This window comes from Amia ocellicauda, chromosome 1 (genome assembly GCF_036373705.1).
Source record: "Amia ocellicauda isolate fAmiCal2 chromosome 1, fAmiCal2.hap1, whole genome shotgun sequence".
NCBI classification, from domain to species: Eukaryota; Metazoa; Chordata; class Actinopteri; order Amiiformes; family Amiidae; genus Amia; species Amia ocellicauda.
Genome location: NC_089850.1, coordinates 22,200,981 through 22,273,069, shown reverse-complemented (window position 1 = coordinate 22,273,069; position 72,089 = coordinate 22,200,981). Strand labels below are relative to the sequence as shown.

Genomic DNA, 72,089 nt, shown 5'->3' with positions numbered 1-72,089 from the left:
ACTGCACACAGTATCCAGATGAGATCTAACTAGTGCATTGTACAGTCTGAACATTACTGCCCTTGTTTTAAATTCTACACTTTTGACAATATACCCTAACACTCTGTTTGCCTTTTTTTATTGCTTCCCCACATTGTTTGGATGGAGAAAGAGAGGAGTCCACATAGACTCCTAGGTCTTTCTCATGCATTACTTCATCTAGTTCTATTCCTCCCATAGTGTAATTATAGTGGACATTTTTGTTACCTGCATGTATTACCTTGCACTTGTCCACATTGAATTTCATCTGCCAAGTGTCGGCCCACAACTGAATATTATCTAAGTCCCTTTGAATAGCCTGTGCTGCCGAGATTGTATCTGCTGAGCCACCTATTTTAGTATCATCTGCAAATTTGCAAGTTTGCTAACTATCCCAGAGTCCAGATCATTAATATAGATTAGAAAAAGCAAAGGCCTTAGTACTGATCCCTGTGGAACTCCACTAACAACCTCACTCCAGTTAGAAGCAACTCCTCTAATCGACACCCTCTCTGTTTCCTATACATCAACCAGTTCATAATCAATTTACTTACATTACCCTGCTTACACCTTCCAATTTGAGGCCCACTCTTTGGTGTGGAACCTTATCAAAAACTTTTTGAAAATCTAAGTATATCATATCATATGCTTTCACGCGATCTACAGCTGCAGTTCTAATAAATTAGTAAGACATGATCTGCCTCATCTAAACCCATGTTGACTATCTCTAAGAATATGTTTTTAATTAAGATTGTCCTCTATTTTCTGTCTAATCATTTTTTCCAACATTTTACAGGTGATGTAGGTGAGACTGATTAGTCTGTAATTTCCTGGCTCAGTTTTGTCCCCTTTCTTGTGGATTGGTATGACATTTGCTGTCTTCCAGTCAGTTGGCGCATCCCCTGTTCCCCTGTTCTAAGTGTCATTTGGAATATTTGAGTTAGTGGCCTAAAAATATTTTCCCTCATTTCTTTAAGTACTGTTGGAAATATACCATCTGGCCCAGGTGATTTGTTTGTTTTTAATTCTGCTATTCCCTTTAGTACCTCCTCCTCATTTCCCCTGATCTCTCTTAGGGTTTAACTGGACTGATTGTTAACCTGTGGCATGTCATCTGTTTTTTCTTTTGTAAAAACTTCTGTGTAATACTCATTTAGAACATTTGCCATTTGCCACGTGTGCTCTGTGTCTGTTCTCCTCCTATCCCTATTGTACGCAGGTGTCCCGCTGTGATTGGCTCTCATCCCCGTCACTCAACTCTGCTGTTCCGTGCTGTTCCTGTCCAATCAGATGTCTCCAACTACTGCTTAAATACCCCATCATTCCTCCATTACGGGAGACTACCGATTGCAACGCCATTTCGTGTTGCTACCCTGTCTGTTTGTGTAAAATGCCTTTGTGATTGATTATTTTTCCTTGTGTAAATATCCACTGTTTCTTCTCTGTTTTGTTTCCGTTTACATTGTATTCTGTATTGTGCTCTGTTCAGGGGAGAATGGGTAGATAGGTCAGATACCCATGGGTTTACACGGTTACACTTAGGGATGTACGTTGTCTAGCACATTAGGTATTTAGGTAGGGGCGGTGATCACCCCTCTGTACTAGTTTTTAGGTTTAGATAGTTTAGTTAGTGTAGCTAGTTAGGGTCGTCCTACAAATACAAGTCAGGTAGTGGTTTACTCTTTTAGACTAGCTTAGATAGGTTTTGTTTTGTTTCAGTGTTAGCCGACACCGCCCAGGGTGTTTTCCTCTGTATATTTGTTCATTATTTGTATCATTATCATCCCGTGTTTTTGTATACTGTACATACTTCTACATACTCCCCTCCCCATTGTAAATAAACCCTTCTTATATATATATATATACACTCACCTAAAGGATTATTAGGAACACCATACTAATACTGTGTTTGACCCCCTTTCGCCTTCAGAACTGCCTTAATTCTACGTTGCATTGATTCAACAAGATGCTGAAAGCATTCTTTAGAAATGTTGGCCCATATTGATAGGATAGCATCTTGCAGTTGATGGAGATTTGTGGGATGCACATCCAGGGCACGAAGCTCCCGTTCCACCACATCCCAAAGATGCCCTATTGGGTTGAGATCTGGTGACTGTGGGGGCCAGTTTAGTACAGTGAACTCATTGTCATGTACAAGAAACCAATTTGAAATGATTCGACCTTTGTGACATGGTGCATTATCCTGCTGGAAGTAGCCATCAGAGGATGGGTACATGGTGGTCATAAAGGGATGGACATGGTCAGAAACAATGCTCAGGTAGGCCGTGGCATTTAAACGATGCCCAATTGGCACTAAGGGGCCTAAAGTGTGCCAAGAAAACATCCCCCACACCATTACACCACCACCACCAGCCTGCACAGTGGTAACAAGGCATGATGGATCCATGTTCTCATTCTGTTTATGCCAAATTCTGACTCTACCATCTGAATGTCTCAACATAAATTGAGACTCATCAGACCAGGCAACATTTTTCCAGTCTTCAACTGTCCAATTTTGGTGAGCTTGTGCAAATTGTAGCCTCTTTTTCCTATTTGTAGTGGAGATGAGTGGTACCCGGTGGGGTGTTCTGCTGTTGTAGCCCATCCGCCTCAAGGTTGTACGTGTTGTGGCTTCACAAATGCTTTGCTGCATACCTCGGTTGTAACGAGTGGTTATTTCAGTCAAAGTTGCTCTTCTATCAGCTTGAATCAGTCGGCCCATTCTCCTCTGACCTCTAGCATCAACAAGGCATTTTCGCCCACAGGACGGCCGCATACTGGATGTTTTTCCCTTTTCACACCATTCTTTGTAAACCCTAGAAATGGTTGTGCGTGAAAATCCCAGTAACTGAGCAGATTGTGAAATACTCAGACCGGCCTGTCTGGCACCAACAACCATGCCACGCTCAAAATTGCTTAAATCACCTTTCTTTCCCATTCAGACATTCAGTTTGGAGTTCAGGAGATTGTCTTGACCAGGACCACACCCCTAAATGCATTGAAGCAAGTGCCATGTGATTGGTTGGTTAGATAATTGCATTAATGAGAAATTGAACAGGTGTTCCTAATAATCCTTTAGGTGAGTGTATATATATATATATATATATATATATATATATATATATATATATATATATATATATATATCTTATTGATATTGTGTTGGTTTTTGCACTCTCCCACTACTGCATTTGTGTGTTTTATGTTACGTTCCTCTTATCCCCTTACATCAGCCACTTGGGGTTGTAGCACACAGCTTGTTTGTTTTAAAAGCCTTTAGCTGTTTCACTTCCTCCTTTATTGACCTCTTGCTGTTGTAGTATAGAAAAAAACGCTTTGCATTAGTTTTAGCTCCAAGAGCTATGTTTCTTTCCATTTCCCTCTTTGCTTTCCTGATCCCTTTCTTAAGATTTATTTGCAGCTCAACATATTCTTTGTATTTTGTTTCATCTCCATCCCTTTTGTATGCGCTATACAACATTTTCTTTCTTTTGATATTTATTTGCATACTTCATTAAACCATTTTGGCCAATGTTTTTTGGTCCTCAATTTGCTAAGTTTTGGTATAAATTTCTCCTGAGCCTCAAGTAGTATATTCTTAAAATATAACCATCTTATCTTTTGGGTAGCTAATCTCAGTTTATACCAGGAAAGTTGTTTCCAAATAACATTTCAGCTGAAATGGTTTGTCCTCTGAATATAGCATACATCTGTACTCAACTGTTTATGCCTTGTAAATCTGGCCCTTAATTTGTTTCTTTCTCCTTCCCTGTTAGACATCAGATGTAACTGCAAGGTGCTCAGTTGTTCTTCGAGGGATTCCCATACTTCTGGGTGATGACTGCAGTGAATTTTACAGGACATGCTTTACAATGAAAAGATGAATATGAGGCAAATTAAAAAATGTCATTTTTAATTTAATGGGATTCTTATGTATGTATATGTTTTACCAACTTATAATAGCACTTACAGTGTTTCCCACTCCCTATTATCTATGAACATAATTATTGGGACAGTGGGACAGTAAATCTTACTAAGTGGTCGCATATCCCTTGCACATATTAACTGCAAGAGTCTGCAACCTACTGACATCACAAGTCTCTTGGTATCTCTGAGATCACTTTAATTTAAACTGTCCTAATTCTTATGCTCATAGAAAATGGGTCTGGGGGTTGGTGGTGGACCAATACTTTCAGAGGGCACTGTATTAACAAGCCAATACAACATTGAGACTTGAGGTCTTGAGACCAGTGGTGCAATCCTCTTCCTGAAATACCACTGCCCTGCATGCTTAATCTGCTTTTAAGATCAGAATACCAGCTTCTGTGTTTTTCATGTTATCCTAATTAGCTTTTCATTGATATAATGTTTCATTGCAGAATTACGAAGGCAATGAGGACTTTGTGCACATTCCAGTCGGAGTGTTGACTGTCATCCCTGAAGATACTCAGCTCTTCAAAAATGCTGCACCTTGACCCTGTCTCCACGGCCATCATTCTCGAGGGAGGTATCGTAATGGATGATGTTCGAGACCTGACGCTTGCTGTCTGCCGCTTGTTTAGACTGACATATGTGTTACACCTGGACTACCCCAACCACATGAAAAACACATTCAACATTCTACAAGTGATTCTAGAGTTGGGACCGAAAACTCTAAAGCCGAAACTGCAAAGTCTGAAAAACCAACTATTTGCCTAAGGAAGATTTTTTTTTTTTTTTGCTTACTTCAATGCATTTTATTGTTTCTTGTTTTGGGGTTTCATTTGTCATCTGTACACTTTCTTTGACATTTTTTACAAATCTATGCTTGTGTTAACTTAAATGTACATTTACTGAATCTAAAGTCAACCTTTATTTTTAGAATGGAAAAGGCATATTTTCACATTAGTTTATAATGTAATACTTTCCCAGTTTTACTTTGTACAAAGGTTCCAACAGCAGTTTACTTGCTGTAGTGGCATAGTTTCACACTTTTCAAAGAGCCTGTTGTGATTTACATAATTTTAGTGCCACTACATGTTTATTTTTTCTACTGTTAAAATTTGAATGTTTTTCCCTGTGTTGTATACAGCTCTGGAAAAAATTAAGAGACCATTCCAAGTTCAGAAATCAATGTTAAGTGGTCTCTTAATTTTTTAATGATTCACTGACTGAGAGAGACAGGACAGCAACTTTTTTTCTTATTCTTTCCCCTTGATAAAAAAAAACACAGCTCTAAATATTTTTATTTAAAACTCAGTTTTCTATAAAAGGTGCAGGTATGAAGGTACTCATAGATAGGCAACAGCTGTGTGTTTGTTTTTCCTGGAACAATATATCAAAAGCCCCTTTCATACTGGTATGCTTGACCCTAGTCAAACCCTACATTTGTCACAACATGGTGTGAAGCAGGTCAGTTATGCAGTTTCACACTGCTACTTCAACAAGTGGGTTAGACCCAGAGGCACAGAAGCACGTACACAATGTGCAGTCGCAAGAACGAGAAATGTTTACATGACCTTGCTTGCAGGTCCTATAATATTACAATTAATTAATTATTGTAATCACTAAACCTCAACATACAATAGATATTCAATAGACATGTATTATTATTATTATTATTATTATTATTATTATTATTATTATTATTATATTTCTTAGCAGACACCCTTATCCAAGGTGACAATATATCACATATTTGTTTACATACAATTACCCATTTATACAGCTGTTTTTTTTGCTGGAGCAATCTAGATACAGCACCTTGCTCAAGGATACAACAGCAGTGTCCCCACCTGGGATTGAACCCATAGCACTCAGGAGACCAGAGCCCTAACCATGAATCCATACTTCTGCCCTGTGTTATTCCAATAAATCTGTCTCTACTGATTAAGAAACTCCCTATTTGCAAAAATAGTTAGACTGTTGCCACTTTGTGGCAATTATCTGTCATATATTTATTAGAGGAATATACAGTTAAGTCCATAAATATTTAGACAGTGACACAATTGTCATCATTTTGGCTCTGTACGCCACCACAATGAATTTGAAAGAAATCAAGATGTGCTTTAAGTGTAGACTTTCATTTTTAATCTGAGGATAATTACATCCAAATTGAGTGAACAGTATAGGAATTACACCCATTTGTATAGGTGCTGCACACTGCCCGCCCGCTAGCGCGACAGAGCGACTCGCTCCCATTCATGTCCAATGAGAGCCGCGACTCCCGGCGACAGGGGGCGGATCCGCTCGGAGACAAAATCTCCCGGCGACGGCGACCGCGCAGAGCTGAGCAAAGTTCAACTGCATGCAAATTAGCAGCGAGCGCGCAGTGACGGAGTTCGGCATCAACCCATGGGAGGCAGATGTGCTCTGCACCCGGAAGTGCCTTCCCTGTTCTACTCGCTAGTTTAAAAATAAGTGTAGTGTAACACAGTGCAGGGCTCAGCGACAGCGCGCCGGCGGAGCAACTTGCCAGTTGAGCGAGCGGGCAGTGTGCACGCAGGGATAGAGACATCATCTGACAAATAGCTCCAGCTCCGCTTCATTAAACAGTGGCCGTCCATCATGAGTAAACTAGCTTTAACATTAATTCCATCCAGCCAATGACGGACTGATATTATGATATGCTTTTCTTTCATATCAGTTTGTGTAGGATTGAAATGCATGTTAAAATGATGAGGTACTACTATATATTGTAGCGATCCTGGACTTGTATGGACTGCTATATTGCTGCCCCTGGCGAAACTGTACATAATTGGCTGTTAAAGTGTGTCTGCAGGCTGGGAGGTCCTGTGGATCCCCGGGGCTCCCTGATCTAGAACCCAGGGATCTTGGTGCGTTTTAGTGGGGTCAGGGGTCAGACCAAGGAGACACAAGGATTGGAGGGAGGGAATTACGTGGGAGGGGTTATAAATAGTGATTACGGGGAGTGGGGCGGGGGTTGGAGAAGAGGACGCTATACAAAGAGGGTGTTGTTGGAGCTAAAGCTGTACAAATACTTTTCCTGAGCAACCAGAGCAAGTGGCTGGCATTGAGACACAGAAAAATAGGGAACTTGAAGTCGTTGTGGGTTTATTGTTTTGGCGTGGGCTTGGCTAACAAAGCCCGTGGTGTGTAGAGACAGGAAGAATAAAGTCTACCTCCTATTTACCAGATCACTTTGTTGTCATTGTGTTATTATTCAAGGAAGGTATTTAGTTAGCGCACACGAAACGCTACATTGGTGTCAAGTCAGATCGAATTCATGTAATTAAAAAAAAAAAAAAAATGGATTCACCGGTAAGGGGAGACCAGTGGCTGGGCACTATCCCGGGGAATCGGCCTGCGTGGAGAGCTCTGGACGAAGTATGGAGGAGGGAAGTGAAGAGAGTATGTGAGTTGGAAAAGAAGGAATTGAAACAACACGTGTTGGAACTATGGAGGGGAGGGCACGCCATCTTTGGAGAGGGTGACGTTCCTGACGGGGGGGAGGAGCCGACATACGTGAGGCCAAACAACAGGATGCGGAAGACCGAGTGGACCGGAAGGGCAGCCATTTTGTGCAGAACGTAAACAAAAGCAATGGGGTTTGCACTGAGAGCAAGGATACCGGTAAGACCGATTGGGAAGATTTTAAAATGGAAGCGGAAAATAATGAATGGACTGCCGAAATTCAATTAATTCATCTGCTTAAGCATCTGACTACAAAAGAGTTTGAATTAATTCAACCGATCTTGAAAAATGGAACTGTGAAATCCGAAACTGTGAATGAATGTCTGAGTGTGTTGAGGGGTAGCATAGTAAAGCCTCAATAGGCTCCGCTCCGATAGCGGTAGAGGGGATGCATTTGTGGGGGGTGAACCGGAAGCGGTGAGGGCCCAGAAAGAAGCTTGCTACTCGTTTCTGCTGTCCCGGCGAACCTCTGGGCCAATTCGCTGCTGATGTGCGCTACCTTGCCCGGAATGGATATGACAGTTTCCCCGCTGCGGCAAAAGAGGACCTGGCAACAGAGGACTTCCCCCGGGGACTTACCCCTGATGCCCTGCGCCACCACGTCCACCTAACTGCTCCTACAACACTGAATCCTGCACTCTCAAGTCAAACTAGTAGAAGTTGTACTGGGGAACAGCCGCTACCGTCAGACCCCTCTAAGCAATTGCCTCGCCTCAGTGCTCGCCGCACCCAAGGTCCTTCTGCCTCCCACCCAGGGAATAAATTTGGCACTCAGACTGTAGATGACCCATGCCTGTCCGGGCCCGAACCTATAGTGTGCTGGCGATGTGGGCAACCTGGGCACATTCAACGCCGCTGCCGGGTCTCCCTTGCTGCTCTGCCATGCCCTCCCCAGGGGCTGTGGCAGTTCCGGGCCATGCCATTCGGCCTCTGCAACATGCCAGCAACATTTGAACAACTAATGGAAAAGATGTTAGGGGGTGTGCCTCCAACCCGATGCCTGGTTTACTTAGATGACCTCCTTGTGCATGGGAGGAACTTTGAGGAAGCCCTGTCTGCGCTGAGGGAGGTACTGGCCAGGATCCAGGCAGCGGGCCTCAAGCTCCATCCGGGAAAGTGCAAGCTGCTGAGACGGGAGGTGTCCTTCCTGGGTCACCGGGTAAGTGGAGCGAGCATCACCACGGAGGAGGACAAGGTTGCAGCTGTAAGGGACTGGCCTACCCCTGCAACTTACACCAGTTACAATCCTTCCTGGGTCTGACCCCGTACTACCGCCGGTTTGTTTCCGGGTTCTCCACCACCGCTACCCCCCTCCATAGCTTGACCAGGAAGGGTGCTCCCTTCGAGTGGAAAGCGGAACAACAGGAGGCTTTCGACGCGCTAAAGAGAGCTTTGTGTGAAGCTCCGGTGTTGACTGCCCCTGACCCACAACGACCTTACATCCTCGATACAGACGCCAGCGATGGGGGGACTGGGGGCGTGTTGTCTCAGGCAACACCAGATGGAGAGAAGGTAATTGTGTATTACAGCAGAACTCTGGCCAAACCTGAATGCAATTATTGCGTCACACGCAGGGAACTGCTCCCTGTGGTGGAGGCGACGAAACACTTCAGACACTACCTGTGCGGCCTGCCCTTTACAATCCAGACAGACCACGCGGCATTGCGGTGGCTCATGTCTTTCTGCGAGTCCAAAGGGCAAGTGGCACGATGGATTGAACAACTGCAGCCCAACCAATATGTCATTCAGCACAGGGCAGGAGTGAACCACCAAAACGCTAATGGATTGTCCAGGAGACCATGTGAAGCCGATGGTTGCCAGCACTGCGACTGGAGGGAAAAGAGAGAGGCGGAATTGACAGAAGCAGGGCCAAACAGGTGCCGAGCCTTGCTCTCAGGGAACAAGCGAGACTGGCGGACTCGGCAGGAGCAGGATCCAGAGCTAAAACAGGTTAGACAGTGGGTCACCAACAATTGGAGGCCTGGCTGGGAGGAGATTGTCGCTCAATCCCCCAACCTGAGGAGCTTGTGGTCCCAATGGCCAGGCCTGGCCCTTCACGAGGGGGTGCTGCGGAGGTGCTGGAAAGGGCCAGCTACTGGCAAGGAGACGTGGCAGGTCATCGTCCCCCAAGCGCTCCGGGAAGAGGTGCTTGCCGCACACCATGGTGCTCCTGGGGTGGGGCAATTTGGGGTGACCAAGACACTCTGGGGTCTCCACCAGGCGTTCTACTGGGGGCAGCGCAGGTGCGACATTGAGGACTTTTGTCGCCAGTGCGATGCTTGTGCTGCACGCAAGGGCCCTCAGGGCCAGTCTCACGCCCCCCTTCAGCAGTATCCTGTGGGGGCACCCATGGACCGGGTTGCTGTAGACATTCTAGGGCCCTTTGCACGCTCTGCTAGGGGCAACCAGTTCGTGCTGGCGGCCCTAGATTATTTTACAAAGTGGCCTGAAGCCTATGTCCTGCCTGACCAGGAGGCGTAGATGGTAGCAGAGGCATTAGTAGATGGAACTTTGAATCTCGGGTCTTCTCTGAAATGTGTGCTCGGCTGGGAGTGCACAAGACCTGCACCACCCCACTGCACCCCCAGAGCGATGGCCTAGTTGAGCGCTTCAACAGAACCCTGGGAGCTCAGTTGGCCCTAGTCGTGTCCACAGACCAAAGCAACTGGGGACCTTGTATGGGTGTTCAACCCAAAACGAATAAAGGGCCGCTGCCCCAAGTTGGACAGCAAGTGGGTGGGTCCCTGCCCCATAGTGAATCGTCTAGGGGAAGTAGTCTACAGAGTCTATCGTCCTCCACAGAGATCGCCTGGCCCACTACCGTGGCCGGTCTCAGCCAGGTTCCCTGCCCCTGCTCCTCAATCCCCAAAGCCACTGTCCAGCCCTCCTACTGCTACTTCATCCAGTTCCCCTGTTGCCCCTGTCTCTCCTCAGCTGCCTCTGAGTCCACGGACGAGGTCCTGGGAACCCCATGTCCCTGAGAGGGCGGGGACTCAGTCAGGCCCCTTGGTTGCCCTGCCATCTGTCCGGGCCCCGGTCCACTCATCTGCCTCTAATGCCCATCCCTTCAAGAAGAGACAGCTTCCAGATCGTTATGCTGATTTCGTCCTTTCTCGGGGGCGAGGAACTGCGGGGGGGACTATGTAGTGATCCTGGACTTGTATGGACTGCTATATTGCTGCCCCTGGCGAAACTGTACATAATTGGCTGTTAAAGTGTGTCTGCAGGGTGGGAGGTCCTGTGGATCCCCGGGGCTCCCTGATCCAGAACCCAGGGATCTTGGTGCGTTTTAGTGGGATCAGGGGTCAGACCAAGGAGACACAAGGATGGAGGGAGGGAATCACATGGGAGGGGTTATAAATAGTGATTACGGGGAGTGGGGCGGGGGTTGGAGAAGAGGACGCTATACAAAGAGGGTGTTGTTGGAGCTAAAGCTGTACAAATACTTTTCCTGAGCAACCAGAGCAAGTGGCTGGCATTGAGACACAGAAAAATAGGGAACTTGAAGTCGTTGAGGTTTTATTGTTTTGGCGTGGGCTTGGCTAACAAAGCCCGTGGGGTGTAGAGACAGGAAGAATAAAGTCTACCTCCTATTTACCAGATCACCTTGTCGTTTTTGTGTTATTATTCAAGGAAGGTATTTAGTTAGCGCACTCGAAACGCTACAATATTTTTATTTTCATTGCAAGATTAGCCTAGCAGAGGCAAATAAATATCAATCTACCCTGTGTTTACTTTTTTTACTGACACAGACGAAAATGAAAAGACTAAGGGAAGGGAAGCAACAGGGAACATCGAGATGAGACTGAGAGAAAAAGAAAAAGAGAAGATGATGGAGATGAGAGAGGAAAAGCAGGTACTACCCACTGTATCCAAGATATGATTAGCATTATGTTAATGTGCTGTTTAACACAAACAAAAACTGACCTGATCTCATTCAAACAATGTAGGCTAATTACCACAGAGAAATGTGTATTTCTACTACACTTTGGCAGGAGACACGAGTGAGGAGTCACAAAGAAAGGGACAGGCATTGTGCTACTACACACTCCTATGGTTTTAAAGCTATTATTATCCAACGTATTAAAATGCACATATGTCAATCGGGGAAATCAATATTCTTCGCCTCCCAACTCTGCTAGCAGACTTAGTTTTTGGACCTTTGTATTTTTTAAACCCTGCATACGGCCATGATCACCAGATGCTGGTTTCTTGCATGTATTGCATGTATTGCAGCGACTGGACCTACCAAGTGACATGGCGAGGTTCCTCATCCACCCCCCAACCTCTCCACACAGGCGTACCCCAAGGCTCTGTCCTGGGCCTGCTCCTGTTCTCTCACTCCCTGGGCCCCCTCATCACATCCCATGGTTTCTCCTACCACTTCTATGCTGATGATGCCCAGATCTTCCTGTCTTTTCTCTCTTCTGACCTTCTCATCCCCTCTCGCAACTCTTCTTGTTTGTCTGCTATCTCTGCCTGGATGCACTCGCACCACCTCAAGCTCAACCTCTCCAAATCTGATCTCCTGTTTTTCCCAGACTCTTCCTGACCTTCTGCTGATCTCTCCACCTCAATCCCCTTGGAATCCACCACACTCTCTCCTTCTTCATCCGCTAAAAATCTAGGAGTCACCCTCGATCCTGCACTCTCCTACACCCAGCACATCACCACACTGACACACACCTGTAGATTCTTCCTGAGCAACATACGCCGAATCCGTCCCTTCCTCACTGACTACTTGACTCCACTGCTCTTCCAGTCACTGGTCCTCTCCTGCCTGGACTACTGCAACTCCCTCCTGGCCGGCCTGCCTGCAACTACTTCCCGCCGCTCCAGCTCATCCAGAACTCTGTGACTGTGACTCATCTGATATTCTCTCTGCCCCGATTCGCATATGCTACTCCACTGCTCTGCTCCCTCCACTGGCTCCTGATACCGGCACGCATTCAGTTCAAGACATTGACCCTCATCTTTTCAGACAGTAGTTGTAATATTAGTCCTTTTAATCCCCGTAAGATAGCACTTCACAGCATTTTATCATGTTTCTTACATTACTAATCTTGTATTATTGATTGTTTTCCTCCTTGCTCCCTTTCCCGTAGCCCTTGACTGTGACCCAACGTCTTGACAGCATTTAGCTTTTACTGTCCAGGATGTATGACCTCACTTACTGTACTTACCTGTGTAAATTGGAAGTTGTAAAATGTATTATATTTTGAATTGCTCTGTTTAATCTAAATTTGAATTTGTAATGTTTGATGCCTTGTACTTAACTGTATTCTTGCACTTTGTATTGCACTTATGTTGTAAGTCGCCCTGGATAAGGGCGTCTGCCAAGAAATAATAATAATAATAATAATAATAATAATAATAATAATGTATTGAACAAATAACTGCTGTTTTATTTATTTTTCCTATTTCTATATATTTGCACTGTATCGAATGTTACATAAGGGTCCAGGGATTGAACGTTATATTCATAACTTATTGTTCAGACATTAATACATGGATTTGTTTTGCATGTAAATATTTGTTTGAGGTCATAACACTTTGGTGTTTACACCTCCAGTCCCCCACCTTTTGGAGTGTCCTCTTTATTGACAGTTCAGATATGGTAACCCTAGCTGGCTCTGGCTATCTCAACTCATTATTAGTGGAGCAGTAACTTTAGCTAATGGGTTAAAAGTTCTTCTTAATGTATAGTGTTAAAGATGCATTCCAGTGATTTGTTTTGATTTCTGCATATTGAGGGGACCCTATTTTGTTCACTAATATAATTCCCTCTTGCACTGAACAAATGTTCAGGGATGTGTCCATATTGAAACACTTTTGGGGGTGAGGCAAGTGGAGAAGTTGTCTATATTGTCAGTTGTGTTAACAGCAATAAGGTATCACTGTTGTCTATTGTGTTAATGTCAATTTAAAACTATTTTTGTTAAATATGGTTGTATATTTTTGCTGGATTGTTATGAATAGCCCAACTTATCCTTTAAATTTGCTTAAATCTTAGCTTAAAAACTGAGTTTTTAAAACCCATTTTACAAAAAAATCTTCCCGGGGGACCATGCCCGTGGACCCCACTAGCAAGTGTTCGCCCATCTGCAATAATCATGGCCCCCTTATGGCCCCCCACTGCAAAGGGAAGTAAGCATGATGTGTCTTTCATCTGCTGCAGTAAGTTTCCTTGGCCGACCACTGCGTCTACGGTCCTCCACGTTGCCTGTTTTTGTGCATCTTCAAAAGAGCTTGGACAGCACACCTGGAAACCCCTGTCTGCCTTGAAATGTCGGCCTGGGAGAGACCTTGCTGATGCAGTAGAACTACCTTGTGTCTTGTTGCTGTGCTCAGTCTTGCCATGGTGTATGACTTTTGACAGTAAACTGTCTTCAGCAACCGCACCTTGTTAGCTGAGTTTGGCTGTTCCTCACTCAGTTTTATTCCTCCTACACAGCTGTTTCTGTTTCAGTTAATGATTGTGTTTCAACCTACATATTGAATTGATGATCATTAGCACCTATTTGGTATAATTGTTTAATCATATACCTGACTATATGCCTACAAAATCCTTGATTTTGTGCAAGTAATTTAGATTTTCCTTCTGTTCACTCACTTTGCATTTAGTTAATTGATAAATATAATCGATTAACATGTCTATTTTTGAAAGGATTCTTACTTTACAGCATTTTCTCACATCTCACTAAAACTTTTGCACAGTACTGTATGTATGTATGTATGTATATGTGTGTGTGTGTGTGTGTGTGTGTGTGTGTGTGTGTGTGTGTGTGTGTGTGTGTGTGTGTGTGTGTGTGTAGACATTTTAGGAAACTGGCACTTAAGTGATAAGTTTTAAAAATAAATATTGCATAACATTGTTTTATAGCAGTAAGTCAGCAATCAGATTGTGAGTGCTTTAAGCATACCACCATTATACTATCTTTTCACGGTGTGCTCTCTTGCATGCTTTATGCTGATGATGTAGCACTTCCTAATGTTGCACAATCTATATACCTTCACCAATATGTCTGTCACAGTGAGATCAGGTAGTTAGATTACTAATGTAGTCGAGTGCCAAAAATCGGGTAAAAGGTATTCAGTCAGTTCTGTATAATCCCACACAGTAGAAGTAAAATGACCGCGCAATGTTTTCAAGATCATGTTAGTGAGCTGGGACGTACTGTTTAGACCTCACACACTAGTGAAAGTTTCTTAATGCAGACACTAAAGCCTTCAACCCCGGATCGCTGTGATAATGATGTTGAATTAACGTTCAAACCACGCACAATCGTTTAGTTCTTTCTAACTAATCTCAACGGTGAATCCAGAAGCGTGGAAAAGAGAAAGCAAGAACATACTGTACTACACTTTAAACGAAAGAAGAAAACACAGGAAAGCCTTTTGACCATAGAGTAGAGAGAGGGACGTGTCTCTGCAGATCAAAGGCACTTTCACAAGTTTCGACAGTTTCAAAGGGAGGATGAGATTGTTGCCTTTAATGAACTGTGTCCCTGGATCTTCTTGGTTGGATCGTTTGTTTTTTACTACTGCTTGCCAATGAAACACCATCTAAATCAGGAGCCGATTCATTTAATCTGAACGCGACATACGAATCTTTGTTTTTAACTGATGCAAGTATTTTCAATTAAAAGATCTAGCATGCTTTGGCCAAACTGCTTTAACGCCCTGGTTTGTATTATAACTTTTGAACTCTCCGTTACGTTGTGTCAGTACAGAAAGGGGTTTAGGCACTCCGCAGTGTTGGATGAGCATGGCAAATACCACATGAGATGGAAATACGATGAAAATACCATCACTTTCGAAATCCAAGTGGAAACCAATGGATATATTGGATTTGGCTTGTCTCCCAATGGAGCAATGGCGTTATCAGACATTGTGATTGGGGGAGTGGAAAAAGGGAAGCCCTACTTACAGGTATGCCGGGATATGAGTTGTCTGCTTTGTAAAGCACAAAACCTGTTTAACAATGTCGATAAAATTAATCCATTGAAGTAAATTGTTTAATTGATTAAATTTTTATGAGACGTATACGATTACAGTATTTGTATATATTAACTTGTAAAAGCAGTATTAAGTGCATGCGGTTCATTTATATACATTGAACAAAATAAAATTGGGGGGGTTATTATTAGTTTTAAAATGCTGTTCACAGAGGGGAATAATTTAATTAACATAGACTGCATGGGCGTGAAATACTAGACATTTTTAACCCATTCACAATCTCAATGACACTTGCATTGACCAATGTACATCACTGTGTGGTTAAAACAAATACTACCGACTACATTAAAATAAGTTTAAAATGGTATTCACAATATGTAAAACCAACAATGCAGATACATCCACCAATGGTAAAGAAATCGGCACAGCAGTCTACTGGCAGTGGTTTTGCACTGGATTTTAATTATCCTGTTCCGACACAGGCCATAGTCCCACACTGAATAATAGCCTGCAGCCAAACCACCTTTGTCAGACCTCAGCAATGTAACATGGCAGTGCCTGCTCATTGCATTCCTGGAAAGCCTGCTAGAAAGAATCAGGTACTATAGCAGTAGGTGCTATTGAACCAGCAGGTGGCATTTTATTTCTTGAAGCAAAAATAAGGAAAACATTGTAGCAATCCCCTTACAAGTAACAGTCTAGCTTTCCCCCAACAACAACACGTTGTATATATATATATATACTACCACATAACTGTGTATAATGTATTGGTGATAAAGATTAATTTGTGAATATTTACAGGTGATATGAAAGTGTAACTGGAAATTAATTAAAAAGGTATACAGTATGTTTGTATTTAAAAGCTCAACATTAGTTTTGGTATGAACGTATGAATCAAATTTTCAAATCCCTTAGTTCTTATTATACTAATATAAAGTGAAACAATGTATTACAAACCTATAGCCTTTTATTGATATTTTAATATCTGTTGTTACAAGGTTAACAGTTTCTTTGTTCAGCATCCCAGCTTTTAAAAATAGAAAATATGAAGCACTACACTTAGTGCACAGTCTAAGTTTTGTGACAGATTTTCTTGTTGTCAGACTTCATATTGTAAGTGGATTGTATTTAAATTGTACAGATTATTATCCAAATGCTTACATCCAACCATTTGTTTGTCGTTTATCCAGATGTATGTGGAAGGGAAGTTACTATTGTTCTTGTTCATCAGTTTATTATCCTCAGTCTGTCATGATTCATTTTAATATGTTTTCAACAGGATTATTTTGCAGACACAAGCAGACAAGTCCTAAGAGATGATCAACAGAATTACCATCTGGAATATGCATCAGAAAATAACACCCACACTGTCCTGGCTTTCAGCAGAGATCTGGACACTTGTGACAGAAATGACAAACTTATTACGGTATGTGGTTGAAATATAATACAATACAGCCAGTGAGTTTTCATTCACTTGTATTTCAGAAATCATTTGGCTGCAATTTTAAAAATGTTAGAGAAAACATCTAATGCAACATTTAGTAAAAATGTCACAATACATATAATTAGACAATAGATCAAGATTGCATTTGTTCTTGTAAGGTTATTATGGAGTCATAAATAACATTAAAACATAACTAACATGAACAATATTCAATAGCTACAGTGGAGTGAGAAAAGTAATCACTGCTTATATGCTTTGCATCACTAGGAGAGCACTATAAGAGTGATATGGGCTTATCATAATGAAGATTGTGGACTTGCTGTACCGAAATACCATGGAGTGAACAGGGGAAGGAAGAGCTTGCGTTTACTAAACCCAGGAAGTTATGCTTCTATCCCATCAGAGACTACCTTCTTTGACCTAAGGAATCATAACGTAAGTGGATTTTTTTCTGTTATTAAATCACACTTTTGTATCTATTGCAAAGAAAATGCATGTTAATATTTAATCTATTTCTTTAAGACAGATGCTAGTGCCTTTTAAGGATACAACCTACTGGTGTAAACTATTTAAAATCCCCAAACTGGACAGAAAACACCATGTCATCAGGGTAAGTGAATACATGTTTAATGAAGGACCACTGATTCTAGTCTCTGAGCCTACCAGCCTACTACCAAACTACTTGGAAACAGCACAATTGTGCATTTCACTGTTCTAGAATATGTATGTAAAGAGGACATAAACAGAAAATAGACAGCAATTAAATGGAATAAAAAATGGGGGGAAAAGAAGCATGTTGTATTAAGTTAGGAATTTATACACACTGTTATACACTGCATTATAGACACAGTCAACATAATCTTTTTTTCTTGACCATGTATTAAATGAAACAGTATATGTGCTTGTGATTCCAATTTTATTTTTCTTTCCCATCTTCAGTACAATTCCTGTTATGGCCTAAATAGGTTAAGACAATTTGTCTTCCCAACCTGGGAAGGTTTCAGTATTTGAATTTCAAGCAGAGGCTAATTTGTCTAGGGTATTCCATTAAAAGTAACTTACGTGGCACATTTCTCACTTAGTCCTCCAGAATGTGAATGTTCAAATACAAGGACAAAAAGTCTCCAAAGAAGGCTAACCACATCCTGTTTACTGTGCAAATATGAAAATGATTGTAAATCTGCGCCTGGTTATGTTGTGAAGTATTGTTAAATAATTTTAAGCATTTGTAAGGACTGATAACATGTCTATGTTAATAACGCTATTCCTACTTAAAAATAAATAACTTGGCTTTTGGATGGGGCTTCAATTAGATTTTATTTTCAGTTTCCTAATTAAAATAATGGGCATGAACATTTTTAAGGTTTTTCTGCTATGTGCCACCTCAAGATATACATCATTTGCTAAATTACTGGAATTGATCAAGCATGAAATATTATTTGAACACCAAAATACATGATTCAAATAACAAGCAGAGTAATACATAATTCATCATTTGTAGTTATCTGAAATAAAGATATGTTCTTAGTCATATTCTGCTTTCATTTTATTATGTTTTCAGAGTTCCTTACCATTTTGTGGCATTAAAGAATTACATTATGGGAAAATCAACATTTAATTTAATAATCAAGTAATACAGAGAATATCTATAAAATATGCTACCATAAACAACTCCTCAATATGGTTTATATTAGGAATCTACTTATTTCACTCCATCGGGAGTACAGAACATTCAACCTATTTTAAAACTTTAACTATTTTCAATTGTAGTTTAAAGAGGCTAAAAAGTACTATTTAGAATAGTCTTATTTTCATATTTTCTTCATCCTGAATGTATTATTTGTGGGTTGTCCTGATTCATTCAGTTAGGCTCATTTTCTCCTGTATCTACTCAGGTCAGTTCATGTTCTAAAGCACACCTGTGTTTTGTTTTGAATGAATTTAATTCATTTAAGACTAGTTTCTTTATAAATATAGGTACAACCTTCAAATTATATCTACTAAACACTTCATCATGTTCAAAACCTTCAATCATTCTATAATTTCAAAAAGCACCTAATTACAGGGAGTTGCATATATCAGTTTGACACTAGTATTAAAAAGCTTGTGATAAACTTAAATAAAGTTTTCATGTACATTGGCTTTTAGATGTTAGAAACATTTCACATGAAACTTTGCGAGTAACAACTACAATCTAGAAACATTTATAAAATAGGGTAATTTTACTTTAGTCAAATATCTAACCTGTCTACAAAATTCTTGCAAGTATTAGCATTAGTACACATTAGGAATTTACATTTATAATTATCAAAAAGAGGACAATGAATCTAAAGAAATAACCTATTAAAGGGACAATGCTGGTAAACAATAATAAAACAATGACCAGCTTTCAGCTTATCAACTTCTATCATATATTTTGAAAAAGATATGCCAATGAAGGAAAATGGGTGAGAGATCAACTTTAAAATAGCCCCTTCAATTTGTATGCTCTTTGGCATTAAAGTCAACAAATAACTGTTAACGTGCAGAGAACAGATTCAATAGAAAAAATGTGTATCAAAGTGTCATCATTTTTGACGTAAGTGGTTATTAAATACTTGCTTTTGGATAGGGCCATGACTTTTAAATACTTTGTTGTGTTGTGGTTGATTTAAGTAATAACATTGTTCCTGAGTAGGGTCAAAAAATGTTTAATGCATAAATGTAATGGTTTATTTACACACTCTTAAAATACCCTAAATATACACTCACCTAAAGGATTATTAGGAACACCATACTAATACTGTGTTTGACCCCCTTTCGCCTTCAGAACTGCCTTAATTCTACGTGGCATTGATTCAACAAGGTGCTGAAAGCATTCTTTAGAAACGTTGGCCCATATTGATAGGATAGCATCTTGCAGTTGATGGAGATTTGTGGGATGCACATCCAGGGCACGAAGCTCCCGTTCCACCACATCCCAAAGATGCTCTATTGGGTTGAGATCTGGTGACTGTGGGGGCCAGTTTAGTACAGTGAACTCATTGTCATGTTCAAGAAACCAATTTAAAATGATTCGACCTTTGTGACATGGTGCATTATCCTGCTGGAAGTAGCCATCAGAGGATGGGTACATGGTGGTCATAAAGGGATGGACATGGTCAGAAACAATGCTCAGGTAGGCCGTGGCATTTAAACGATGCCCAATTGGCACTAAGGGGCCTAAAGTGTGCCAAGAAAACATCCCCCACACCATTACACCACCACCACCAGCCTGCACAGTGGTAACAAGGCATGATGGATCCATGTTCTCATTCTGTTTACGCCAAATTCTGACTCTACCATCTGAATGTCTCAACAAAAATCGAGACTCATCAGACCAGGCAACATTTTTCCAGTCTTCAACTGTCCAATTTTGGTGAGCTTGTGCAAATTGTAGCCTCTTTTTCCTATTTGTAGTGGAGATGAGTGGTACCCGGTTGGGTCTTCTGCTGTTGTAGCCCATCCGCCTCAAGGTTGTACGTGTTGTGGCTTCACAAATGCTTTGCTGCATACCTCGGTTGTAACGAGTGGTTATTTCAGTCAAAGTTGCTCTTCTATCAGCTTGAATCAGTCGGCCCATTCTCCTCTGACCTCTAGCATCAATAAGGCATTTTCGACCCACAGGACTGCCGCATACTGGATGTTTTTCCCTTTTCACACCATTCTTTGTAAACCCTAGAAATGGTTGTGCGTGAAAATCCCAGTAACTGAGCAGATTGTGAAATACTCAGACCGGCCCGTCTGGCACCAACAACCATGCCACGCTCAAAATTGCTTAAATCACCTTTCTTTCCCATTCAGACATTCAGTTTGGAGTTCAGGAGATTGTCTTGACCAGGACCACACCCCTAAATGCATTGAAGCAACTGCCATGTGATTGGTTGGTTAGATAATTGCATTAATGAGAAATTGAACAGGTGTTCCTAATAATCCTTTAGGTGAGTGTATATCCCCAACTAATGGTAATGATACATAATACTACACACAATCTCATAAGAATGTAAGTTAAACACCCGTTTATAATTTTTTGCTGACATTTTTTTTCACACAACCCCTTACCATTCTCTGGAGTTTATTTGCATATATATTTTGAGACTTTTCTCATTAATCATTACAACGTTAATAGCTTTAACTCAAATTAATGTAACAGGATTCTCCGTTGTGTTGTCGATGGATGTCGTAATATCAGTGGAAAAGATTATTCATAAAGCTTTCAATCTACTGTTTTTATGGCAAGCCAAATCTGCAATTCAATTTAAGATATCTTTACTTTTAATTTGAGATATCTCTAAATGACAATTTGGCTTGCCATACTGTTTTATAGACATTTTAACTACTCTTACCTAAAAAAAATGTTACCCAAGGTAAGACTTCATGAATCTCATTCACTGTGTACTAATAGCAATATCTGAGCCATCAATCTTTGCACCAAATGGTTCAATCTGTACTCTGACAGTCAATGAGCAGTGGTCATTTTATTTATATATATTCTTACCATACGTATACCTGACATGTTTGATTAGGGGTGGGTGATATGCAAAAAACATAATATCACAGTATTGTAAACCTGATATGAGCAGGCCTGTATTAAGCTATTTGGAGGCCCAGGGCTACTGACATTACAGGGTTCCCCCCCTTGGAGACCCTCCCATCCTAATAATACTGTACAATCAGCTGATAGTCCTGTACTCTGCTCTCATGCACAATCTCATACAATATCAACACAATCATCAATCATGTCATTCGAATAGGCAGTGCACAGCGTTACCACTCACATCACAGTAGCTATGGCATGCAAAATAATATGGTAGTCAGCACTACCACTAGCTCTCATTACCGACTGCATCGTTTCGAATTAAATCACCGCTAGTTGTAGTCGATGGGACCATGTTATCAGGCATGATGTGACATTAGACAAAAACATAGTGTAGTCGGCACTACACTAATCATGTGGCCTCCAGTAGGCAAGTATTTGGTGCTACTCTCAAGGCTCCTTAACATTACAAAGTATAAAAACACATTTGACTGACCATTGCTAGATTTTATGCTTTCTTGCCTTCAAACTTGAGAATTCCATAATAATGTCTGTGAAGTCCAGGTGGCGAAGCAGGTCATGTTCAATCGACATGAGACTTAAATGATTGAGTCTCTGTTGCCCCGTAGTTGACCTAAGCCGGTGCTTAACCAGTGCCAACTTTGAAAATGACCGCTTACCCCCCGAGTTTGTGAGGAAAATAAGGTGGTAAGGTGAAGGTAAGGTGAGGAAAATCCTCAGTGTAATATCCACATTTGGAAATACAAATTGCAGCTGTTTCTTCCGTAGCATTTGGAACAAGTTCCTTGGAGATGTGTCCTTGTGTCCTTTGAGAAATGAATGAACTGTATCAACTCATCAACAAAGTCCTCCTGTAGATCATTGTGATACCTCACTTGTAATTTGTGGGCAGCCGTGCCTACTTCATCGTTAGACAGAGACATTCGATTTTTCAAAAAGCTGAAGTGGGCGCATGTTTCTTTGTATGCGTCGTGCCTGTGTTTTAACTAAGTGTTCAATTTGTCAATCATTGCAAAAAACACCTCGACACGAAATTTGTCTTTTCCTGACAAAATGTGTTCCGGCTCCACTGACTCATCTGATTGACGTTTTCTCTTTATTTGTCGACTCTTCTCACCCTTGAACTCTTGTGAAACGTTATCTGACGTGTCCTTTGCTTTTTCCTCAAATGTGTCAAACTGCATACGCAGGTCCTCAACAAAATCAATGAGGGAGCTTACTAAGTTCACTGCTGTTACCAGGTCTAGATCTACAGCTTGGAGGGCAATGCTAGTGGACTGAAAGTGTTGAAGTACTGTATTCCAAAATATGCATAGAAAGGCCGTTTCTAGCTTTGTCATTTGATTGAAAAGGGATTGCGCATCAGCACGTGTGCTAGAATCCTGTGTTGTATCTGAAAGGTTTTTCAAGGACTCCTGAATATTTGCATAATTCAGGAAAAGGCCTTTGGTGGCCTGTGCATGAGCTAACCATCGTGTGTCAGACAGGTCTTTGAGTGTCTCCACACACTTGTTTTCATTTGGGTCAAGTTCATCTTTGATCAATTTACAGTGGCAGGGTGATGCAGAGTAGAAGTTAAAGAGTGACTGAATAATGTGGAAAAAATTGTTTGCCTCCATGCAGCAATCCATGCTGCTCATTCCCACTAAATTAAGAGAGTGAGCTGCACAGGGAATCCAGTCTGCTAGAGGATTCACCTCTTGTATGCGCAATCTCAATCCCTTATATGTTCCGCTCATGTTACTGGCATTTCAAAACACTGTCCTCTACAGTTCTGAAGATCAATGTTTATGCTGTCTAAAACGTTTGTTACTGACTGAAAAAGTGATTCACCCGTGTGGCTAAGGATTGGTAGAAATGTCAGGAAACGTTTGTAAATCTGGCCCTCCAGTTACACGTAGCGAATAACAAACGTCAACTGGTCAATGTGTGAAACGTCGGGAGTAGAATCAACTACGATGGAAAAATACTTTGCCTTTTGCACCTGAAGTATTATTTCAGCTAGTACCCTCTGTCCCATTAAAGCAATGAATTCCTCGCAGATAGTGGATGATAAATATGAGGTAGTCCCCCTTACCTTATTCCCATACTTCCTCATGTGTTCAGCAAGAAAAGCATCGAACTGACAAAGTAATTCCAAAATGCCAAGATAAAATCGGGTAACCGAAGAGTTCATTGTCTCCTCTAAAGGCGAGACCGCGCTCTGCCAGAAATTTGATCACAGAAACAACCCGACTGAGTACCTCACTCCAGTATGCCTGTTCCTCTTGACACTGTGTTTTAAGCGCAGCATCTATACCGTTGATCTTAGTACGGGCAATCCATGTTAGCATTGCATTTCGGTGGGAGCTACTAGCCTCATGCTCCTCTACATGAGCATTTGCATGTTTCCAGTCACTGAATCGATTAAATGCTGATGAACGTGTCCCTTCTTGAAATAGACGACAAATGAAAAAATACACATTGTGGGGGGAGGGTGAGTTAAGGAGCCACTCTTGTGGCACGCACTCCCCGTTTTTGAGGGTTCATGTGAATAAAGTTTTTGAGAGGCATCTGCATTGAGTTTTGTAAATTCTCTCTGAGGTGGAAAAATTACTGTCTTTATTCTGGCAAATAAGGGGGCCCTCACCCAGTGTGATCTCACCTCCTCAGTTATCGGACCCCAACATGCTGTATCAGAACTAGCAATATAGCAATATTATCTGTTTCGTAAGTTTCTCCCGCCTTAAGTTCACAGTTCAATGGCTGGCTCTCATTTTGCTCATCTGCTGTGGCTGTGCACTCAGCGCTAACCGACTTGCCGCTCTCTGCTCGCTCCTCTGACTCTGTGGCTCTTCCTCACTTTCATTCTTCTGACACTGACTTTTAAAGAATGTAGTTAGTTTTGGTGTACTATTTATAACCTCTTCGGCTTTAGCTAGTTTGAGTTTAGTGATTTTTTTTTTTTTTGCAGCTCTCTCCTATTTCTATGACATGTTTGCCGCTAGCTACTCAGCTTACTTTATTTTAGTTGAACGCCAGTGGGTATAGCTAGCATAAGATTTTTTTATTGCGTCAAATAACTACAGCTTGCCAAAAGGACACAACACATTTTAAAAAAGGCAAATTGTTTAGTTTAGTCCATGCTTTTTTTTAATTGGCTAACCGTTATCAGTTTGACTATACAGGGATGGCAGGGCCCTGGGCATCAGCCCATGTAGCCCATTGGCTTAACACAGCCCTGGATATGAGCAACGTATATCATGATATTTAAAATATTTGTTTCAAGTATTAATTTTAACAGTACTTATATACCCTTAAATGGACAGTGATGCAGTTGATGTGGTGCACTGATGAAAGCAAAGATCAATTCAACAAACCTTTAATTTGGTCTGCCACAGAATAGCATGTAAACAGAGGCATCATGCAGCTAAATGTTTTGGGGGGGCACAGTTGGAAAACAAATTATGATTGTTACAAATGCTTTTAACTACACATATAGAGTATTCCAAGTTATTTTAAGTGAAAATGTACTTTATTGTACTGCTCTACACACATATTCAATAGTATTGCTCTGCTGTTTTTGTTGTATTCTAGCCACAGGTATTTCTGATACCAGTTACTGTTAAAACATCTTTGCTTGGTTCCAAACAACACTGGCTGAGTGGGACCCCTTCGTATATTAATCTCTTGCCAGTCAATCTTTTGGCATGAATAAAGTTCTTTTTTTTTTTTTTTTTAGTCCTTAAAAATCATGTGTATACTGCATTGTACAAACTATTAGAACAATCAGGTAATTTTTTACTAGTTGTTCAAAACAGCTTTTTAGTCCCACTTGAAAGTATTAGAAATGCATTTATTTAATTTTGATTAACTATTTTTAACTGTCACCCCAGAAAATCACTCTTAACACCACCTCTGACCTTTCTGAACCTGACTGGTGCTGGTACTACTGATACTACAGCAGGCTTCAGGGTAGACTTCAGTCACAGTGGCTTTAAAATTGTTTTTGGAATATTCTGCTCTGCATCCTCGCTCAAAATATTTTTTTCTTTTTTTTTAAACACTCAACAATAATAATTAAGTTTAGTCACATCTACATGTATTTGTGCATCACCAAATGTACTAATTGTAAACGTACACTGCTCTCCACATTTGTTATACCTTATTCAATGCAACAAACATTTTTTTTTTGATAAATACATGCAAATAAAACACTACAGGGTTTCTGCAGCATTATTCAGGCCGCCTGCCAAAAACCGGTGCCGCCTGGCCAAACACATGCATGAATGGAAAAAAATAACCAAAAAACATTTATGCTCTCCCTCTGCTCATTCGCCACGGCTAAACCCGATCCGCAAGCACCTCAATAATCCCCCTACAAGTTTATTGGATCTGAATGATTAGTGTATGAATAATTTTGAATCTTGTTTTTGAACAAATATGCAAATTTATGCTGGACAATTATTTGTTTTGGCTAAATCCATTACTGAATGTTTGAAAATAGTAATGTTGTCATTAATTTATGCAGCAAATACTGAATGTGTACATTTATTTATGTCGATAAAACCCACTGTAGTCTATGAAGGATGTGAATAATTCTGGAGGCAACTATTGATTTTTTTTTTCCTTCTCTGCAAACTTAGGTTAATTGAAATGCAGGAAAGCACCTAAATAATAATAAAGTACAAAAGTAACATGACTGACAGCAATTTAGGCTGTATAACACAGTTACACAAAAACATGTAATAGATTTACTATTTTTTGTAAAAAGACGTTTATAGAAACATGTTGTCGCTGCCTTAAACAATAGTACGAGAGATAAAACAACAATGCCTATATAGAGATTTTATTTCCTTAAATAATATTTTAAGCAGGTTGCATACTTATTACAAACAGAACATTAACACAAAAAAATGAAATTTTGGGTTAGAAAAACATTTTAACATTTCAAGACTGCACAATATATATGCTTCAAACTATCATGAATAAACAAGATAAACTAATATGCCTAAACAAAGGGAATTTTGAAGAACATGATGCAATATTCAGTGTGTGATGTACTGTACCTGCTGTCTTGCAGTGCAACAGAAACATGGCAGCGTGAGGTACACGCTCGATGATGCACATGTGCTGATTAAGTTGCTGTTGCTAAATTGCATTCTGAAGTGGTGAGGGATCATCTAAGATAAATCATATTTACTGGAATATTTCTACAAAAGTTTGAAATAAAAAATATGAACAATGGAAACAATTTGGGTGGGCACATGCACCCCTGTAGCCCCAATGGCATGATGCCACTGCATGGTAGTCTAGTTAAAACCATAATATATCTAATCTACAGAGTTCATACCCTCCTTTTTACCAGGGCATTTTCTTAATATTTTTGGAAAGTTACAAAATTTGCCGGTTTCATTTGTTTCTCCCTGCTTACTAGTCACCAATCACTTCATGTCACCATGTTAGCAAAGATGATATGCTAGAGATTCAGCGGCGCACCTGCTGAATGTAACACTTTGCTCAGATACAGTCTGTCCTCTGTGCCTTTCTCAAATGTCAACACCTCTATACTTTCTCAAATAATACTGAAAAAAATGTATCAGCTTGCAGCTTACAATTTAAAAAAAAGTAACAACCGGTCAATATTTTACTATGAATAAAAGAGTGCCAATATGGGTTATACATTTAGAGTAAAGTATGTTTTTTTTAAGTTTTGTCAATAAAGCATTAAGGTTATGTCAGGAAAATATACTCATACGAACATATATACGAACATAAATATAAAATATACTAGTATTTCATTTACGCATTATAATTACATTTCTTGACATCTTTAAAATGTATTGCTATGTGTGTTTATCAATATAAAAATATAATACATGCCTTTCTGGACTATTTTTGGAATGCAGGACTTAACATGGGTAGCCTAATGAGTCTTAACTATAGTGTTTGGTGAAAACAAAGATGTATTTAATGTATTTATAGTTAAAGCCTGAGCAGAACATATTACAGACCCTGATTAACCAACCAAGAATTTCAAATGTCATGTTGCTAAGGCAACACTACCATCTGACCTTGGAATGTTTGAACAGACCATGAACACAAAACAAAGGCTTTCCAGTTAGGAAGCATACTGAACTAATGCCAAAAAGACATGATTTCTCCTTCTTTTCTTTATCTGGGGTTCCCAATGCATCATTAATTGAGTTGTGTGCTAGCCTTCTTTTATTTGGCCTCTTTAGACTACTGTATTTTGTCTCTTGAATTAAATGAGGCAAATTAGATAATAGACATTGGAAACAGTCTCTCTTTTAGCTGACAAATACATTCCAGCGTTAATATTCACCCTGTGGAATTTATGTGTAGAAGATGTCAAATTAAATGTTTTATTCTATATTAAATGTCCTTATCGTCTTTAAGAAAAAAACATTCTGTAGCTACTGTATATTAGCCTATATAACAAACATTTATGTTCCTAGCCAAAGACATAAATACTTACAAGTACTCCTGACAAATAATGCCTATAGAAAGTCAAAATGTTCACCTTGTTGTTGCATTTAAAGCCTGGAATTAAATTACATTACATATATATTACAATATTGTTTTTTTGATATTTATCTACACATTCTACCCTACAACTTCCAAATGAATAAAATAAAAACTGAAATTGCTTGGTTTGTTAAGTGTCCACCCTCCTTGTAATAGCAAAGCTAAATTAGCTCAAACCACCTTCAAAATCACAAACCAAATTGGTCTGTGTTAAATTGTAGTGATCCACATGATTTCAGCATAACTTCAGCAGTTCCTATAGGTTCCTTCTGCTGGGTAGTGCGTTTCCAAACAAAGACTCAACCATGAGCACCAAGGAGCTTTCAAAAGAACTGTCTGGCACAGATCAAGGGATGGGTATAAAAAAATCAAAGGACTTGAATATCCCTTGGAGCAAGGTCAAGGCGATCATTAAAAAGTGGAAGGTGTTTGGCACAACCAAGACTCTGCCTAGATCAGGTCATCCCTCTAAACTAGATGACAGAGCAAGAAGAAGACTAATCAGATAGGTTAGCAATAGGCCAATGGCAACTTTGTTAGAGCTACAGGCTTTTATGGCCAATACTGGTCAAAGTGTGCATATGACAACATCCAAAGAACTCCACAAATCAGGCCTGTATGGTTTTCAAGAAAGCCCACCTTGAATCCTCTGGATATTCAGTATCCATGTGCAGAAAAGTTCTTTAGCGTGACAAAATGAAAACTGAAATATTTGGCCTAAAATCAAAGCCCTACTGTGTGGCATGGTGGTGAAACATTATGTTATGGCAATGTTTCTCATTGATAGGGACTGGTGTACGTGTTAGTATAGAAGGGAAAATTTGTGGAGCAAAACATAGAAAATCACTTTAGGAAAACCTGCTGCACTCTGCAAGAAAGCTGAATCTGGGATGGAAGTTCACCTTTCAGCATGTCAATGACCCAAAGCACACATTCAAAACTACGCTGTGGTGGCTAAGGAACAAAAAGGTAAATGCCCTTGGTGTCCCAGTCAGAGCCTAAATCAATGCTCCCTAAGGAACTTGACAGAGCTTGAACAGTTTTGTAAAGGAGAAAGTTGAAATATTGCCAAATCTAGGTGTGCACAGTTGGTAGAGACCTATCCCAACAGACTCACAGCTGCAATTGCTGCCAAGGGTTCTTCCACCAAGTATTATCTCAGGGGGTGGAGACTTATACAATGATGACATTTCAACTGTGTATTTTTAATACACACACACATATTTTATTTATTTATTTATTTATTTATTTATTTTTCCCCACAATTAAAAATGTTTTCTCCTTAACAGTGTGGAGTATGGTGTATAGAGAAGTGAAAAAGTACTAATTTAAGCACATGAAACATTGAGGCACTGACACAACAAAATGTGAAAAAAGATCAGGTGGGTGTAGACTTTTTATGGGCACTGTATATCCGTTTCAGTGATGGATCTCATCTATAAGTGTTCTATCATTTATTATTTAACTTATTTTATTGTCTTTCCAGCAGGAATAATGACAGTTGTCATACTTATTATTAAACTCTAATGCTCTGAGTGTCTATAGGATTGTTTACACTACCATTTCTGAGCAGGATCAAATGTATCGGTATATTTGGTCAGGATCAGTGGTGTCGCGTCTACACTGACAATTGATCTTTCAGCTACCACAGGGGTCTTCGCATGAGCACTATCACAGAAGTCCAATCTTAATGAGATGCATATAATATATATGCAATTATATGCATATAATTCTGGAGCTATATCAAAAACTGTCCTTTTATCTCATTACAAATTATTCTAACAAGTATAACCAATGCATTTGCATATTTATTCCACAACCGAAGCATTATAAATAAACATGCTAATATTTTTGCTAACATAAAATAACAACCCATTTAGTGTTAGGTTTATCCATATTTTATTTATAATATGGGAAGTAGGGAACTGTTCTCTTATCTGCTCCACTGATGTGAAGGCTGTTTGTCTGCCCCCTGCCTCTAAAACAAACACGCCGCCGCAGTGCATGCCAGAACTTGAGCTGGTCAAGCATTTACACTGCCAGGATCACATGCAGATCCTGATCTGTACCATCTAAATATTTGTTTTTATTATTCCAAGGACTATTCAGAAATGTCTCCTATACCAAGTAGAGTGTAATTCATAGTTCATAAATAATAAAGTCACATCATTCATTCAATTGTTCAATATGTAGCTTCAAAGAATTTGAACAAAAAACTTTGAGAAAAACTGATGGGAAGAATGTATACATATTTTTCAATATATCCCGCTGATCTTAAAACAGGCTTCACAGTATGATTTCACAAATATATTTTAGTAAGGCTTTTAGAAGCTTCAAATAGTGAAAAACTTCAAAGTGTTTATAGATTTGTATTCCAAAATCATCTGTTCAGGGACATTGATTGTTTTTTCTTTGATGGAATCTGTTCATCTCCTGTTCCTCCTAGGAAAAATAAAGAATATGTTTATATTTGATTGTTTGGGATGAAATTGAATGGAATTAATTGAATGAAAAGCTTTTAACTTTGGTAAGCTCTCAATGTTGCTTACCAAATTCTATATAAAATATGTGTATACATTAAATAAATGTGTATTTAGATGAATAGCATTGTTTCTCCATAATAGAATTAGGGCTGTGCTGGTGACAGATCTTTAGTAACGTTGAAGAATTTACCCCAATAGAGCTTTTAATAAATCATAAATAACAGATACAGTACCTATTCAATTCAGTGGCCACATAAATCAAATCGGGTCACTTACTGTCTTGTTAGATTTAGATCAAATACTTCTTAATGTCCAGTTGCTTCCAAAATCCTACAGATACCCACGGCAGTCTGTTTTTCAACCCCTTTTTATCGATAACTCTGGCTACATGCAAGTAAGTGTAAGCAGACTTCCTACAGAAAACTACCATGCCCAGTGACCATGCATCACTATCAGCTTGTTTACATGGGCACTTTCACACAGAATCTGTGCAGAATATGAACATATGACCCCAAAAAACATTGACAGAATATGGCCAGCCTTAGCAGGGGTGGGGGATTGCATGTATTTGTTGAGGGGGGGCATAGTTTGTTCGAAATGCTTGATGTTTTTGCAACAAGGCATGAGTGCGTAAGGTGAACATTTTAAAGTATTACAATAGTGCAGTAATAAAGTCAGAACAAAATACAATAAGCATACATCCTAGTACAATGTGTCAAACAACTCCCCACCAAGCGTGTTCTCCTGTGTGGGGCTGACAGGTTCTCCAAGGAAAAATACAGGGATGTCCGGAGTCCAAAAGTAGGGTAAAAAATAAGGTGCTTTTATTTACAGTGTCCCGCACACCCTTCAAGCAGAATACTATGACTAACTATTGTGTGTATGTATGTATATATACACCGATCAGCCATAACATTATGACCACCTGCCTAATATTGTGTAGGTCCCCCTTTTGCAGACAAAACAGCCCTGACCCGGCGAGGCATGGACTCCACTAGACCTCTGAAGGTGTGCTGTGGTATCTGGCACCAAGACGTTAGCAGCAGATCCTTTAAGTCCTGTAAGTTGCGAGGTGGGGCCTCCATGGATCGGATTTGTTTGTCCAGCGATATCCCATACATGCTTGATTGGATTGAGATCTGGGGAATTTGGAGGCCAAGTCAACACCTTGAACTCGTGATTCATCAGACCAGGCCACCTTCTTCCATTGCTCCGTGGTCCAGTTCTGATGCTCACGTGCCCATTGTAGGCGCTTTTGGCAGTGGACAGGGGTCAGCATGGGCACCCTGACTGGTCTGCGCATACGCAGCCCCATACGCAACAAACTGCGATGCACTGTGTGTTCTGACACCTTTCTAACAGAACCAGCATTCACTTTTTTAGCAACTTGAGCTTACTTACTTACTTACAAGATATTTATTGTTTTTATCCAGTCAAGCTACAAAAGACCAAAGACATTCAAACTACAAGTATTTCGTTAATCATTAAAAATGCAAAACTAACAAATACTACATGCAGGCTGTCATGGTAAATATATACAGAATGTAACACATTACAGCGCAAGTGTTGTGTGATTACTATTACGTGTGTTATGTTGTTATGGGATTTGTATTGTCTTGATTTGTATTTTACCCATTAATGGAATTCATTGTCTCAAGATATATATATACTGATTTACTGTCACATAACAACAATAACACAAGTAATAGTAATCACACAACACATGCACTGTAAAATGGTATAGATTCAGGTAGATTTACCATATCTGGGATTATAGTGGTGCATTTAACATCTGCTAGACAGGAACATTTCTTCTCTGACTGTTGCATTTCGATTATACTTACCGGTACAGCACGTGTTAATACAAAATAGGTATAATAATAATAATAATAATAATAATAATAATAATAATAATAATAATAATAAACTGTTGTACCACTTCACCATCTTAATAAAAAGAAAATGAATATGTCTGCATCTGTTTGCATTGCTTTCCAAGTTATTGAAACAAACAGACTTTATTATTTCATTTTATACAAATGATATACACTCACCTAAAGGATTATTAGGAACACCTGTTCAATTTCTCATTAATGCAATTATCTAACCAACCAATCACATGGCAGTTGCTTCAATGCATTTAGGGGTGTGGTCCTGGTCAAGACAATCTCCTGAACTCCAAACTGAATGTCTGAATGGGAAAGAAAGGTGATTTAAGCAATTTTGAGCGTGGCATGGTTGTTGGTGCCAGACGGGCCGGTCTGAGTATCTGCTCAGTTACTGGGATTTTCACGCACAACCATTTCTAGGGTTTACAAATAATGGTGTGAAAAGGGAAAAACATCCAGTATGCGGCAGTCCTGTGGGCGAAAATGCCTTGTTGATGCTAGAGGTCAGAGGAGAATGGGCCGACTGATTCAAGCTGATAGAAGAGCAACTTTGACTGAAATAACCACTCGTTACAACCGAGGTATGCAGCAAAGCATTTGTGAAGCCACAACACGTACAACCTTGAGGCGGATGGGCTACAACAGCAGAAGACCCCACCGGGTACCACTCATCTCCACTACAAATAGGAAAAATAGGCTACAATTTGCACAAGCTCACCAAAATTGGACAGTTGAAGACTGGAAAAATGTTGCCTGGTCTGATGAGTCTCGATTTTTGTTGAGACATTCAGATGGTAGAGTCAGAATTTGGCGTAAACAGAATGAGAACATGGATCCATCATGCCTTGTTACCACTGTGCAGGCTGGTGGTGGTGGTGTAATGGTGTGGGGGATGTTTTCTTGGCACACTTTAGGCCCCTTAGTGCCAATTGGGCATCGTTTAAATGCCACGGCCTACCTGAGCATTGTTTCTGACCATGTCCATCCCTTTATGACCACCATGTACCCATCCTCTGATGGCTACTTCCAGCAGGATAATGCACCATGTCACAAAGGTCGAATCATTTCAAATTTGTTTCTTGAACATGACAATGAGTTCACTGTACTAAACTGGCCCCCACAGTCACCATATCTCAACCCAATAGAGCATCTTTGGGATGTGGTGGAACGGGAGCTTCGTGCCCTGGATGTGCATCCCACAAATCTCCATCAACTGCAAGATGCTATCCTATCAATATGGGCCAACATTTCTAAAGAATGCTTTCAGCACCTTGTTGAATTAATGCCACGTAGAATTAAGGCAGTTCTGAAGGCGAAAGGGGGTCAAACACAGTATTAGTATGGTGTTCCTAATAATCCTTTAGGTGAGTGTACATATAAATTAGATGCTTGCAGATTGAGTTTAGCCCGGCAACGAGAGGGCGCAGCGTGTGCGCTTGCGCATTAAAGTATCTCTTGGTTATTGTGGTTATTCTGTGTCAAGTTCACTCTCCTCCAGGGCTGCGTGCCAAATCGCACACTCGCTCCTACACCCTTCGACAAGTGTACACTTTGCGTGACGTTGTGCTGACGTCACAGAGTGTGCACTTGAGTGAGGAGGGTGTAGGGTGCAGGTGAAACTAAAAGCGCTCAATGGGACTCACTTCAGCGCCAGCATTCAGCGCCTTTGCCTTTGACCGAAAAAGTACCTACGCAGTCTTTTCTTGTCATCTGTCTCTATTTAATTATAGTAATAATAATATTAATAATTTTGAAATACACTTCGTTAATATCACCTCCTAGTTTTATAGGATACTACTTCAGTAATTAATTAAATGATAGTTACCGAAACGTTTTTGGCTGAACTTTCTAATCGTATTGTAACGATGTCGAGCCTCACTAAGTGGCGTTGCGTTTCAGGGATGCGGTAAGATCGTCGCATTGTTGTATAGGAAATGTAAAAGCCTCCAAATAGCTCACTTAAGGGCTTGATGGCGGCTTTGCCTCGCCGGGACCCAAGACCCCTCAAAAAATATTACAGTATATTTAAATCATGATTATATAATAATTGTATTGTATCTATCAATGTATTATTTCCTTCCGCGGCCAGACCCACCCGAGTCGTTACATTATGAATATAGCCTTCTTATCTGTATATGTATGTGTTCTATAGCTCCACAATACATGGTATAAAGCCTAAAATGAATGCAATAGAGTACAATGTAGGACTTAATTAACACCTCCCTTTATCTATAGATACCATGTGTCTCATACATTTTCCCGAATAAAATCAAACAAAATACAATATGGAAACTATGAAGTTTTAACTTCCATTGAAACACGTCTGTCTGCCATCGCTCTGCGTCTGACTTCCTACCACTTTCTATGGCAACATTGTAAAAGCGGACAGTCTGCATCTTCATCCTCATCATCATCACTGGTATTTTTTGGGTCCGAATGATGATGTATGGATGATGTTTTTTAGGTATATATCTATTTATTTATTCATCTATTTATTTGTTTGATTATTTCAACATGTATTTATACATTCATTAGTTTCAACATGTATATATTTATTTCCCGTTTGTCTCTTTGCTATTCACATTTCTCAGTGCGCTTCTACATTTCGTAGCATCTCTTGTATTTCTTTATTTTCAATGTGACAAAACATTCAACTCTGTCAATCAGAGCTAGTGGGCGGTAGCCAGTGCGCTTATTGTCCTATCCAGTGCACATATTCATCTTCATAATCATCTTCATAATCATGTTTATGTTCACGTTCATAATCATCTTCATAATCATGTTAATTATCATCTTCATCTTCATAATTATCTTCATAATCATCTTAATGTTCATCTTCATAATCATGTTAATAATCATGTTCATAATCATCTTCATGTTCATCTTCATGTTCATAATCATGTTCATAATCATCTTCATGTTCATCTTCATAATCATCTTCATGTTCATAATCACGTTCATCTTAATTTTGGCACTGATCACCCTCCATAGGTAGAACGCAAAGCGTCCAAATGACCAAAAATACTGCCGTAAAGAGTGGGATTTGCGACACAATGAAATAAACGATAGAGCATAATATGAAACGATAGACGTTTTTCTATCGTCACACGATATATATCGTCATATTGCACAGCCCTATGAGAGAGACAGAGTGGAAGAGGGAAAAGAGAGGAAGATCTAGGCATCAACTGCTTGATGTGATCAGAGGGGCCAGAGAGTGGGTGTAGGACAGAGCCATAGGGCACACCTGTTATGAGAGGTTGAGGTGTGGATGAATATCCACATCCTGGTAGGTATTACAGTTGAGGTAGGAGAACCAGTGGGAGCAGTGACAGAGATTACAAGGTTGGCAAGGGAGGACAGGAAAATGGAGTGGAGGAAGTTATTTCAGTGGGGTTCGGAGAAGAAACATCTCACTGAAGGGCTTGTTGGCGGCTTTGACAACTAATCAGGAAGTTGAGGCAAGTTGTGATAATGGTTTTCAGATTTAAAGAGAACAGGCTCTTGGTAGTGAAATTAAGAAAATTAGGAACCATTCTTCTTTTGGTATTTAACTTCAATTAACATTAATAGTTACACTGAATTTATGTGAGTAGATAATAGATTATTATTATTATTATTATTATTATTATTATTATTATTATTATTATTATATAATCTTCAATTATCTTCATAGTCTTCATCACCTTCATTTCCATCATATAAATAATTCTAATAATAAAAATTGTTTTGGAATCTGAAATTGCTTACATGATTACAATAATAAGTTATCATTTCTTTTTGGTAATAATGTCCAGGAATGTGTGATGCTAAAACGTGGGTATTGACATTGGATTATTCTCAAAATAATTCTTTAGCTGGGCGAAATATATTCCAGAAATTGTTAATTACATCTTATGATCAAGTTAAACATTTTCTTAATACTGTACTTCGTCCCATCCCCCCCTCTCTTTTTTTTACACTGCAGATAGATCCTTTGATTCAGAGTGGGCATAGGAATTTAGTTCACCACATTCTGCTGTACCAGTGTGATATCAAACTGAATGAGAGTGAACTTGACTTGGACCATGAGTGCTACCATCCCAACATGCCTGACTCGTTCTTCACATGTGAAAGTGTTGTCTTTGCTTGGGCAATTGGAGGAGAGGTATGCACTTATTATGTTATTACGCTTATGTTTAATGCAGTTTTGTGATGTAAACTACTCATGAAGGTTGTAATGAGGTAACCAGTGAAAAACAATGTAATGTAATGTAAAATGTAATTCTCACTCATACTGTTACAAGTCCCAGTAAATTTAAAGTAAAATCAAGAACAAAACTAGAGCAATTTAAACACAAAAGCAGAAATAGTAATAGTGGTAATAATTGCATGTGCTATGTCTAGTGGAATCAGAGCAGATATTTGTACCAAGAGTACAGAAGCAGTTACAGTAAGGCAATTCTAAATGCAAGATTAAGTATAGAAAAAAATAATAGTACAAATACTGTTCCGATAGAAACTATGAAGAAACTACTGTATGTTGCTTCAGGCAATGGTTAAAATAATGCAATATTGTCTCCTGTGGTTCACTGTATATAGATCATGGAACAGGATTTGTTGGCTTTAAAATAAACAATAAACTTGAAGTTGATATACACCGATCAGCCATAACATTATGACCAACCTGCCTAATATTGTGTAGGTCCCCTTTTTGCCGCCAGAACAGCCCTGACCCGTCGAGGCATGGACTCCACTAGACCTCTGAAGGTGTGCTGTCGTATCTGGCACCAAGACGTTAGCAGCAGATCCTTTAAGTCCTGTAAGTTGCCAGGTGGGGCCTCCATGGATCGGACTTGTTTGTCCAGCACATCCCACACATGCTCGATTGGATGAAATCTGGGGAATTTGGAGGCCAAGTCAACACCTTGAACTCGTGATTCATCAGACCAGGCCACCTTCTTCCATTGCTCTGTGGTCCAGTTCTGATGCTCACGTGCCCATTGTAGGTGCTTTTGGCAGTGGACAGGGGTCAGCATGGGCACCCTGACTGGTCTGCGGCTACGCAGCCCCATACGCAACAAACTGCGATGCACTGTGTGTTCTGACACCTTTCTATTAGAACCAGCATTAACTTTTTCATCAATTTGAGCTACAGTAGCTCGTCTGTTGGATTGGACCACATGGGCCAGCCTTCACTCCCCACGTGCATCAGTGAGCCTTGGCCGCCCATTACCCTGTCGCCGGTTCACCGCTTTTCCTTCCTTGGACCACTTTTGATAGGTACTGACCACTGCAGACCGGGAACACCCCACAAGAGCTGCAGTTTTGGAGATGCTCTGACCCAGTCGTCTAACCATCACAATTTGGCCCTTGTCAAAGTCGCTCAGATCCTTACGCTTGCCCATTTTTCCTACTTGTAACACATCAACTTTGAGGACAAAATGTTCACTTGCTGCCTAATATATCCCACCCACTGACATGATAACAAGATTATCAGTGTTATTCACTTCACCTGTCAGTGGTCATAATGTTATAGCGGATCGGTGTATCCTATTAATTCATGGAAAATGTTGCTAATAGATTATCTTGAATAAATTAAGAAATGTTCACTTCTTCATTAAAATTCAAATACTGAATTGTTTTATATTGCTCTCCTCAAACAACATATTTGTTTATGAACTTTTATTTTAAATTCCAGGGCTTTATGTATCCTCCTCATGTTGGACTTTCTATTGGTACATCATTAGATCCTGTATATATACTTATGGAAGTCCATTATGATAATCCAACACATCAACAAGGTAGGTATGTTCTGCACATGGAGAGCTGTAGTTATACATCCATAAATTGTTTATCCATATATTGTGTTGCTCATATACTCCAACTCCTTTTGTTTGGTGGCTTTTCCCCATTTCTTTCCCATGGTTATACACAGGTATCTCTCTTCCATGGCCAGCTGCACAAAGCATCCCAGAAACTGGTTTTCTCTTCTTGCCCCTCAACTGCCCATCATCCAGCTAGGATTTTTGTATTGAATGTTTTAGTATTGACTCCCTATCCCTACGATTCTGACATTTTTTGTTTCAAAATCAAATTAATTGAAGTAAAGAAAATGTTCAGAAGAAATGAAACATTTAGCTTTGCTGAAGGTTAAATAACTTATAAGTTACCAGTGAGGATTACCATATTAAATTAAAAATGCATTATTTAATGCTTGGTGATTAATTAAGATGCAACGTTTAGATATTGCTGCTTGGGGATCATTACTGTCATCGTTTTAAAAAGGGAACATAGTTTTTAGTTAAACAGATACATGGAATCATTGACAATTTCGTAAAACAGTAATACATGGAAGAAAAAATAAAAAAAGATTACATTCCCATTTCGAATTCTTGTGATTTTGCTTTTTATGGAGTTTTTGATAATCCCTACATACTCTTTTTGAAAATCATGTACTTTCGGAGGAGTCTTTATTGATAAACTCTGTTCTTTCCCAGGTTTAACTGACAGTTCAGGCCTCAGACTCTTCTATACACCAGTGCTGAGGAAATATGACGCGGGTGTTATTGAGACTGGAGTGTGGGTCAGCCTTTATCACATGCTCCCACCAGGTTTACCTGAATACATTTCACAAGGTCATTGTACCAAGGAATGTCTCCAAGAGGTAGGCTTAATTTCACAGATAAAGGGCATAATGGTGGTTAGTTTTAAGTAGTGTAATTTAGTACCAATACAAATCTAATGGGAAAATAATTAAACAAATTGTACCATTATTTTTTATTTTAGTCATATCAGACTCATGAAAATAAATATTTGAGAGCTGAAACATTTCTAAAATGTTTGAGAGACATTCAGTTTAATTTGTATTCATTTATTTATTTATTTATTTATTTATTATTATTATTATTATTATTATTATTATTATTATTATTATTTATTATTATTATTATTATTATTATTATTATTATTATTATTATTATTATTATTATTATTATTATTATTTAATCTGGAAAGTTTCCCTAAATGGCAAAATTGAATAAGATTTGGAACCCCTTTTCATATTTATGTTTACGTTCTGCCCAATATGTTTATAATGTGTTTACTTATAAGTCACTAGATCTCGAGATGCCAACAGGAATCCGTGTGTTTGCTGTGCTTTTGCACTCTCACCTTGCTGGTCGAGCTCTGAGAACAAGACACTTCAGAAAGAACAAGGAACTGCAGCCTCTAGCTTATGACAATGAGTTTGATTTTAATTTTCAAGAGTTTCAGTATCTCGAAGAAGAAAGATTAATATTGCCTGTATGTACACAATTCTGTTTTTCTTTGTCATTATGAGTTTACTAAAGTCCAGCTTTTATAAACCTATTGTCTTCTTTCTTATTTTTCTCTCATTCAATGTATTTGTTGATACATTTATTATTATACATTTATTATACATTTATGCATTATTCAGGCATTCCCTATGTTTTACTAATTTATTAACAACTATTTTATGTTGTTAATAAAGTAGACTTTAATACATATATTTCTATAAAAAGGTATGGGGTAGATAGTTTGGCATGTGCTTCATGCTGATATATGTTTTTATAACTTCCACAGGATTTATTTGATGATAATTGAAATGTAGTAAAAGTAATTCAGAGGCTGTTCCCTTCTGAGACTCAATGAGTTGTATTGAAGTTAATTGATTCCATAAGACTTTGTTGCTTCATTTTTCTTTTACTGTTCATGAAAAAGCCCCTCCTGTTTGTGTTAAAAAAACTCTTCATGTCATGACCTGCATGAAGCTTATTTTTCTATTCTCTTATTGTTTCAGTTGGGGACTTACAGATGGTTTATTATTTTTTAAATTGTGTCTTTGTGTGTTTGTTATTGAAACATTTTCCCTGTGTGGATTGAATGGTAAACTATACCACCTGTACATTCATATATAACTCCCCCTTTTTCTTTTCTTTAAGGGAGACAATTTGATTACTGAATGCAAGTATAATACCAGAGATCGGAAAAATATGACTTGGGTAAGAAAATTGACTAACTTAGTATCAGGGTTAAATTGTACTGGAGTTCCACTGGATGTCCATACATCTCAATTTGGATTCAAATTAATGTTATATTGGCAAAGTAGAAAGGAAAGAAATATGTTCTAGTGACATTTTGTGTATATCATTTTAGTGTCACATGCAAACCATTATTCCAGATCTACCCACATTACTTATCTATCTGTTAAGTATACTTGATCCAATTTAAGTATAACAGTCCTAATTTTTGTCTGTGCCAAGACATTTTTATTAATATTATATTCTCATCATCATTTGATCTGTTTTGGAGCAGTTGTGTTGAAAATGTTTGCTTTCCTTTCAAAGTCTCATCTACCACATTTTGGCTTTTAATCCTTCTCCCCCCTCCCTTTAATTAGATCTGGGTTTAGTGAATCACAAAATAAACTCATTAAAATTTGACAGGACATTTTAGTTCTCATTTATTTTATGAATACAAATGGGAGATATTTACTAATCATTTTACTCGAAAATGTCATAAAATACATACAATTTCAAAGAATGACAGAAAAATGAAAGATAATGTTCAATGAAAGAGACAGAGAGCAAGATAAATAACACATGTAACATCTGTTTGGCTGGCCTTGTTCCTCATGCAGGGGCTGATGCAGATAGACATACAGAAGGCTGATTTTTATATCACAAGTTTGGAATTACTGTGATAAATTTTACAATTGCACTATTTTTTAGGGATTTAATTAATAAACTCCTAGAAATGTCATGATAAGAAACATCTGATTATACATCTTCTAAAGGTCTTCCTTTACAATGCTGATCATTGCAAAATAATGAATGTGTCATCACCACCTTATGCTAAATAAGGATGCTTCTGGATGTGATAAAAAACAAAACTGACTGTAACAAAACCATCTGTCAAACATCTTGATTGAATATTAATATAACTATTTACATATTTTTGTTTGATTTGGTTTGTGTTGCAATTGTGTACTGTTGTACTTTTTATTTATTGGTGCCTGGGTGTTTAATAACATAAACACTGTCTTTTTACAGGGTGGGTTAAGTACCAGAGATGAAATGTGCCTCTCATATCTCTTGTATTATCCAAGAATCAATCTATCCAGATGTGAAAGCCTCCCAGAAATCACTGGACAGCTTACATTCATTGGCGTAAAAGAGATATATTCACCTGCCACGTGAGTGTGTGCTCATTTGAATTTCTGTGTTCAATATTGTCCAAATGTTTCCTATCATTCAGAAATCGTGGCATTCCTTTTTCTGTAGGAAATCTTATTGCTTTTTTATTTAATCCCTTTTCACGGTGGTAGAAATCTAAAATTAATTACACCACAGCAACAAAACAAAATTACTTCTCCTGCTTATGAAAATATAGAGAAATTGCACATGTAGCGTAAGGTACACTTATAAATTTCAATTAAAGAAGTGAATTTATAGTATCACCTTATCACGAATCCTGGAATCTTGTAGAACTCAATTTCTGTAATAATTGGACGCAGACACCAATTCCAAAGATATAAATTGTCAAATTTATTCAAAACAAAGACTAAATGTAGCACTACACCAATTATACAAAAGGGAAAAACGAATTAAAATTCAACTCTAGATCAACAAATCAAAGACAAATCACTTCCGTGACCAAATCAAAGACCATGGGATTGCATATGATAACACAAATCGTTAAACAAAAAAGGTTATAAACACATTGACTACAATACCGGTTAGTAAGACGAAGGTGAGTCTCTCATTAGTATTGTTAGTCAGACATTAAATAACTACGCAGGTTAGTATTTATGTCAGGTAACTTCTCGTTATATATATATATCAGTCTCATTTACGTTTAGGTGCCGAGAAAGATCCTATCATTACTTGATACCACAATTTCCCTTAACTGATTATTATTCAATGATTAAGGATAGGCAGGGCCACCAATAATCTAATGTCTATTAACTTGTGTCAATTTCAGACTAGACAGTTAAACAGGAATGAGAAGATATTTCTCGGCGTTGACAGATTTTATTTCTAAAATTATCAACAAAACAGTATAATGCAACACACATTTATATTTAAGAAAACTAAATGATATTACACATTCCAGAGTTATGAATCACAGATTAACATTTCTAATTGATTTCTCAAATGTCATGAATCATGAACTCCAAACTGTTAAACTTATCTGAACTTCGTCGCAGAGAGGCCTCTCTGGCTTCGGGCTCAGATAACAGCACACGGCACGAGGTCCGTGTGGTTTGGAACAAAGGCAGTCCGGCTCGGCTTTGTCCAAGAACTTCCACTCAGTCGATGCACCTGGAAGTTGGGGTTTCACGAATGTAGAGTCGTTTCCAAACAGATTTTCCACTGGTTTGAAGGCTCCAAGGTTGTGCACAACATCTTCTTTGTAAGTAGGGTTTCCACCGTAGTTACTTGAAGACGAAGTCTTTGAGGAAAGCAGGGCACTGTTTGTTCCAAGGGTCAAGTTTCTTAAGACTCAATAGCTATTTAACTGACTGAACACTTTCGTATACAGTCGACTTAGTCAATTGTCCAGCTGTAAAACTCCACTGATCAGGTGGGCACAGGCGGGCAGCGCAGTCTGTAAAGTTCCTAATTTAATAAAGTCCTTTAAAAGAATTCTTCGTACGGCTCAATCTCCTTCTCCCAGTTTAACTCTTCTGTTGCCGGCAAAGACTTGGTTGGTTTCTGGTTCCGGTTCTGGCAACAGAGCTACAGGTTGAGCTGTGGCAGCGAGTTACTGGTTCAGGTGAGAGAGAGAGAGAAAGACTGTCAAAGTCTCATCTACCACATTTTGGCTTTTAATCCTTCTCCCCCCTCCCTTTAATTAGATCTGGGTTTAGTGAATCACAAAATAAACTCATTAAAATTTGACAGGACATTTTAGTTCTCATTTATTTTATGAACACAAATGGGAGATATTTACTAATCATTTTACTCGAAAATGTCATAAAATACATATAATTTCAAAGAATGACAGAAAAATGAAAGATAATGTTCAATGAAAGAGACAGAGAGCAAGATAAATAACACGTAACATCTGTTTGGCTGGCCTTGTTCCTCATGCAGGGGCTGATGCAGATAGACATACAGAAGGCTGATTTTTATATCACAAGTTTGGAATTACTGTGATAAATTATACAATTGCACTATTTTTTAGGGATTTAATTAATAAACTCCTAGAAATGTCATGATAAGAAACATCTGATTATACATCTTCTAAAGGTCTTCCTTTACAATGCTGATCATTGCAAAATAATGAATGTGTCATCACCACCTTATGCTAAATAAGGATGCTTCTGGATGTGATAAAAAACAAAACTGACTGTAACAAAACCATCTGTCAAACATCTTGATTGAATATTAATATAACTATTTACATATTTTTGTTTGATTTGATTTGTGTTGCAATTGTGTACTGTTGTACTTCTTATTTATTGGTGCCTGGGTGTTTAATAACATAAACACTGTCATTTTACAGGGTGGGTTAAGTACCAGAGATGAAATGTGCCTCTCATATCTCTTGTATTATCCAAGAATCAATCTATCCAGATGTGAAAGCCTCCCAGAAATCAACATTCAATAGCTATTTAAATGACTGAACACTTTCGTATACAGTCGACTTAGTCAATTGTCCAGCTGTAAAACTCCACTGATCAGGTGGGCACAGGCGGGCAGCGCAGTCTGTAAAGTTCTTTATTTAATAAAGTCCATTAAAAGAATTCTTCGTACGGCTCAATCTCCTTCTCCCAGTTTAATTCTTCTGTTGCCGGCAAAGACTTGGTTGGTTTCTGGTTCCGGTTCTGGCAACAGAGCTACAGGTTGAGCTGTGGCAGCGAGTTACTGGTTCAGGTGAGAGAGAGAGAGAAAGACTGTCCGCTGTTCCTTATAGTCTGTCAGATCAATAGGTGATTGGTCCCTGAGTTCTTGAGATTGGATTTCGGTTTCAGCCCCCAGTGTCCTATTGGAGGGGGGCTTGATTTATGACTGATGTCAATCCATGCCATCTTTTGGAAATGCCGGTTGGCCTGGGTTCATAGCTCTATGTCGGGATTTCGGCTCTCATCCACTTCAAAGAGTTTTTATCACCTACAGGCCCCTTTCTCCAGACATCTCATAGCAGAATTCCAAACTATTTGGCCTCTTCTCGGTGCCATCCTCCCCAAAACTGTCACTTTGATGCAAACCAGTTCCAAGCTGATGAGTTAAGGAAATCTGATAACTTTGGGGGGGGAGAGGTCTTCTTTAGATCAGTGCTTCAGCTCAGAGCCCAAATGCTCTTATCCAAATACACCCAACATAACGCTACACACATTAAAATATTGCAGTTGTTTTTATTAAAAGAACACATGTTTTTCTTAGTAGAATGAATTACAACACTGTGTGTATCTGGGATTAATGAATGTCTTATTTCATAACACAAAAATACAAAGAAAAGTTAGTGGGCAAGCTTATAAAAGACAGTATTTCTTTTTAAGTAGGAGCTTGGAGTCCTACATGTCATTACAAATTCAATACTGGCTTGTGTCAGTCTTAGATTTAATAGGATCAAGCCTATTGGTCCTGCTTTCAAAGCAATTCACATGTGTTGTGGGAACACATCTATGTAGTTACTTTTAGCATTTATTAATTATCAAATATGTATAATAATAACACTGCATATTTGAATAATGATAAAACTAAATAATCTAGCATCATCCTTGCCACATATGCTTGTTGAATTATTTGTTGACAACCTTTCAGAACAAGCCAAGGCCTTATTACAGTGGATTTGCAATGGAAAAGTGATTAAGTATGTTGATCTTTCAGATGTATTCTGAGGCGGAAACTGCAAGAAGACAACTTCCTGATCTTGCCTGTTTTCTACCCACATATCGTTTACTCCATTTTTTTTTTTTACTGTAGCTGTTAAATTAACCAGTCTTCACAGTTTAGTGCCCATTTAGGCCATTTGAATGGGTTCAATGACCCCCTGGAAGCTGGAAAGTTTTGAAAAAAGTATGACTATCTGTTATTTATGTGTGTATGTGTGGATTTATTTCTGTATTAACTGTGGTTAGTTTAGAGACAGTGTGCTGCTATCTCTAATGAAGAATTGGATTGGGACTATGCAGTATACACTAAGTGTATTCAAGCAGAGTCCATACACTTGCTTCTGTCCGTTATAACTTCTCAAAATAACAGTTTGTGTGGATACTCTTGTAGTTTGTTGTTGGGTCTGAGTCTATTGTTTGTGAGACAGTGATGGGTAGGGGTATTATTCAAAAATAAAAGAAAGCTGCACGAGGAAATCTTGTTTTTCTTCTCAGTGGTGAAATTAATGAATGTAGAGTGACTGGAATCTATTAACAAAACAGAGGTGGTCCCAAGAATATGAGAGCCACTAGAATTTGAAAATGTTGTCCTTATGTCCCATAGACAATCCTTCCTTCATGAAAATATTAATCATTTGTTGCAAGCTGCTTTTAACTTGGATTTAATTGTTAGGTATTGGGTATTCATAAATGACCCCCCCATCCCCTCCTCCGCCACTCAGTTGCACAATGAATTATGTATCAATTCAGAGAATGGCTGCTAGATGGAGACATAAACAACTTAAACATAGATTTTGAAAATTCTGTTTTTCATTGCTTAAGGTTTCTCTGTTGTATCTTTAGTAGCTAATGACTGACTTGTTCCCTTGAGCCAAAACCTTGTTAATCCAAATAATAGTATAGGGTAGTTTAGTTAAGTAGGAAGTAACTACAGTAACCTTAAATTCTAGTTAACTACAAAAACAGTAATTTTCCCCCTTTGCTTTGAACATCATGAATATCCAAATGTTCCTACTTTAAACTTGTCTTTAAAAACTAAAAAGCTGAATAAAAAATGACTACCATTTAGCCAGATATATTTTTTCAGCATCACTCCTTCTAATATAATATTTTGCATATAGATACTATATGCAATGTGTACAAGGGACTATTTAGTAAATATTATCTTCATAATTAATTTATATTGCAAGAATGATATCAATGTTCATGTTGTAAAGAGATACTAAATAATATGAGGGTACTATATGAAAATCAGTTCATAGTGTAACTGTAGGTAGGTGGTTGGGTTTAATTTTGCATTGTCTTTTCTGGCCTTTAAACTGAGAATTGACAGCACTTAACAGACAAGAATTCATGTTCCTTGCTTTCGTAAAGTAACCGACCAGCCTTTGTATTGTTTGTAACAGAACTTCAACCCACGTAATAAGGTTTGCCTAGAAATGAGAACCATCTGAGACCACTCTAATGGCGTGTGTTTATTCTTACTCCTGGCAGCAATGAACTTGTTTTGTACTTGTCTGTAGGAATGGAAAGGATTTGTATAGGTCATGCTGAGCTGCACTAAACAGATTAGGTTACAAAGTTATTTTTCCCACAAACATGTGCTGCACAAACAAGTAATATGGAAACATACCATCCCCCAGCACCATCTGTAATCATACTTTTCTTTGTAGGCTAACGCATTTCAGACTGTTCTACAACATGACAACTAAATTCCCAGCAATTACTAATGCTCTTGATTATTTAGAATGAAATGTAATTTGTATAGTCCTTAGGGTGTAATTACTACTCAATGGATTCGAAGCAAATACTCTAATAAAAATTACTTTCAGTTTAGTATACTGGACATAGTATACATACTTATCTAGGGCGACTTACATTTGTACCGATTTATACAGCTGGGTATTTTATCAGATCACTCTAAGTGAAGCACCTTGCTCAAGCACTGCCCTACCTGAGATTTGAAAGCACAACCTTTCCAGTTATAAGTCCAGAACCCTAACCACTACTCCACAGTACTGCCTGTATTACTTGTTTCTTTATTTTTAATGTGACTATAAATCACAAAGAAATACATAACTTAACATTTCATTTTTTCAATTTATAGGACCTGGCCTTTTATAATCAAAAGCCCCAGGAAGTACAACAATCTTTCGTTCATGGAAGCCATGGATAAATACAGGTGGTCAAAAAAAAGGGGAAAAGAATTTAATGAACTTGTAGTTCGTCTGCCGATGAATGTGAGATGTGCCAAACATAATCAAGAAGAGTGGTCAGTGAGTATCAAAGTCAGGTACATTAAGAAAAAGAAGAATCAAAACTATTTTGTAGAAGTAAACCAAAGGGCTCCAACAAAGCTTTATCCTGGTGTATGCTTCCCTCTAGAGGTCGAGTGATATTAGGTCTAGAAAAAGAAAACCAAAATCCCCAAATAATAATCTAACACTATAGAAAAATCAACAATAGAATATTAACTTCCTGCAAACCTGTACATATTCCCTTACATATCTGTCATGTCAAATATTGATCCCTTGATGCAATATTGATATTGGTCACAATAATTTCATCGATCTATTAACAAAAATCCTTTATAGAAAAACTACTTTGTACATGACAGTGAAGCCTTTTTTTTTCCTTCTCATAACATACCAACATTGAACCAAAATAATGTGCAATTCCAGTCAAAAAATATTTTAGGCACTGATCATGTAGTTACAAACACATATTTATAATATTTATAATTAAAAATCAAGGCCTAGTGTAAGTGATATTGTTCCTTGCTTTCCCTTTTTCTATGACCAAAATCAGCCACAAAGAGCTTTTAGTAAGAGTCTACTCTATCTCCTGTCTGATCTGTGATTTTTTTCAATTTACATCATAGAGTCAAGGCATGATTGTGTCTCCCCCGGACGTAAAGAGACGAGCGACTTCCTCTCCAGTCACTTGCAGCAGGGCATCACATGTGAACTGCAGCCCAGCTCTGCTCACCCTCGCCTGCTTTTTTATATATCATCAGGAATTATTTCTTATGTGACTTAGCCATATGGTATTTAGCAGCTTCATGAACAACATGAATAATGGCCATCAGTCATTCTCATCTCATATTTGAAGCAAAAACACAGTAAAGAAATAATTTTAAAATTAAGGCCTAAGCAATCATACTCTGTTAAAAACACAGTGATGGTTATTCTTAATCAGGAGTATGGACAACTGGCAGACATATATTTTTAATGGGCTTGTTTTTTTTATGTCTAGTTAGCTTGATAAGCAGCTGTTTCGGATAACAAGAGTTTAACATGCAGTCTTAAGGAAGAGTTTTTAAATGTGTTATTGTTTCTGTGAAGTGTGAAATATCAGCTATATAGTTAATGCCACTTAATATGAATGCATTGCTTAATGGAAAAAATGTGTTAATAAGTGGCTGTTGGAAAAATAGTTTCTACCTTGAGCAGCTGATCAGTGATACCATTATTTAAAAGTAAACGACTACCGTTTACCCTGTCAGACTGAATAATGCTCGCATACAAGAATAAAGACATACAAATCTGACTCAATAACTAGATTCCCTCCGCTCATATTAAGCTATGTTATTGCATTTGTGTTTAATACAGTATAATATCTGTGCTTATATTAGATTTCTAACTTGGTTATTTTATTCATTATAATATGCTTAATGCAATCCCTTGTTTTTGTTGACATAATCAAGAAGAGTGGTCAGTGAGTATCAAAGTCAGGTGCAATAAGGAAAACAAGAATCAAAACTATTTTGTAGAAAGGGCTCAAACAAAGCTTTATCCTAGTCTATGCTTCCATCTAGTGGCCAGTGATAGTAGGTCTAGAAGAAGACAATTAAAATCCCCAAACAAACATGATAGAAAGAGCAACAATAGAATATTAACTTCCCTGCAAACGACATTGTTTTTCCAATTTAAACATATCTGTAATGTCAAATATTGATCAAGGGTAAACACAACATACACCAAAGACTAAATACTGTATTATAAAGAAGGAAATTGTATCTCTCTTAGATTGCTGAAAATGCTCTATAGTCTAATAGAATAAATAATAATAATAGAAATAATGATAATAATATAAACAACAAAATAGCTGCATCTAAAATGCAGAAAACATTGTAATTAAGATTTTCAAATGGCAACACTCGACTTATTTGAATGAGATGGGATGTGTAGTAAGATTACCATGGCTAAGAAGTATTTAGAGTTGCTTAGCAGTACACTGTCTGAACGCACAGGAATCAAATGTGCATACTGCAAAGCACTTAAAGAAATACCAAGATAACCAGAATTACCCATTTGAGTATGACAAATGTTTTCAAACAAAAATCTTTTGATTAACTTTTTGTTGTTTTTTCCTCGTCAATCACATTTTACAGGATGCATAAAAGGTAATGGAGAACATTGTATTTTTTTTAACAATTTAGTGTCATCATATTTTCTATGAGCACAAGTGATTTAGACATATGTAGCTGGTGCTGTCGGAGCTCCCCGCTCTGGATCCAAACCACGCACCCCTCCAAGCTGCACACCGCAGCGGCTCCAGCGCAGTAGAGTGTTAAGCCAAAAGACCAGGTCAGGCTTAACACTGTACTGATTTTACTGAGGGGTTACGTCACTTGTAACAAATGACCCCCGTTACACATAGATATTTTAGAATAATAGCTGCTGCATAACAAATTCCATAATTGCAAAATGCATCTTGTTACATTCGGAATTATTTTATTTTAGTACCTGATAATGCTTACAGAAATAAGATAATAATTAACATAATAATGTTCCCATATCATAATCACATTACAATATTGGTATTATACATTTTATTTAATTGAGAAACCAATGTAGACTAACAATATTAATTACAGGTTTAAAGGATGTAAGGATGGCATAAATAAATGCCTAAAGTGGGCAGTCCTATCAATAGAGACTTTTGCTATTGTAGAAGTGGTGAAGGATCACATATATTATGTATGGTTAAATAATGTGTTATGTTTTTGTTTTGTTTTTTAATGAAACGTTAGGCCAAAGATATTATTTAATCTTGATGTCAGTTCAGGCCCATTCTATGAAGGTTGAGAAAAAAATGTATTTGAGACATAAATACAACAGCAAGAATGGCTAAAATTACAATTAATTAATTTGGGATAAACTTTGGAGATCTGTGTGAAGGGTGTGTATTATATTGCCAAAATGGATTATAACAGTTAAGTCCACATTCTGTGAAATGTTACAGTTGACTGATCTTCCTGCAAATTAGGATTTACGGGAATTCAAGTACTTTTCACTCAACAACAGAGTATGTGTATTAGAGGTAAATGCACTGAAAACAATGCTACTAACCTGGTCTTAATGTTAAAGACTATAATCTAATAAAAGACACTGTAAGGTTCAAATGTAAATGAAAGGAAGTTCTAATGGAATAATTGCAATACAATTTGTCCACACACTTCAAAGCATAACTGTTGGTGAGACCCTGAACACACTATAAAACAAAAACTGTATTAAAACATAATTTAAGGCTAGACCAAATCAAAACATTGACCTACCCATGAATTGTAAATTACAAACATGTACCCCACGTTTTGATTTATAAGTAGTAGAAAGTGGCTTCTTACAAAAAATAATGCAAAGGGATATAAGTCTGTACTTTGCGATTCGCAGGTTGGTCAGTTCTCAGTCCTCACACATACAGTAGGTTAAGTCCTGAGAAAAGCACTGTAATTTGAATCTGATTTTCCCATAGTAACAATGTTGTAATAAAGGATTACATTATTGAACAAGGGCCTAATGCCCAGCTTAATAGAAATGACCATAAACACTGAAGAGTCCAAATAATCAAGAGAGAGATATATTTTCAATCAAGAGGAATTTAATGTATTCAAGAGGCAATCTCAAGAACAGTTTTAGAGAAGTTACAAAGTACAGGCATTTTTATGCAGACCAGACAGGAGAGAAGGATAACAGGACTTATATGTAGCTGTGGATTTATCACTATTTTATCAATAATGTTACTCACAACTTTGGTTAACAATTGTTATCTCTTAAAACAAACTAAAGAAATCTATATCTCTTTAAATGTTTTGTGTATAACATGTGAAAGGGAATCTAACCTGCAACCTGCGATACATGGATATTGCTATGGAAACTGGGATAAAGCAACAGGCCTTATGTGCTGTTTTTTTTTTTTACCATATTTAAGTCAGATTTACAGTTTATTCAACAATTATGAGAAAGTTATGAAAATGAAAATGAGATGGTTGATATTTGTGGAAAGAAATTGTGGAAACGTAGTATTATGTGTATGGTAACTATTTTATTTTATAACACCTTATACACTTTTATACACCTCCTTGTATGATTTTGTACACCTCAGATTAATTAATCTCACAAATTTAACATCTCAGTGGCATAATTTTTGGTGCATTTCTTACACAACCAACTTTGTTAAAAATGTTATCATGACGTATATGAGCTGAAAACATTCTTTAACAGTCAATGCGTGGATGTGGCTGGTCTCTTTAATTATAAAACTCCTAAATCTGCATGCAGCAAAGATGACTCCATTATGCAATTCAGATTACTGACAGTGCTGCCCAAGACATCCAAACTGCCAAAAAGCAAAGGAGAAAAGCTGAAAAGTATTCAATACTGAAAACTATTTTCAATTATGCTAGGACCTCTATTATAAAATGTAATTCATTGATTTGTTGAAATTGGAAAATTTGCTTTAAAAACAAATGCTAACAGAAAAGTAAGAACAATGATATGTATATTATTATTATTGTTATTATTTGTTTTTCATGTTAATATCTCACAATAATCATTTGATTTTGAAATGTCAAAAACCTGAGATGACTTTATTCTCTAGTCCTGACAGATTTAAAAAAACATTAAATGCCATAAAGTATTTTTAAGTGTTTTATGATCACATTAAAAAACAACTGTGTTTTCATGGTGGTTATGACATGTTACCTGTCCCTGTCAATCATTTATGGTTGACATGAATGATGTATGTATAATTGGCCATGTTTGTGAAAGATGATCAGTGTATCCTTTACTTCAAGAAGGAAATCCAATGCAACAAAGGTAATAGGTCATATTTATCCTAAAGCTTAGTAATTGTTTCCAGGAGTGATTTGGCACATAGATGAAACACGAACGACTAATTGTTTAGGCAGGCTCAGTACATCTCAAAAGTTGTATAAAGTATTTGTAATATTTATACAAACATATGCATATCCTCCAAAAAAGGAAAAACAAAAGAAAACAACATGTTCCTTGTGCTCATTTGAAGAGTCATGGTGATTCATAATAAATCATATATTTGTAGTTATATTCACCAAATGTAATTAATTCAATTGGCACAACTACTATCGGAAATATAATTTTAGAATGTGTCTGTATTGAACGAAATACACCCCAGATCTTTTTCACAATGTTCTGTTGCTTGTATGTTGTTTCCCAATAAAGACACATTGGCAATGCCCACTCATTTGTTTTCTCTTTTTTTCATTTTAAAAGTCTTTACTTTGTATGGATAAGAATGAAAGGAAAACAGAAACAAAGGTAATAAAATGTGTTTACCGAACCAATATATATATATTTTTATCAAACTAAACTGTCCAAGAATCAGTCTAAGAAAATCAAGAAGTTTAGCATGTTCCTTAAAAATAGAGGAGGAGGAAGGAATTTAATTTTATTACCCAGTTGTTATAGAGGGCTCAAGTAGGGTTTATGTAACAGTGTTGTTACTGCCATGGGCTTCCTGGTACTGCAAGGAACCACTAACCTTAAGGCCTTGAAAGTAGTTTGCACATGTTTTAAGACTTATGTGAATTGCCTTAAGTGCCACATTGCAGCAGTATCCAGAATGTTGCATGGTAATGGGCTGTTGTAACAGAAAAATACGTAATATACTTTTTTTTGTATTATATAAATATAATGTGGATACCTGTGCATGTGCCATGCCTCTTGGAAAAGGTAGGACTTTATTGTTTTCAGAAAATATTTTGTTTTTAGAATGCCGCCTACAAATACAACATTATTATATTTTAAAATGTATTTATATTACATAAATATAGATATGGTGAACAATATTTAATAGTAATTCATTTAGAATACATTATTTAGAGACATATCCACATAATATGCATTAATTTACTTTCAGATGCATGTAATACAAAAAAATTATTATTTAAAGAAAATGTTTTAGTCTCTCCCCCTTATCTTTTGTCAGTACCAGTAAATACATCAATAAAAAAGAATAACACCAAACAAATGATATATTAAAGTTTTACAATATTATGGGAAAAAAGTATAATTTCCTTTTTTAATATACATAAATGTGGTGTTTTAATAAAATGTAAATGAGAAATTCAAGACATAACATTGAAAATAATGCACATTTAGCCTACAAACTAAGATTTGTAAGTACTATAATTCATAAAATATGTATGTTGTGCTGGTTTATGACTCAGATACTTCCTTGACTTTAGGTTGTTTAGAAGATTTAGATATTATTTAACTAGGCTATGTAGCAATGAAACATAGATACAATATATATATATATTTTTTTTTATTTTATTTTTTTTTCTCTAATGCAGTTCTTTGATTTGTAATTACAGCTTTTTGTAAGCTTAAATGTAAATAAAATTTTGGTATTAGAGATATTTCCACCACCTCTGGCCATTTGAATAATTACAACATTTCTACATATATGGAAATTGGGTATGCATTTCTTAACTGGAAAATGTTGTGTTTGTTATTTGTTTTCATACGTGTGTTTTGTGTTGGAGGTAGAGGTGGCTTCAGTAAATGTACGTGTGTGTATGTGTGTGTGTGTAGCAGAAGTCTGGTATTTCACCAATAACATGTAAACAATGAAAGCGGGCCTAACTTGAACCTAATGACACCACAGAGATAGTTGCATATCATTTATATAGTTTTAAGTAAAAATTAATATAAATCCATTATTTCTCCTTGCTCTAATGAACATTATATTAACAACAAAATATTGATTTCTTATTAAAACCTAGTGTTAATGTCAATATTTAGAAATCAAGCAAAGTTTAACCTCTTAAGGTTTTGGTGCCCTCAGGTTTGTTTGTTTGTAGAATATTTGAGTCATTATTTTGAGGTTGTTCAAAGCAGCTGTCTTTATCTCCATAGTCCCTTCAGTGATCAGTGCTTTGCGAATGAAATAGACAACTAAGTTTCCAGAGTACAACCCAGTCCTTTTGATTTATCTTGGCTACATAGTTTTTAAATTAATAATGGTCTTTGACTTCATGTGTTGTATCCAAAAGCTATCTGAACCGTGATGTTGTACGAAGTTACTTCATACCCCCATACCTGCTCACTATATAAATATAATATATAATGATTGAAGTTACAAACACTCAGCCTAGGGATTACAACAGCACAGGGTTCTTAGAAAAGTGTCTTTCTAACTTTCACTGTGAACTCTTGAACTACCTCAATACAAGTCTGCAATAACCTTCCATCTGCTGATAAGAAACTTGTTCATTTTAAGTGTTTAATTAATGGTACTCCATTCTGTTAATGGATAGCAGCTAAGCATACATGCTTGTGAGACAAAAGGCCTGTTGGTAGGCTTCTGGTAAAATCCCATTACTCTAAAACCCCTGTGATAGTAGATAACTGACTGTTCAGAAATATGAGATTTTATTTGATTATTTTTATGGATAAAGAAATATGTTTGAACGGCTACGCTATCTGTCTTTTGTAAACTTAATTTTACAGTTTGGGAACTATTGATAAAAAAATATGAATTATTAACATTGTATTATTTAAAAAAAATGCTGAGATACATAATACTTTAGTAACATATCGGTTACATTATTGCAATCATTTGTTTGCTGGCTTCCTGATTTAAATAAAAGTGGTTTTAACATATACAGAACATTAGTCTGAATGTTAAAAAGAGCATATATGTGACATTGAAATATTCCCCATTAGCATGGTATTTACTATCACCATGAAAGGCTCAGTATAAAGGCATATTACAGTGGCCCTGAAGTGCAACTGCTGAAAAAATAAAGCAGCGGCTGTGAGATTTGGAAGTGCTGAAAAAATAAAGCAGCCCTATAACTGTTAATATGTCAGCACAAAGTGGACAGAGAGCAGAAGACACAGCGATATTAATACGACGCTTCTCGCTCGTTTCTCAGATTCTGTCGTCTCTTCTGAGAAGCCGCTCGGCCCACGTGACTTGCTTGCTGTCCAATGGCGTCAGTCAAATATATTCACGATGTCCCTCCCTTTCCGTAATCGCTTCTGAAAATGCTGCAGCAGCTGCTTTATTTTTTCAGCACTTCCAAATCTCGCAGCCCCTGCTTTTTCAGCAGCTGTTTTATTTTTTTAGCGGTTTAGCAGTTCAGGGCCACCGTAGGCATATTCTGTAATGTGTTTGAAAATAATATCTGGTTAACAATAAAATGGAACTCTGCAGACAAAATGATTCTCAAATACACCAGCAGATGGCAGTGGTTACAAAGAAAATAAGTGATACATTAGAGTATTGTAACCGTTACTGTTAATTACCCCACAGTAGAAGAGATGAGATTGTTTCAGTGTCTGGAATTTAAAAATATATATTTCTGAAGAGCATTAGGTTATACATTGAACTGGCACAGTCTATACATTGTTTGTATATAAATATGTAATTTATACCTATTTTTATCTTCTTCAGCTAAAACAAAAGTTTATATAATACACATCTCCACTACACTCACACACACCTGTCTCTCTCTCTATCTTGATATTTTAAAATAAAGGAAACAAAAGCAAAAAACATACATTTTAGCTTAGTCAGAGATGATCAGATTTGCACCAAAAACGAAATCCTGCTTCCTCAATAATGGTTTAACTCCCAGTTTGGTCATTCAAATATCTGATTACTCAAATATCTGAATTTGAACCAACTTGTCAGATAAAGAGCATAGGTATGACAAGAATATGTGCCTAATTCTACCTGACAGGTAAACAAATGGGTAATCTGAAACTTTTATCATCAGCAGGAAAACATAATTTTCAAAGTCTGTGGATGAAATACAGTACATAATATAGTCTCGTACATTGTTATGTGCATTTTCACAGCAGCAGAGTAGACACCGGCTGTCATTTATGGGGCATAGACTAAAACTGGGATATAAACATAGGATGCACATAACAATGATTACTTAACTGTGCACTTGTCCAAAATGAGTATAATGGCACAGTTTAACTCAGACCTGAAACAACCCATTCACAATTATACAATATTATACACATCACCTTTTGCCAGGGTTTTGTTTTTTTATGTGTGGGTGTGGGGTGTGTATGGCCTAAATCACAATGTTGTGGTTAATTTTATTATTTTGACTAATAAAAAAAGGGCAGCTAGGGAAATTGAATTGAATTACACCATTATCTTCCTTTGACATTCTGTTGTACAAAGAAGAATGGGCTATAGTCATAAAACCTTTAACATTTAAGTCAGCGTTTCTTTCTGCCCGCCGACCGCTCACCCAATGCAAACATTTCCGCAGACCACCCAGCCCCCCACCCCTGGTGACCAAATGCTTTTGCTTATCTCTAAATACCAGTAATACACATACAAGGGCAGCCCTGTGGGGTGGTAGTTAGGGCTCTGGATTCCTGAGCAGCTGGTTGTGGTTCAATCCCAGGTGGGGGACACTGCTGTTGTACCCTTGAGCAAGAGACTGTACCCAGACTGCTCCAGTAAAAACTCAGCTGTATAAATAAGCAATTTTATATACAAATTATTCAAAATACTAAAAGTTTTTTTAAATGCATGCATAAAAGTATATATGTTCCAGTCTTTTTATCTTATCTTATCCTACCTGAAGAATGCCCTTTAATTATTTTACATATAAACATAAACCACTGTATAAACATTGTCATTATTTCTGGATTAACCTGCATTTGCATCTGCACTTGGAGGACCAAATGCTAATTTAAGCAAAGAAATAAAAAATACATGCTTTATTTATTATTTTGTTCCATTTGGGTGTTTGTTTTTCATCTTTAAAAAAATATATAATAAACAGCACATGGTGCTAAACGTTTACGAATATGTTCTAATTAGTAGACACTATGTATGAATGTATTTATTTATTGAAGATTATGTTCCATGCTGAGGGAATTCAGATGGCATTTTTTTATCTCCACAGGATAACTGTGGGATGTATAATTCTATGGTGCCTCACCTAAAGCACAATGCCTCCTATCACTGTCCTGGGGAAGTTGTGTGTTTGTTATTCTTTACTGTGTTGGGGAAAGACAACCAATAGTAATTTTCTTTCTGTCTGATGTCTTTCGTGGCTCGAATCCATGTAATAATTCTCCCATCCCAGAAAGATGACTGGGCTGAAAGGAAGTTTTGCAGAACCAGACCTAGTGTCAGTTCTCAAGGCCTCACAGATTCAGCCTGAGTAGGTAAATAAAAGTCTAGCCAAACCACCAAGGGATGACCTTTCTGATTCTGAAAACCCTAACAGTGGCAGACTCACTGTCAACATTTTACCTTCATAGCAAACTAATTTTTTCTGGCTCTACTACAGCAGACAGGGTGACGCTTGCTTATATAAGCCTTGATGACATAGGAGTTTGTATCAGGCAAGTAAATAACAGCTTTGCAGAAGACGATGGGGCTGTGTCACATGTGCTTTTGTTTTTTGAAAGACATTACACAAAGTCTTGGTCAGATATTTTAAACTGAAACAATACACATGAGGGATAAAGGGTTATATAGGATTTGGTTAGCAAATTAACATTGACAATTACTGAGTAACATTATTATAAAATGTTTTTTCAAGTGTGTCTGGGAAAAGAATAATGAGAAAAAGTTTAGCATCTGTAAAAAACAAGCAAACTGCTTGGATTTACTATATTGGCGTAATGGTTATAGAAATGCTAATCTAAAGCTATTCATTATTAATTATGAATGCTCCTATAATAAAAGACTGTTCTAGATGGTTTCTTAGCCACCAGCTCCCACCAAAAGAGAGCAGAGCTAATATGTCTGGCACTAAGTTGACAATGACACAAGGGATTTGTTGCTCTGACCTCATGCATATTGGCTAGGATACAGCAGAGCTCTGGAGTGATATATAGGCCTAGACCAAAATTTTGACCTATGCACGAATCACAAAATACTATCTTACACCTGATCATACTTTATTTTATTTAACTTACTACTACACAGAAATGAAAGCATGATACATTTGTTTATAACCCTTTACATTCTAAACTCTTCTTCACTGGCTGCTCTCTCTCACAATGCTGCAAGACCAGATATTTTAGAAGCATCCAAATGAGTCGCAAGCACTTCTCATGTGATACGTATCCTCTTGCCATAATTAACAGACTATTTGCTGCTTTTTCATATTAATTGACTATAGTTTGAAATTAAGTAAGCAATCACCCCTAAGTTAACAGCTCAATCAGTCTATTTTGCTAAACAAGACCAATGTTATGATGCTGTTTATTCAGAGCAGCTTTCCTGTTGGCAAAGCACAGTGTCAACTCATCACACATACAATTGTTTCTCAGAGGATTAGCCACCTTCCAGGAAATCATAAGTAACTAATAAACAGTCCTATGATAATTCTAGGACTTTACTAGTTCCTTGTTTAAAGGGGAGAAAAGTGTGCATGAAAATACTTGTATTAGTGTGTTTTGTTTTGTTTATAATAAATAAAGATTGAGCAACAGATTGAATAGAAAAACATGTACAGGACATACATTTTAATTTGTTAGCAATGATACCATATCCTCCCAACTATAAAATGGGAACAAAATTCCCAGTCTGCTAATTAAAAAAAAGTCTAAAATATATGGTCATAATAGATTTTTAATATCTGTAATAAAATAATACCTGCACAGTTTTATTTGCAGTCTCTATGAGCACAATTTATCTTGTTTCTAGGGCAGGCAAATTGGTATTTGTATATATAAGAAGACATTCAATATAATATAGTGATGACTGTATATACATTTTAACTTCCTAGTCTGTTATCTTAATATAGTTGGTAAAAAATAAAATGGAGTCTCACCCAATACAACAGCTACTTCATCTAGTCGAGTACTCAATATTTCCTTTCCTGGGTTAGCCATTGTAATTTCTCTAAAAAGTACTTTCTACTTTCCTTTCCAATACACTGGAATGGCATCTTCACTGATGATGATGTCAGCACCAGCATGACTTGGATTAAAAGATTACAGCATTATTTCATGCAGTTACCCTGTCATGCTGTGATCTGACACATTTCGGTTTTTTAAATTCACTAATTTAAATCCCTTATATTTTAAATGAACAATTTACAAATGTTCCAAGTATTTACAGTTAATGCTTTGAAATCAGGAAAATATAACATGTATAATGTGTGATATAGATTAAACGTGGAGATGCACAAATAAAGCAGAAACACAAACTTCAATAACGTGTTTTGTCAGCCGAAGAACATAGTGACCTACATTATAAAGTCTTGAAACTATTTCAAATTCATTTTGTACTGAAAAAAGTTTTAAGAAGGTAGAATCTTGACCAAGAATAAATTAGTCACTGACACAATTATCTGGAAAACAAACAATTTAGTAATCAGTATTGCTTTACACTAATAACTAGGAAAGTGGAAAATGTAAAATATAAGCTAAACAGCACAATTAATATATAAGACGTTTAACATTGAAAGCCAGACAAGCTATTTGATCGCTTTTAGAATTAATGCATTTGATTCTACAGATGTTAAACCTCTAGCTAGAAGGACTTTTTGCAGTTTGTATTTTGAACGTCCAAACTATTTGTGGTTTTCCTTCATTTGATATTCAGTGTAAACAGAGTAATAATCTGAATTCATTTAAATTCATAACACATCCACAACTATTGACAACAGGTTCATGCCAAGTTTCTGTACAGTACATTTTCCTGACAGTATTTTTAGGTTCTGCAAAGGCATGGAGGAAATAACTTTATTTATTTACCATTTCTGAGGGAGAGGAAATAGCAAGGAACCATGAAGTAAACTTTTGAAGCAATGAACATTCCGTCTTTACCCAATAAAGCGGTTGCTACTCACAGTGTTCAGAGACCCATTCAGTGGAAGATATACACACCACATTCCAGAACATTTATCTAAACTTCTGTGGAATGTAAACTTTACTTTGGAGCAAGACTGTTGTTCATGTTATACCAGATTTATGTATAAAGGAATTCCATATTAGCCATGCACATTTGTACTGCGGTAAGCCATATGAATGAGAAATTTTAAGAAAGTAATACATAAAGATATATTGCACCTTGCTGGTATTACTGCCAGATTCAACAAAAACACTTTTTTTTCTAGAGAAATGTTTGCATAAATATTACGATTTTTGAAAATGTGTCAGTAATTTCTACCTAACACCTAAAGCTTACATTCTTCAATAAAATTCTTTGTGGGTTTTTTTGATGTTTCATGTCAGGCTATTGAGCAATCTCTTCGGCCTGATGTTTAAAATGACCTTACTAGCAATTTCTTAAAAGGATGGCCCTTTTACTGTCATATATATTAGATATACTATAAAATGTCAACATTATATGGTGAATATGGGTTAATTAGGACAAAGCTAACTTTAGTCCATGTTAATAATGGGAAGTGCAGAATTAAGACATAGGGTTAAACCAAATCAAAACTTTGACCTACCCATGAATCACAAATAACAAATGTGTGCCTTATCATGGTTTAATATATTGTTAGAAGCCACTGTGTACTATTTATAAATCTAAACACAATAGGGTGCAACTTCATAATTTGTCATTTGTGGGTGGGTCGAAGGTTTGATTTGGTCTAGCCCATGGAGGCAAAAGGGGCCAAATAATGTAGATGAGGCATTCAAACTGAGGAATATGGAAAGCACTGGGGTACAGTATTGTCATATCTTGGCAAGAGGTAAACCTCTGTTTGGTTTATTTTACAGAAATATCAGTTTCATTAATTGCTCTCAACTCTTGATTTCCTTCTGTAAATGAACTACTTTTTAATATACTTATGTATTAAATTCTGAACATGCTTTGCCTTATCTTAGAAGTATGTTAAATAAGTGCTGAATCCTGTTGCTACACATTCTCAACAAATGTGCTTGAAGCATTGGAAACATATTTCATACTTTCCATGTCCTGCCAAACAGGGAAAACTTATTTGAAGTGATATAATCTGAATTTTCATTTTAATTAAATTAGACTGTACTAGAACTAGAACTTTTAAAACTGTTTAACCATTTACTATATTTGCTTTATTTTAGTGCCTTGGTGTCCCTTACCTGTAAGAGCTAAATGAGAGTTTCTTTCCTAATGAGAGTTTATTTCAGTATATATCCAGGATACTTTGGCTGTTCTCCCATGGTCCCACGTACTTTGCCTTATCATGGTTTACTGAATTACATCATGTTTTACTAGGTTTTGATTTTGATTTCCATCACCGTATTACACTACAGTGAACTTGTATAAGGGTTATCCCACCCTCACCTCCTTCAGTTTAAAACCCAGCTTTACAAGCAGGCTGGAAATCTGGGATATTCTTATTACAGAGGAAGTAGGAAACATGTCATTTTTATCTGATTGCTTTTGTAATCTTTATCCCAATTACATTTGTAGGTCATTCTTTTGACAGAAGACAGGTTAGATGAGCAGTGATGTAATAATTTACCAATTAAACTACTCCTCCAGCAACACCTTTATATACAAAATATGCTAAAGCAGGTGGGAGTTTGGCCTTGTGTATCTGAAACCTCCTCTGATACAAAACTCCTTTTTCAGTGAAATAGTTAATTCTTCAGTTTGCCTGGGAGAACTCTTCGTGAAAAAGGGAAACAATATGTATCCACAGACTCAAGGCATTTACTATGTTAGGAATCAAATGATACTGATTGTAAGGTTAGACACATTCCTCAATGCACTGTAAAAAATCTGAAATATTTGATCTGTCCATGCTAATGACGCACAGAAACTATGTACATAGAGCTGACTTCTGGTAACATTGTATTCTGCCAGCAGTCTTGAACCAGACTCTTGCTGTTTTTCTTTTTAATAATACTCCCAAATATATAACAAATTCACTGTTAAGGTCCCATATATATAAAGATGTACGAAAACATATGTCAAATCAGCAGATTATGCATTTTAGTCTATAATGATATTTAAAAAACCTGCTATACTTAAAATATACAAATATATAATATATGTATAGAAATGACACCCACATACAGTAGTAAGATTTGCATATCATCTGTATTCACAAAGTATCCATGACAAAGATAACTTTTTTGTAATTATTCACATTTGTATTTAATTTTATTGTCAGAGCTGCTTCTTAATGTTTTAAAAATCCATCCAGCCATTTTCGAAACTGCTTATCCTGGTGAGGGTTGCGGGAATGTTTTAAAAATATTCCTTATATTTCCCAGAGAAAGACACCTGAGGCAAAGCAGATTTACAAAAGGAGTTTCAATCACATCCACCTGTCATTTAAGCATTTTGCATAATGTATATTATATTATGGCTATTATGGCTAGATATGAACAAAGTGAATTGTAAAAAATTTCCTCAAAATGTCTTGATTTTACAGAAAATTTTACAGATTGTACAGAAAATATATTAATTAGTAACAGATGAGTCTTTTTTATTGAAGCAAATAGGATTAGTTGCTCCAGACTCTCTTTTCACTTGAATCTCTAAAAATAAAAAAATAAAAAAACTACATCCAAGCTATTTGCAAAATGTTGAAATGTTAAAAAGTTACTTTTTTCTTAACCAACTAGGAGAAAATACAAGGTAAGCAAGCATATAGAATTATGTATTTGATGCAGTTTGTTAGATAATTAGATTTAATTGCTAAGCTAAGGATTCAAATGTTCAATCCGGTGTTTACATAATTTTGTCAGTGCTCCAGTAACCTCCATAAAGATTGGTTGTTGTTTAGACCACACGAATGCTATTGAATTGCCAATTAAAAAAAAAAAATCAAGATCAAGAGCTGGTCTAAACAGACTGCTGTAGTTTACTTTATAACGTGTTTATGAATATTGTTTGCCAAACAAAACTAAATTGCTGTGAATTCCATTCATACTCAGTGCCCGTTGCCTTAACAACAGACACTGTTTGTTGTCAAAATTATAGAGTAGGATTAAAAATGAAAAACACAAATTGGTACATAATTGGAAGCTGCCACCCCATCTTGTTATTTCACAGTAACCACTTTTGAACAAATATGGGCCCATGATTTTGATAGCGCTTTAAGAATTCCTGCATGGGAAACTGGTTTGAACAAGAATACCAGTCACTCCCTAAGGAAGTGTCCTTCTTATGTAGTTCTGCTGGCTTCAGATTATTTAAAAATTGTATTTAAATCAAAACACTATTGCTTAATTTTAAAGGATACATATAAATGTTGCACCTACATTTTGTTAGCCTTATAGGTCACACTTAAGGTATTGTGATTCCTCATTAATTAATATGTTAATACCACAGGATAAACACATTAATATATCATGCACTTCATCTGAGTTCTAATGTTAATCATATGTATAACAGGGTTAGTTTTAGGTTTTAGTGTTAGGGTTAGGCTTCATGTGCTCAACATCAGAACTCTGAGGTGTTCATGATGTATTAATGTTTAAATCCTATGATATTCATTAATTAATTCATGAGGAATTATGATACCTTGTTGTAAAGTGTATCTAGAGAAAAACTAATATTCTTCAAACTATTAGAGGTGTACACAAACCATGTATAATCAGGAATTAACTATTATTGTCAAAAGATATTATTATTATTATTATTATTATTATTATTATTAATAATAATAATAATAATAATAATAATAATAATAATAATAATAATAATAATAATAATAATAATAATGTAAAGTTTATATGTCAAATGCAGTGTATGCCATTCCTATCGCATATACCGGCCTGTAGTATAATAGGGATTTCTGCTGTGCTTATCCCTTTACGATTTAGATTTGCAGCCTCATTTATGTCTGTCTGTTTATTATTCCACATCTCTGAGAGAAACAGCAGACAGTTGAATGGGATAACTGATGAGAACATTCTGCACAGCAAGACTGTTTACTTACATAATACATGATAGAGTGTATAACGGATATTCTCCATGTCTCCTTATAATGTACAATAATAAATGTGAAATAAGTAATAAAACTATATGTTTTCATTATCTATAGGTATCTAATTGTTACTTTGGTGTAGAAGAAGGCAGCCACATTGAGCTATATATATTTTTTTTCAAAACTATGTAGTAAATAATTAGAACAGGTTTATGTTTTTTCCCTCCAAAATGTTCTTCTTTTTTTTTCTTTCGTTCTTCAAACCAGTTTGAACTGACCCACAGCAGGATACAGCTTGAGCATCAAAAGGTATTTTTAATTAAGTGGTCAAAACCTATTGCACAAACATTCTAAAGTAGCTTAGAAAAACATATCTACAGACCAGGAAAGCAGAGAGGTCTGCTTATGAAGCCTGGAATGCATGCTAGGTCCACTTTCCACAGTTGCTGTAACAGAGAATCTCTTTGTGGCAACTGGGCAGCTAAGACAGTGTGGTGGTTCTTTCTGGAAATTTTTCTCCTGTTTTTCTGTAGCGTGCAAAAGTTGTTTATTTTCTTTTAAACGTGCAATAGTATGTGTGTGTGTGTGTGTGTGTGTGTGTGTGTGTGTGTGTGTGTGAGTGTGTGTGTGTGTGTGCAGATATTTATATTTATATGTGTGTGTGTGCATGTGCATATTTGTACTGGTATGAAGAGATTGAGAATATAAATAGAAACATATTACTAAATGATGTTCTAAAAAAAATAAGGAGGGGGTGTTCATATTTAATTTTAATTAACAATTGAGCCATATTGGTATTACTGAACTTTCTTTCAAGAAGCCTGGTGTTTTGCAACTGTATGAAAATAAATGTCCTTATTCCTGTTCGTGAGCCGGTAGATAAATATCAAGTTTGTTTAAAGTGCAAAGTATGTGAAAGTTTGCAGACATGAAATGATCAACGTATGCTGTAGTGATCAGATTCCATTTAATCCAGAACCAATGTATTTATTATTATTCATAGTTTATTTGTACAATAAACCTTACTATCTCTGCCTGAACAGCATTGTCCCTGCCCATCCTCCTATTCAATTTAAACTAAGTCATGTAAAATAAATTAAAACATTAAGCTCTGATTAGCACAGGAGGCATGCAGAGGGCCCAATTTATTGCCTTGAAGGCCTCTTTACACCATAAGTGTTTGAGAACCAACCACAGGCGTTGCATCCATTCCCCATTTTACTTGCATGGGCTAGAATATCGTTTAAACAAGGTGAACTGAATTGGGGAGTCTATGCAGAACTCCCTTTATCAATCAAAGTCACCAGAGCATCACACAGGCCGAATGGCATGACAGTAAACATCTACAGTCTATAACTTGTAGCAAATGTGATCTTTGGTTGGGATGCTGAGCCAAAAAACAACTGCCAGTACTGGCTCTTCAGGTCCAGTATAGGGAACCACCGAGATCCAATCATTTTGTCGGGTGTCATCAATAAGTGGAATAAGATAAGAATCCTTCCAAGCTCAATCTTTCTTGTCTGGAATGACCTGGAATGACCATGGACTGTCTGATAGATCAATTATTTCTCGCTACAGCTTTACACTTCTTTACAGCAGGCTGAAGGCATGCAGTGGTGTTATTTTGTTGTTTGACCTTATTAATTGATGTAAAATGGTTTTATATACAGTGAGGGAAAAAAGTATTTGATCCCCTGCTGATTTTGTACGTTTGCCCACTGACAAAGAAATGATCAGTCTATAATTGTAATGGTAGGTGTATTTCAACAGTGAGAGACAGAATAACAACAAAAAAATCCAGAAATACGCATTTCAAAAAAGTTATAAATTGATTTGCATGATAATCAGGGAAATAAGTATTTGACCCCTTCGACTTAGTACTTGGTGGCAAAACCCTTGTTGGCAATCACAGAGGTCAGACGTTTCTTGTAGTTGGCCACCAGGTTTGCACACATCTCAGGAGGGATTTTGTCCCACTCCTCTTTGCAGATCCTCTCCAAACCATTAAGGTTTCGAGGCTGACGTTTGGCAACTCGAACCTTCAGCTCCCTCCACAGATTTTCTATGGGATTAAGGTCTGGAAACTAGCTAGGCCACTCCAGGACCTTAATGTGCTTCTTCTTGAGCCACTCCTTTGTTGCCTTGGTTGTGTGTTTTGGGTCATTGTCATGCTGGAATACCCATCCACGACCCATTTTCAATGCCCTGGCTGAGGGAAGGAGGTTCTCACCCAAGATTTGACGGTACATGGCCCCGTCCATCGTCCCTTTGATGCGGTGCAGTTGTCCTGTCCCCTTAGCAGAAAAACACCCCCAAAGCATAATGTTTCCACCTCCATGTTTGACGGTGGGGATGGTGTTCTTGGGGTCATTCCTCCTCCTCCAAACACGGCGAGTTGAGTTGATGCCAAAGAGCTCGATTTTGGTCTCATCTGACCACAACACTTTCACCCAGTTCTCCTCTGAATCATTCAGATGTTCATTGGCAAACTTCAGACGGGCCTGTACATGTGCTTTCTTGAGCAGGGGGACAATGTTACCAATTGTTTTCTTGGTGACTATGGTCCCAGCTTCATTGAGATCATTAACAAGATCCTCCCGTGTAGTTCTGGGCTTATTCCTCACCGTTCTCATGATCATTGAAACTCCACGAGGTGAGATCTTGCATGGAGCCCCAGACCGAGGGAGACTGACAGTTATTTTGTGTTTCTTCCATTTGCGAATAATCGCACCAACTGTTGTCACCTTCTCACCAAGCTGCTTGGCGATGGTCTTGTAGCCCATTCCAGCCTTGTGTAGATCTACAATCTTGTCCCTCACATGCTTGGACAGCTCTTTGGTCTTGGCCATGGTGGAGAGTTTGGAATCTGATTGATTGATTGCTTCTGTGGAGAGGTGTCTTTTATACAGGTAATTCCAGGTAGAGTGCTCCTCTTGATAGGGGATCAAATACTTATTTCCCTCATTAACATGCAAATCAATTTTGATTTGATTTTTTGATTTTCTGAAATAAGTTTTTCTGGATTTTTTTGTTGTTATTCTGTCTCTCACTGTTAAAATACACCTACCATTAAAATTATAGACTGATCATTTCTTTGTCAGTGGGCAAACGTACAAAATCAGCAGGGGATCAAATACTTTTTTCCCTCACTGTATGCATATGTGTATATATACAGCTCCAGAAGAAATTAAGAGACCACTGTAATTTCTTCTTAAATCAGCATCTCTACATGTATGGCAGCCATTCCATTCCATTCATATTTTTATTTGGAATTTGGGAGAAATGTTGTCAGTAGTTTATAGAATAAAACAAAAATGTACATTTTACCAAAACACATACCTGTAAATAGTAAAACCAGAGAAACTGACTTTTTTGCAGTGGTGTCTTCATTTTCCAGAGCTGTATATTATCATCACTGGCCACCATATCAATCCACTGTTGGATGAAGGCCTCCCCAAGTTTTCACTCAATCTATAGCTTCTCTTTATCATGTCACGCCTGTAAAGTTTATTATTTAATTCTCTTGGAATGCATATGATAGCTTCCATTGTCCATCTTTGATCAGTTTTTGCAATTTTTCTGGACCATTACCATTTTAACATTTTCACTCTGTCAATGACATCATATATTCTTGATTTTTCTTGGAACCATTCATTTATTTTTCTATCTATTATTCCAAGCATACATAATTCTATACTACTTTGTATCATTTGCAGTTTGTGTAACATTTTTGTGTTTAGTGACCAGGTTTCAGAGCTATAAATGAGCACTGGTACAATGCATTCATCAGATACTTTTCTCTTTAGGCTAATGGGTAGGTTTCCTTGGATATGGAACTTTATTGATACTGATCAACCCATAAGCATAGAATCTGAAGCACAGAAGTAACTGTTGTTTATATGATAATCATATGTACTGGAATCACTAAGCTAATATATATACAGGGCATAGGGCACAATTATCATATTGGCACAAATATAAGATGGCCTTTCATATGAAACAGATAAGACAACTTCAGCAATGAATGGGGAAAACGTTTCTTTACTAACCATTAGGGGGTGTCAGTGATACAATTTTCTGATCCAGTAAAGCTCTGATAGTTGCTTGCAATCCAAAAATCAAGGTTTGTATTCCAATAAGATAATATTACCAAAAACAACTGCTTTAACTGAATTAGCAATTCTGTAATTTTGCCTTGACTTGACTCAGAGCATAATGTGATTGTGAATCTTCTATTTTATAACTGCCAATACTGTATAACATTTCAACACAGGCTGCTGAAACCTCCTGCAAAGTCAGAGAGGACACTAAGTAAGGATATTACTGTTTACACCAATACAAACCTTTTGCAGACACTTTCTTTTTTGACTCAAAGTAAAAATGCCAACTTATCCATCTCACTCAAATTATTTAATCAAATTAATTAAATCAAAAGTGGGTGGTGCCAGCACATGCATCACTACTGAGTTGTTTCCTACTTGGCACCTCAACTTTGTGGATTATAGGACCATTTCAAATTGAACTTCTCAGAGTCCTTTGTCATACAGGGTGTGACTGCTACCAGATGCCCAGATACCCCATGCCCTTGACACCTTTAAGTAATCTCCAAACATTGAGACCGACTCAGGGTTGTATGTAAACCATGACCAATTTGTTTATTGTTCTTTGTACCTTATTTTTACAAATAACCTTGCTGATTTTCAGTAATCAGTTCCTTATGCTTATTAACTTTTATGTAAATAGATTAGTGTGATCTTGATACAGCATATGTGCTTCACTCACAGTGATAAACAATTCATGTATAGCAGTCTAGCTGCTTTAACACTTTGAGGCTTTTTAAGCTCAGATTTGTTTAATGCCTTGCCTGATTTAAGGCCACAAGACCAGAACACTGTAAATCTCTGACACGAGGAAATTATTAAAAGCTTCTGACAGACTTAATTCTGACCTTTTATTGAAACAAAGAAAAAAAAAGTATAGTCAGAGGCACGTGTTCTCTTGCAATTCTTGCTACTGCACAACACAATGAAAGTGTCTCTGAACTAATCATAGCTTTTAATTTCTATAAATTAATCAAAATAATTAATCAAAATTAATACTTAACATGTTTTTCAGAAAGGAACTCTCCTTGTATGGTCCTATGGTACTCTCTCCTTGAAATGATTACAGTTGAAAACATAGAAGGTGTTTAAAAATAAGTGCCTGAGACAACAACCATATTGTATACTTTTGAAATTCTGTGGTATGTTATGTACATTTCTAAATGTCTCAAAATCACAATGTCACCTTTTCTTTTTACCGTTACAAATCTGTTCCATTTCATTATGAGTGTACATGAGGTGAAAGGTAAACAACTTTCTAATATCTGTCACCAGGGGGAGAAATGGTTCATTGTACTATGTTATGATTAAGTCATTGGCTTATGGGCACAAGTAAATGAGGCACCTTCGGCAGGGATGGAGTTGGACTTGGACACTGTATATATAAATACTTAACTATGAGGTTTGGTTGATAATTGCCTGATGTTAATAGCTTTGTGTTTTCCATCACCTTGTGTGTTCTCTCCAGAGCGTGCAGTGTGTGCTGGTGTATCCTTTTGAATTTGTTGACGTGAGGGGCCTTCATGTTCTAGTCTGTCTGCCAAGGGCTGATGTTTTTGTCTACAATGTGTTAAGCTTTATCCGTCTGCATCTGTGTGTGGAAATGTAGCTTAAGAGGAGTACAAAGCTTTGTCCCATAAGGCACTGTTTCTCAGCATATGTTCCTTAGGCTACTTTGTAACACTGTTTCTTTCAAGTGAAAGAGTATTCACTTTAGCCACACATAATACATTTATCCACTTAACTAATCTTCATTTTAAAATATGTGCTTGCAAGCTTAGATTATTTGTTACAAACTCAGTTAGAAAAACATTGTCTGAGTATTTTAAACGATAATGTTAAAACAGAAGTTTCAGAGAGATAGTACAGTCCTGGTGAAATCTTGTTCTTTTCTAATCGTAAGACAACTGATGAGATGCCAAAGATTTAACATGACTTGTGTGAAAAAGTATGGTGAATTGCAATAGTTTAGAAGAGCAGTGCTTCAACAGACTGTACTTAACATACTTTAAAAGGTTCTCTCGAAATATAAACCAGATGTTTTGTGTCCAAAGCACGTCTGAGTGGATAATATTTATTGTACACTAAGAACTACATTACTCCTATTTTAATAAGTATGATGGTGTAATTGAATGAAAATTAGATGAGTTACCTCATCTAATTTTCATTCAATTACTAATTACTATCTCCTTCACTGTTTATTGGGATTAGTACAGATCTGCAATGGTTTAACTAGCTGATTACTTTTCCCAGAGAACCGGTACTGCCTAAGAAGATTACATGGCCTCTTGTTCATAAGAACATCTGAATGAATCTTTGTGGATCACCAGCAGGAAACACATAGTTAAGAAAAACATTGCAGGGTTTTGTGAGTTAAGAATTGTCCAATTTCAGTTTCTGAAGAATGTGTATGCTAAATAAAATCTAAAAGACAAACCATTTTACATTTTAAGTTATTATGAAGCTAACAATGCAGTTATAATATTTATCATATTCCTGTTATACCCTTTTCAACTATTGGGACATATGAGATTGTTTCTGTTTGAAGTCCATCCATCCATCTTCAAAACAGCTTATCCAGGTGAGGGTCGCGGGGAAGCCGGAGCCGATCCCGGAATGCATAGGGCGCAAGCAGGAATACACCAGTTTGAAGTCATACAGTTCTATTCACATGCTTTTAGGGCCAGCAGGAATTAAACATTCCTTCCCTAACCTGGAAAAGGCCAGTGCCTGGTTTCACTGAATTTATCCTTGTCAGTCTATTATTACTCAGTCACCTGTTTCATTCAAAATATACACAATAGGAGTAAGGTGTGAGATGATATTCCCCTTTCACTCCTGTTTGATATTTCACTCAGAACTGTGCAGTCTAAGCACAACTAAACAAAACTGTCAAAGTTATGTTACTAAAACATTTTAATCAATATATCTGAGCAGCACTGTGAAGTAATGGTTAGGGCTCTGGACTCATGACCTAGAAGGTTGTGTGTTCAAATCCTGGGTGAGGCAGTGCTGTTGTACCTTTGAGCAGGTACTTCATTTAGATTGCTCCAGTAAAATGCCCAGCTGTATAAATGGGTACAAATGTAAGTCACCCTGGATAAGAGTGTCTACTAAATGACAAAAATAATAATAATCTTACCTGGTAGTAGGAGAACCAGGCAAGTGTAGTGCCAGAAGTTCCAAATGTTGTTACTGATAAAACATTATATATTAATCGTTATTCGTTTCATGATATTAGTATTTATTAGTATTACATGTTAGTTAGTTACATTACTCGTTATATTACGCGCTACATTCCTTCCTTTTGTCCTGCAAAACAATGTGATTTATTTCCATATTCTGGTAATGCGTGTTTTAAATGTGTGCCAAGCAAATGAACTTAAACCGTGGGTTACTTTAGTTCTCAGGTCAGTAGTGTAGAAAACTGAATCCGGCTGGAGGATATTATCTTACTTCCACACACATTTTATTAATCGGCAACTTGATGATGATTACAATACTAACAATTAATAATAAATAGCAAATATTTTATTGTTGCACATGTTCTTATAGTAACGTAATGCTTGTCTGAATATAGTGTTGTCTATACACGTTTAGCTCTTCTTAATATCTCTTAACAGAAAAGTGTATTTATTACACTGTTTACAGTTTACAGCTGCTGCTGCGTCACAGAGGTGAACTGGACTGCTGT

General features: G+C 37.3%; 1 protein-coding gene across 2 annotated transcripts; it reads left to right on the top strand.

Annotated features, from left to right (window-relative positions):
- The first annotated feature begins 14,653 nt into the window (after nt 1–14,653).
- Nucleotides 14,654–52,656, top strand: moxd1 (monooxygenase, DBH-like 1). 2 transcript variants are annotated; one of them, XM_066699188.1, is made up of 12 exons: nt 14,654–15,363; nt 16,670–16,816; nt 17,102–17,269; nt 17,361–17,444; nt 36,278–36,457; nt 37,991–38,093; nt 38,790–38,956; nt 39,403–39,594; nt 40,254–40,313; nt 41,364–41,506; nt 47,262–47,430; nt 48,036–52,656. In XM_066699188.1, the coding sequence occupies exons 1-12, from the start codon at nt 15,058–15,060 to the stop codon at nt 48,186–48,188; spliced, it is 1,872 nt and encodes a 623-aa protein (XP_066555285.1). In that variant the 5' UTR covers nt 14,654–15,057; the 3' UTR covers nt 48,189–52,656. The 2 variants fall into 2 exon arrangements, with proteins under 2 accessions (XP_066555285.1, XP_066555294.1); XM_066699197.1 differs by lacking the exon at nt 39,403–39,594.
- The last annotated feature ends 19,433 nt before the right edge of the window (nt 52,657–72,089 follow it).

Bases quoted from the DNA above. Each gene is read 5' to 3' on its own strand.
- moxd1 (XM_066699188.1), top strand. From the start codon at position 15,058: ATGCAAGTATTTTCAATTAAAAGATCTAGCATGCTTTGGCCAAACTGC. The intron at 36,458-37,990 runs GTATGCACTTAT...TTTAAATTCCAG, and splicing joins CTTGGGCAATTGGAGGAGAG to GGCTTTATGTATCCTCCTCA. The intron at 38,957-39,402 runs GTAGGCTTAATT...TTTACTTATAAG, and splicing joins CCAAGGAATGTCTCCAAGAG to TCACTAGATCTCGAGATGCC.